The following is a 68,885-nucleotide window of genomic DNA, read 5'->3' on the forward strand; positions in this document are numbered from 1 at the left end:
GCTCAGCATCAGTGCCCTGCAATGCCTCTGAACTGGGCGTGGGGCAGGGAGCCAAACTGCCCTCTAAGCGGACATCCCAGGAGATCACAAAAGGAGACGCTGGGCCAACAAGATCATGAGAGAGCATTCTCCCATTCCCTGACCCCGAGTGTCACCCCGAGTGTCCTCATGCCCGGAGCAGCCACATCCCCATAACAAGAAAGCTGAGCCGTTCCCTAGAGAAGTAGAATAGATTTAATCTGTAACTGTGAAATGTCTAGGTTAGCAGCAATTGTGGACACCCAGAGACAGGGCAGAATCTGTCCCGCGATGCAGGCTCCCACTCAGTTCACAGAGGTAGCCGGCAGGATGTTAGCCTTGCGTTCAGCTTCAATGCAGTACTTCTCAGGAAGGCCCGTGGCTCTGCCGGAGGAACGTAGGGCAGGTGTAAGGGGATGAGCCGGATGGACCAGAGAGGAGACAGGAGGAAGCGGGCAGGCACTGGGCAGGATTTACAGAGATCTGTGGCCCCAACCTGGCTCTGGGAACCCACTCCCACTTGTATCAAGGTTCCAGCCCTTGCCCAAGGAGTTCCCAAAGAGCCGGAAGGCCAAGTCCCAGGCTGCTTGGCTGGAGCCCCCTTCAGAGGGGGCAAGTCCCAAGTCGGGAGAAGGGTCCCTCCCTGGCACCTAGGCTGCGGCCCTTCATCCCATCTGCCCAGCCAACTCTGGGGTGGGGCGAGGAGAGGTGCTGGGGTAAGAAGGGATTCCAGCGCACCTCAGCTCTTCCAGTTTCTTCTTCTTGATGTCCTCAATGCGCTCGCGCCGCCTCTGGGCCTCCTCTTTGAGGCGCCGGCCCTCCTCAAAGGTGGCGATGCGGCTCTGCACCTGCTTCTGCTGGTTCTCGCGCACCTGGCGCCGGAGCTCGTTGGCATGCTGTAAGCGCCCCGTGGCCTTCTTCTCCTCCTCCAGACGCTCCTTCTCGATCTGCTCTCTCTGAGCCCTGGGGGAGGATGCAGGACACGGATGGACACGGCCGAGCAGGCCCCGCGGAGGAAAGGTGCTGAGGGAGCCTCCTGCACGGGCTTCTCCACTGGGCAGAGACCACTGCCCCTCCAGGCTCCAGCCCTGGTCTGCAGCTCAGAGATCGGCCCCAGAGGCTGCCACTGTGCATGCGCCTGCTCCCAGCAGCCAGGGCCGGCCACTGTCTGGCAGGGGCACGCTTAGAAGGGACTTAATGCTTGTGTCTTTGAACAAGGGGCTCCACATTCTCATTCTTTGCTGGGTCCTGAAAATCATGTAGCTAGTCCTGTACTCAGGATCTCATCCACTGGAAGCAATCATTGGTCCTACTCTCCCTTCATAACAATGCATAACCCCTCTCCCGACTGTTCCAAGACATCTCTCTTCTTTCCTTTCCTCTCTAACAGAAGTGACAACTTTAATCAAGCTTGCAAGGGGATGCTTAGAAGGTTAAAAGAAGCGATTGAGTCTGTGGCACCAGCTCTCCCTCGTTGCTGGGAGAAGGAAGGAGTTCAGCCTGCTCTTGGTTGTCCTATTTTTTTTAAAAAGATTTATTCATTTATTTGAAAGTCAGAGTTACACACACACACAGAGAGAGAGAGAGAGAGAGAGAGAGAGAGAGGTCTTCCATCCGATGGTTCACTCCCCAATTGGCCGCAACAGCCGGAGCTGCGCTGATCCGAAGCCAAGAGCCAGGAGCTTCTTCCAGGTCTCCCACATAGGTGCAGGGGCCCAAGGGCTTGGGCCATCTTCTACTGCTTTTCCAGGCCATAGCAGAAAGCTGGATTGGAAGTGGAGCAGCCGGGACTAGAACCGGTGCCTATATGGGATGCCGGCGCTTCAGGCCAGGCCGTTAACCCTCTACGGCACAGCGCTGGCCCATGGTTGTCCTATTAATCCACCTGTCCAAACTCCTCTTGGAAGCTTCTACCACAAGAACACTGCACAGACCCAGACATCATAAGAAAAGTACTAACGGCAACCAGATAAGCTCAGAAAAAAAAATTCAAGTGGAATGTATTCACATCTCAGAGGAGATGCAGCCATAGGCCATCTTAAGCAAATACTTGATTTCTCCCTCAGTGTAATCAAAAGCAAAAACAAAACACTAACTCGTCCTGGGCGGGCCTGTCTCAACTGCTATGCTCCCCTAGGGTCACTTGCCCCCCAACAAAGATACAGAAAACATCGCCACACCTGCTCATTTCTATTTAGCCATCCTCCGTGATCCACCATTCTTATGTTATTTTCCCAACTCCCAGCAACTCCTTCCACCAGGCAAATACCTCCTAAAATCTGCCCCTCCCACAGAGACCTCCCAGTCTGGGAGAAGAGAACTGCTGGCCTCTCCACCCCTCTGTTCTCAGACATTGAGACCCCACTGCCCACCAGCCCACCCGTGGCAACAGGAAGGCCCCTGCTTTGCCATAGTTTTCCTTTGTGTAGAAATTTCCTCCTGAGAAGAGAGGCAAGTGTGACAAGGTTTGGGGGAAGGTGTTCCCAGGGTCATCAGAGAGCTCCAGGGACAAGAATGGGGAAGAGTCTGGTTACTCCCCTGGGTGAGGGCAGTGATCGTGGAAACTGGCAGGTTTTAGAATCCCCTGGAAACTTCCTAAAAATACTGCTGCCTGGGCCTCACCCTAGACCACTTAAATCACAATCTGTGGAGGCAGAGCCTGGGCACCAGAAGTTTTCAAAAGCTCGCAGATATTTCTAAGAACCACTGGGTAGGCTAGGTTGGCTAGCTCTGCATAGTCAACAGGCTAGGAGTTCAGGGCCTCCCTCTGTCCGGAAGTATTAAGTCCATTTATAGGCCATGCAGGAGGCCATGCTTCGGAAGTTGGAACAGCTGGATCACTGGCTATAGCAGAGATGCCCCCGGAGTGCAGACACGTGCAGTGTTGGCCACGTGGGCCTGGAGGTACTAGGTCTAGATGGTAACCCACAGCAGGGGGTGAAGTTGAACTTCTCCAAAGGGTTGCTATAGCTTTAATAACGGGCTAGTGTGTATGGTTCAGGTAAACCAAGCAAAGCAGAGACAAGTGGGTCAGCTGCAAAGGTAGGACTTTAATTTCATCCCATTAATATTTATTAGTGCCTGCTCAAGGCACACAGATGTGCAAGGGCATGGAGGCCAGGGAGAAGAGGGGAGACATCTGGAAGGCAGTCTGGAGCCCAAGGGCAGAATCTCTGGGGGCATTTAGGAAGCTGCCTTCCTCATTAGGTGTCCAGTGACCATGGCACACCCCTGGGGGCAGAGGAAGCTACAGAACCAAAGGGCATCACAGGGGCTGGCGCTGTGGTGTAGCAGGTAAAGCTGCCACTTGCAGTGCTGGCATCCCATAGGGGCGCCGGTTCGAGTCCCGGAGACTCCACTCCCAATCCAGCTCTCTGCTCTGGCCTGGGAAAGCAGTAGAAGATGGCCCAAGTCCTTGAGCTCCTGTACCTGTGTGGGAGACCTGGAAGAAGCTCCCATTTCCTGGCTTTGGATGGGCCCAGCTCTGGCCGTTGCAGCCATTTGGAGAGTGAACCATCGGATGGAAGACCTCTCTCCCTCTTTTCCTCTGTCTCTGCCTTTTACATAAATAAATAAATCTTTTTTTAAAAGGGGGTAGGGTGGGGCATCACAGCCAGAGGGGCAGGCTGGGGCCCACAGCCCAGGGATCTGACTATGGCAAGGATGGAGGCTCCTGCTGCTCTGCCTTGCCTCTGCTCTGGCTCAGAGTAGCCTGGTCTGGTGTGCAACTAACTGAGGCAGAACCGGGAAGGACCTGGAGCCTGAACACCCAGAAAGCTGAGCTCCGCCTTCCAGTCTCTGCTTCCTTGAGTATCATTTGGTATCCCCTCAATTCAAATTTCCTTTGTCTTCTGAAACATTCTGATCTAGTCGTTCCCAGTTAGGCCATAAGAACACCCCCAGGACCTCCCCCAGGGGTCAGGCCTGGTGGTCCCAGATCTAACTGGAAGAAAGCAGAGCAGGGAGGGAAACCACTGGCAGCTGTGCGTGCTGACTGCGCTGGGGAAGGGACAAAGCGGTGAGAGCATGAATGCGCAGCTTCCACTTACAAAAGGGAGAACGAAACAAAAGGATGAAGCACTGGGCAGCAGCAAAGGTGGAGACACACAGGAGAGGTCCCTCCACACTCGGATCTCTCACATCCTGCCTGAGGAATGGGCGAGGGCAGGGCTTTGCTCATTTCTCCATGGCATCCAGCACAGAGCCTAGGGTTCCTGTGCTTAGCACCCATCTGAGAATGGATGGCAAAGCCCTGTTGTAAGGTTCCCCTCCAGGGACTCAGCGTGCAGCGTCTGGAGTTCTCTCTGTATTCCCTACACCTCTTCTGCTGCAGCTTTGCCCCTGACTTGCAGAGGGACACGCAGGAAGGGGTCAGAAGGAACCAGATTCAGAGAGTAGGCCCTCTGTATCCGTGGATTCCACATCCATGAACTCAACCGGCCTCAGATCAAAACAGGAAAAAGTTGTATCTGTATTGATTATGTACAGACTGTTATTTTTTCTTGCCACAATAAAAGAACTATTTACAACACTAAGTACAATGTCAATGGCAGTTGTCATTGGCTTATGGATTGTAAGTAATCTTAGAGATAATTTAAACTATACAGGACTTGCCTTGATTTGAGCATTCTATAATGTATACACATCTCTAGACAACCCATGGTGCCCCATGTACAATTTTAATGTATCGGGTAAAAATTTAGTATTATATAATTTAAAAAAGCAAATGCTCATTGGAGCCTGTGCTGTGGTGCAGTGGATTAATGCCCTGGCCTGAAGCACCAGCATCCCACATGGGCGCCAGTTCGAGTCCCAGCTGCTCCACTTCCAATCCAGCTCTCTGCTATGGCCTGGGAAAGCAGTAGAAGATGGCCCAAGTCCTTGGGCCCCTGCACCCATGTGGGAGACTCGGAAGAAGCTCCTGGCTCCTGGCTTCGGATCAGCGCAGCTCCGGCTGTTGCAGCCAGTTGGGGAATGAACCAGCAGATGGAAGACACCTCTCTCTCTCTCTCTCTCTCTCTCTCTCTCTCTCTCTCTCTGCCTCTCCTCTCTCTGTGTAAGTCTGACTTTCAAATAAATAAATGTTTTTAAAGATTTATTTTTACTTGAAAGTCAGAGTTACACAGAGAGAAGAAAGGCAGAGAGAGAGAGAGAGAGGTCCTCCATCTGATGGTTCACTCCCCAACAGGCTGCAACGGCCAGAACTGCGCCAATCCAAAGCCAGGAGCTTCTTCTGGGTCTCCCACATGGGTGCAGGGGCCCAAGCACCCCAGGTCATAGCAGAGAGCTGGATGGGAAGTGGAGCAGCTGGGTCTTGAACTGGCACCCATATGGGACGCTGGCGCCTCAGGCCAGGGTGTTAACCCACTATGCCGCAGTGCCAGCCCCATAAATAATATCTTTTTTAAAAAAAATCAAATGCTCAGGAATATGTACATAGGTCAGATGACAATACTATGCCATTTCACAGAAAGGACTAGAAAATCTGCCAAGTTTGCCACCTCAGGCCAGGGACCTAGGACCAATACCCCTCAGGTACCAAGGAATGACCACACCTTTACTTATACCTTCACTGCTCTAAGGTAAATAATCCCAATAATCTCCAATTCCTAGACACTTGCCAGGGATATTTTCCAATTCTCTTCTCATGAAATTCTTGGTTCAGGTAGCTTTGAAATATTTCAACCACCATGTAGTTAGAGCAATGCCAACCCAGCAAAGATGGACAGGTGCCCATTGGATAAGGTGCCAGAAAGCTTCCCTCTATCCTGTATGGACCATCCCTGCTGTAACACAAGGAAAGGAACCCAGGGCTCTAGGCGCCTCCTACCGAAGAATCCTCTCGAACTCATCCCGGTCCCGCTGCACCTGGACCGCCAGGGTGTGCTCCTTGAAAGCCACCTGCTCCAGTCGAGTTTTCCGCAGCTCGGCCTCTGTCTCTATCTTCTTCTGCGCGTTTTCCTTTTCCTTTTTGCGCCACTCTCGGTCTGCAACCTCCTGGTTGCGCTTGGCCCGCAAGGCATCCTGGGAAAGGACAGAGTAGGGCACCCGATAGGGCACAAAAGTCACCTCGGGTACAGACCGGGTGCCTTTAGGAAGACACCTGCTAACAGACCCTGACACAGTCTGCTTTGAGCAGCACCGTCAACGTCCCCGGCAGCAAGTTATTCTAGGAGAGAATAAATGCAGTCCTTGTCACAGAACTTCCAGGTCAGAAGATACCCCGAGGGGTCATCTTGTCCTTCCACCACGCTTATTCCAATTTTCTCCCTGTACCTGCAGGCGGTCCTGCAATTGCTTCTAATTTTAAAAACTCTAATGATGGAGATGCCACAGTTTCCTCTGGTGACACATTTCACTGGTGGCTTGAGGTCGCAGCAGTGGAAAACTTTCTCTCAACCTTAAGCACACAAGGCACTGCTCAGCGCTTGCTGCCGTCGCTGGGAGCAGGCCTGCTCCTGCCTTCTCAGACTACTGGAGTCTGGATAACCTGCACCCTCTCCTCTACATCGCTCCCTCCTGAGGCCGTTCTGCAGGCTGTCCAGGGAATGGTGAAGGGAGTGGGTGCGGCAGAGGGGAGGCACCTGTTCCGCCTGGTAATCCTGGGCCTTCTCCTGCATGGCCCGTAAGCGGGTGATCTCCTTCTCTTTCTCCCTCCGGATTCTCTCCTGTTCAGCCTCAAACTCTGCTTCTCGTGCCTGCAGGAAAAGAAGGAACCTTGTGAAATGGTTTCTGGTGTCCCAGCCTTGCACAAGAATCTCCCCTAACCCCTTCTGGACTCCTTTTAACATGGGGCAAAGTGAACCTGGCAATGCGTGAACACAGAACAATTCGCGCGTGTAAAATGCTTCATTGGTTGTAAGATGCTTTCCCATGGATTAGCCTGGAGAACCATCACAACAGCTCACGAGACACATATTATAATGGGGAAACTGATGCCCATGGAGCTCCAGGGCCTTGCCAGTAAAAACACCAACAGGATTTGAATGCAGGGATCCTGAGCCCGGCTTTGCTACTGCTGTTGCTTCGTCACAGTTTTTCCAGTTTCAAAGCTCCTGGGCCAAGGGACAGCTGTGGCTCCCTGCCTCCCTTGTAAAGGGCAACAGGTGGAGGTTGTCTCATTAGTCCCGGGGCAAACAGCCAACCATGCTTTGGGCAGTTCCTCCGTGGTTAGCAGATTCCTAGAGAGCAGACCATCGAAACTGGCTCCCTCTACCCCATCTCTGAAAGAACAGGCATATCCCTCAAGGCTTCCCAAAGCCAGATCCCCAGGCTGCCGTGTCTTGAGCCGTTGTTAAGATGAGTGGCACAGGCTGGGTGGAAATGTGATTTCCCCATAAGGAATCCTCCTTAGCTCTCGTTCTTCCTGCCCAGGCCTCTATAAAGCTGGGTGAACTGCCCACTTGTGAGGTGCTCATGGCTATGCAGCACGCTGCTCTTCCCGTTCCACCTTGCCCTGGACGGCAGGGCTGGGAACTCTGGATCCTGCCAAAACCAATCTTTGCCTTTAGCTCTGAAGGGGGCAGTCCCACATGCCAGAAAAGATACCACCGTGAGGCTGGGGTGGACTGTGGCCACGTCCAGGTGCGTGACCCCTCTCCCAGTGTCCCCCTGCCTTTGTTCTTTCCGTGGACGGATGCATTACCCTCCCCCAGTTCCCATGCAGAAATCTACGGCAATTCCTCATCATTCCAACTTCGCAGCTCCGCTCAAGGCCCGAGGCACACCCAACAGCTGCTCTCAGCCCTCCATCATCTCACATCTCACCATGGCTACCACCGACTCCCTGCTGCATCCAGCAAACCTGCTCACCAACTCCTGCCCATAATTAGCTCATTATCACCACCTTTGCCTACGCAGAGAAAGAGTTGATGAGTTCCATACAAAGTGCACAGCATCACTCCAGGTCCTTTCAGCCTGATCTGGGACACACTGAAGCATTCAGTATATTTTGAATCGATCAATAATCACGTCACAAGGTTGTGATAAATATTAGAAGGATAACACATGCAAAAGACTTAGCACAGAGCTGATACAAAGTCTAACTTCCCAATATATGGTAGTCCCATAATCGCTACTAGGTATGAACCAACCATGTCCCTAATCTTATGTTCTCACTCTATTGCCTATATAAGCCCAGCATCCAATAAGAAAACTGCAGCCAATAAAGAAGCTTTGTTGCACTTCATTTTCTGTGGTTTGTATTTGGAATAAATAGACTTGCCAAATACACCTTTTCAAGTCTCTCTCTCCCTCTCTCTCTCTGTCTCTCTCACAAACACACACACACACACACACACACACACACCCTGCCCTTCATTCATCACCATCACAGAGGAGCACAGAGAAGTATGATGTGGTTTCTGTCATCACAGAACTTTAGAACTATCAGGGGAAACAAGATCAACACAGGAAAAATTTAATAACTTCCCTGACACTGTGAGTACTTTCTCCTCTTCTTATATAAATCCGTGTTCAAGTTATCTCAACCACGCTTAAAAGCCTTCTTTTACCTTCTGTTCCCTAGAGACGCCAATCATCTCATCACTCAATTTAGCCCCAGAATGAGCCCAGACCTTCATGAGCTACAGCCATCTGTAACCGCTTGCAGGTATTGCTTTCTGCTCCACCGTGCATTTGTTCCTACTTGCTGTACAGTGGGGGCCGGGAGAAGACTCTATTTTCTGAGTCTAGTGCTCAATATAGGAGTTTTCACAAGGAATGTGTGGGGCAGGTGACTCATGACTACTGGGGGAATAATTATCGAGAACATGAGGAATCTACAAAAACTTCAGTTTTGCCAATAGTTTAATTTTCTTCCCGGCCTACACCTGACCCTCTCCCAGCCTCTTTCTAATTAAAGGTGTTAATGAGAGTAACAACACACTACTTTGGATGTCCTTCCTGGGCTTTTAACAGACAGTAGTCTAGCCAAGACGAAGAGAGAAAGAAGTCAAGCCCTTGAACTAAGGACATGGGTTGTAGAATGAAGAGGTGGCTGCCTTCCCCTGGAGTCCCCTCAGGTCCCAGATCTGCCTCTCCTGTGACAGACATGCTGTTCCTGACAAGCAGAAACCAAGCCCCTTACCATCTTCTTCTTGGTAAACTCCATCACCATCTGGTCCGCCAGCCTCTCCTGAGCCAGCAGCTCTGCTTTCTGCTTCTGATTTTCATCGTTGATGCGCTTAATCTCGGCTTGCATCTTCAGTTTTTGCTGGTGCCTCCGCTCCAGGTCCTGCCGGCAAAAGGGAGAGAGAGTCTCAGGGCAGAAGGAGGCGAGACAAAAGGCTGCTGGCATGCAGGGATGGAGAGACGTGGAGGCGGGCAGGGAGGCCAAGGCGCTGCCTGCAATCTAGCGGTCATTACTGCCCTTTGTTAAAGCTGTTCTCTCGAGGGCCATCAATGACCTCGTCTACCAAATGGCCGCTTTACAGTCTTCATCCAGCTTGAGTTGGTGGCAGCCCCTGACACTGTGGATCTCTGCACATCCCCAGGAAGTGGAGGCTTTTAAAATTCTACTCGGTGTCTCCCACGTACCATGCTAAGTCCCGTCCCTGTGGCTCTGCTCACGCTGCCGTCTCCAATTTAAGTCAAATTTTCAATCTCCACTCAATAGCGATTATTAAAATAAAAATAATAATTCCCTAAGCGAGTTCTTTCTATTTGCGGGGCACTTTACTATCTCTAACACTCTAATAGCTGCTGAGCCCCTGAAAGGAAGCCCTGGTTATCTCTCTTGCACACATGAAGAACCTGCAGCCCTGCACTGAAGTGACTTCCCCAAGGCCACACAGCTAATAAACTCCGAGCCAGACTCTCGGAACCTGCTCCAAATCCAAATTTCAGCCTTCTCTGGAAATCGCACTGGAGTCCCCCAACTTCGAGCTCTTTCTCCGTTTCTGAGTTCCCTCCACGCTTGTGGTAGCACCACACCGCCTCCTGAGGGCTGACCACACACTGCCTGTGGGTCTCCACTCATATCTTCAGTGTTCCCCCCATCTCAGCTACAGGACAGGGTCCTCGTGACACAATTCCTCTCTTCCTTAACAGCGTGAAGCCCGATGGGAGGGAAACAGCACACACTCAATAAGCTCTCACTAAATGAGGCAGAGAAGTGGGATGGGGCCGAAGGAGTAGCAGGTGAAAAGAATGGAGAAAAAAAATCTTAGACACAAAGAAACGTGTGTCTGTGTGAGCCGTGGAGGGCTCAGCACCCGTATTACCCTGAGTGACGGGAGCCCCTACACTCTCAGCCTGGGCACATGCTCAGGTCACAGTACTGAGGGGCACGTGGAACCTTCTACAGCTCACCTATAGAATCTGATCAGCATCAGATTCCTTGCTTCGGACTTTTTGACCCATCACTCCCACCACCTCTCACACTGTTTCCAGTTCCCTCCATTTCTCAAACTCTAAATCGCCCTTCCTGGCCTCCCGGCTCCTCCTCACCCTGGCTTCTGCCCTAGTCCATCCAGCCAAGGCACCTGCTAGGTGAGCCCTCCTCTAGGGCTGGCTCTCTCCACCAGCTTGGGTCACTCCCCCGTACAGAGCTGCTTCCTCCAGGAAGCCTTCTGAACCACATCAGCACAGCAACTGCCTAATGCACACGAGTTACAGCCAGGAGCCATCTCTCGTCCTCGCTGGACTTCTTTGCTCACCCTACCCCTCCCCTTTTGCCCCTCCGATTCTCACACTCCCTTTTCCCCTTCTCCCTCTCTTGCATTCCTTTCTAACTTCTTCCCACCAGTTTTAGGCCCGCCATTGGCCATCACTCAATCCCACTGACACCCAAAGCTAAAGAAGCTGCTGATCTCTGATGTACAACAAATATACAACCGTGCACTTGTTACTGACTAACTGTGGGGCTTGTTGTTTTTCTTGGTGCAGTATGTTTCTGAGAAACCAAAGATATTTCTCATCTCTGAAGCCCTTCCAAAGCAACGCCAGAGAAATCCCCTTCACTCTTCCACATCTTGTTGGCAAGGTGGGAGGAGCTTCCCAAGCACCCCATGAGGCGATGGAGCAGGTTCAAAGCTGGGGAGGCACAGGTTTCTACCCTAAAATCGCCCAACATTTCCTGGAGACTCGGGAAGTGCTTACAAGGACACAACAGCACAACATCCACGCGGTGGGGTTGACTCATTTAATCCTGGAACTTTCCCGGTGAGCCCGCCATTTCCACTTCCCGCCGCTGAAATGGGTATTTTAGCCTTAATTTCTCACTCTTTCCCTGCATACTTTCCCTTTATTTCTCTTCCTGTCCCTTTCCCTCACTCTCTCACTACTAAGCCAGGAGCTGAAGTAACGGCCAGGTATCTTGTCTTCCAGACCTCCTTGTCCCTTTCTCAAGTCATTCACAAGGCCACATTCCCCTTCATCTGCTCCTGCTGTCCAGGTTGTATGCATCTACTCATCAAGCTCATCTTCTTCTCAAGCAGGTGCTCCAGTCAGCCTGCAGAATTACAAGTCTGTCTACCTGTGGGGACCCCTCAGGGATGCCCTGTCTCTGGCAGAGAACAACTCAATCACCCACATATATGCGGGAGAGGGAGGGGAGGAAAAGAACTCATGGTCCACAAGTTAAATAGTACCAACAGGACACAGACAAATCCAGAATGTGGCACATTCCTTAAGGCAAATGGCATGGATACTACAAAAGAGCAGTGTTATAGGGGCCAGCGCTGCGGCATAGTGGGTTAAGAAACCACCTGCAGTGCTGGTATACCTTATGAGTGCTGGTTCAGGTCCTGGCTAATCCACTTCTGATCTCACTCCCTGCTAATACACCTGGGAAAGCAACAGAAGATGACCCAAGTACTTGAGGCCCTGCAACTCATGTGGGAGACTCAGGTGAAGCTCCTGTCTCCTGACTTTGGTCTGGTCCAGCACTGGCTGTTGTAGCCATCTGAGGAGTGAGCCAGTGGATAGAAGATCTCTCCTTCTGTGCCTCTGCTTCTCTCTATATAACTCTACCTTTCAAGTAAATAAATTTTTCAACAGCAGTGTTATAAAAATGAATGAATAAATGAGGGAATTCTTGTAAAGCAGAACAAACTACAGAGATTTAGCCAAATCCAATGTGTAAACCTGGATAGGAGCCTTGTTTGGAAAAGAGGAAACGGCTGAAAATACATTTTTGGTACAGTTGGGGAAATTGGAATGCAGATTAAGCATCAGATGATATTACAGAATCATTAGCGTAATAGTTTTTGATGGAAGATATGATAACAGTATCGTTGACATAGAAGAAAGTGTCCTTGTTCGTCGGGGATGCAGGCTGAAGGATTTAGTGGCAAAATGTCAAGGTATCATCAATTTTCACATAGTTTATCAATAAGCACAACATTTCCATAAGCCTAGAAATAAGCAACTAAGGCAAATTGCTAATCATTAAATACAGGTGAAGAGTTTAGTTCAATTTATGTTGTGTGTGTGTGTGTGAAATTTTTCTAAATAAAAATATTTGAGTGAATAACCATGAATAACATCTGCTATATCCTTCATTGAACTAGGGGCTCCTATACATTGCAATAGGCCAGGTAGAGCATATAGAAGACTGTATTTTGAAGACTGTGTTTTAAGTCTCCTTATTTTGAACAGGTATGTCATTTTTTTCCAATAGATACACCTACTAATTTTATTTGAGCTCACAAGAAGAAAAAGTTTGACTTATAATTAACGACAATGGGATGCTATGTACTTTGAATGAGGTCAACAGCAGGGAGCCTAGAAATAAGGCATTGCTCTTTTTATCTACAAAGCATATTATATTCCTAGGTAATTGAGGAAAGACTATAAAACACATCTGTGTTTCCTTGTATGGCCATACATTCACACTGATATATCAGTCTTGGACATCAAGTTCCTGAGAGGCAGGGCACTGCTCATGCCCCTGTATGACACCACGGCCAAATAAATGTTTAACACAGCAATAAACAGCTGATGATGCTGATGCTGTGAAATGACCATGTGCCCGACACACCCTGAAACCCCACAATCTTGGAGGGCTTCCTTGCTGCTGCTGCTGAAACTTGGCATTGTCCGTCCAGCCCTGTTACCCTCAGATCCTCCTCTTGGAGCTGTTCCATGTACTCCAGCATCTGCTCCTTCTCCTGCTCCCGCTGCTCGGCTAGCAGCGACCGCTCCTCTTGGTTCTTTTCCATCTGCTCCACAATATGCCGTCTTCCTCTGGGAGGGAACAGTGGCATGGCATCTTAGAAACCAACAGCTCACGTGCCTCTGGTCCGGCCTCCACCCAAGCAACCCCAAGTCCAGGAAGGTCCCTTCCACATGGGTGTGCTGCGTGGGCCCAGTCTGAGTCCTCTCTTGGAGACTCCTAGAAGATCTGAGCTCCTGGTTCTGGGGCTGAGCCTTTCCAAGATTCTCCTTCTTCATTTGTTTGCCCAGGAGTTCGTCCCACACCATCCTACACTTTCTCCCTTACAGTATGTGCAGCTCCCAAGTCTTCCCAGAGTAGAGGCAGCTAGCATCCCATGATGGCTCCACAGAGCTTCCGGGGGCTGAGTCTGAGGAGGTCTCTCCACTCAGTAAAGCCCTACCTCCACAGCAGAGAGCAGGGCACCTGGGTTCTACAATCAGTGTTCCCAGGGAGCTCCTATGTAACCGGGATGTCAATAAACTTGGAAGCATCTAGAGCCCATGATGTATGAGTAAAGGCTGGAAGAATGGAGAAGACAGAGATTAGGATAAGGATCAAGGGGAAGGAACACAAGATTCATATTCAGATGGAGCTCACGAATGAGTTCATGACTCTTGGTGAAATAAACTGGAGTACTGAGTAAAAGAGTTCTATGGGAACAGGACTGAGCTCAATATAAGGACCAGGTCAAATCATTAGAGCTGCCTAATGAGGCAGAGAGTCTTCCTTCATCAGAGCTGTTTATTTAGAAAACGGACACTCAGCCACTACATAAACTTTTACTGGGAGCCTACTATAGTCTACCAGGCACCTACAAGCTGTACAGAGATGAATGGTTCCAGAGAACAGAATATAGTTGTGGAGACAAAACTGCTACTCAACAAGGAACTACAGAACAAGGGCTATCTATAGAGGTAGCTCATGTACTCTGTGGTTGATGTTCTAATTCTAGGACATACTTGAGCTGCTCTGGGACTTGTCCTTCTCTGCAAAAGGCAGAGGGAGAGCTGAATTTATTCATTCTATCTTGAATTAAGCACCCACTACAGGCCACACACTCTGCCCAGCCCAGGAGCTACAGCAATGAGTAAGCCAGGGACCTGTCGTCAGTGAGCTCAAGGTCTTGTGAGGGTCAGGAAGTGGTGAGCAGAGTGACAGGGCACAAGGAAGGCACCACCAAGTCTGCCTGTGAAGTGAGGCAGGCTTCTCAGGGAAGGTGACAGCAAAGCCAATACTAAGGGAAGAGAAAACATTTCCCAGGGGGAAAGGAAGGTGAAAGGGTATTCAATGAAGAGGGAAAAACAAAATCATGAACTTGTGACAAGGTCTGGTGCACTGAGGAAATGCAAAAAAGCAGAGAGTGGATGGCAGGAAATGATGAGAAATGAGGGCAAACGAGGGCCAGATTATAAAGCACCTGTGATGATCTTAGAAATAGGCTTCAGGGGCCAGCATGTGGCACAGTGGATAAAGCCACTGCCTGCAGTGCCAGCATCCCATATGGGCACCGGTTCGAGTCCCAGATGCTCCACTTCTGATCCAGCTCTCTGCTATAGCCTGGGAAAGCAGTGGAACATGACCCAAGTCCTTGGTCTCCTGCACCCGCATGAGGGACCAGGAAGAAGCTCCTGGCTCCTGGCTTCAGATCAGTGCAGCTCCAGCTGTTACAGCCAACTGGGGCGTGAACCAGTGGATGGACGATCCCTTTCTCTCTCTCTCTGCCTCTGCCTCTCTGTAACTCTGTCTTTCAAATAAAATAAATAAATCTTTATAAAAAAAAAAAAAAAGAAAGAAGCTTTAAAAAGTTCTGGGATTCTGGGTGCTGCTCATACAGGCCTTGAGATAATAACACATGATGATGACTACTTCTCATCTCCACATTCTTTGCTAGGCTACATGGACCTCAAGATACATGGGAGAGAGAACTTCCACTCTGCTTATGGCCTTGTCTGAATACTGACGGAGCTTGTGGATTCAAAAGGCTTCCATTGCCTAGGCAGCTCACGTCAAGAGCCTCGGGTGACCACTGACGTCATACATAAGAATGTTAATTGTTAACAACAGGCGTCACTGTGCACTAACTTCCCATGCAGGACCTCTGTCCTCAAAGAGTTGTCTAAGGGCTCCCAAAAGATGTATCATTCTTGGGTGCTTTGTTAATTAAGTTTCAAAAAAAAAAAAAAAAAGAAGTGAAATTAATCTCAAGATGCAGTGGCTTTGAACAACCCTTGTCTCCACTACTGAGGAATAGTTGTGTTTTGTTTTGTTTTGTTTTGTTTTACCGTGCAAATTGTTGAACTCTTTAGTTAGTACAGAGTTGGTCTTCTGTGTATAAAGTTAATCAAAAATGGATCTTAGTGGAGAATGGAACTGGGAATGGCAGAGGGAGGAGGAGGAGGGGTGGGAGGGCAGGTATGGTGAGCAGAGTGACAGGACACAAGGAAGGCACCACCAAGTCTGCCTGTGAACTAAGGCAGGCTTCTCAGGGAAGGTGACAGCAATCACTATGTTCCTAAAGTTGTACTTATGAAATGCATGAAGTCTGCATTCCTTAAATAAAAGGTTTCTTTGGGAGAGACAGAGAGAGAGAGAGAGAGATCCATGGAAACAACTTAGGGAGGGAGATGCCCAAACCACCTCTTTACCGGATTCGTTCCTCTCTCCTCTTCCGGTCCAGTTCCTCCTGCCTTTGAATAGATTTCTGCCGCTCCACTTCCATCATCTGATCCAATCGCTTCTCTTCTGCATCCAATTCTTTTTGTATCTGCTGCTTCTCCAAGATCTGGGCATCCCGGATGGCGTGGCACTTGGCATTGAGGATGATCTGGGGAGTGGAGATGAAATTGTGGCACTATGCCTGGGGGCAAAAATAGGGAGGGATGCACTGTGGGCTGTGGAAGTCCAAGGAGGGCGTCGGGAGGAGAGAGGGGAGCAGAATATGACTGAGTGGCTTCTCACAAGCCCACAGCAGCAAGAGCATCTGGTACTCGTCCTTCCCCTCCAACATGTACCCTTCAGCTCAAACATCTGCCAGGCTCCTACTGGGTGCGAGGGTCTGTGCAAGGAAAGGCCCTAAATAGCATCCTCCTAAGTATTGCATCATAGTATTTGGGAATATGATGGAAGTTATGGGCCCTCTCCTCCATAAAACCCACTTAAATATATACACATGGAATTTCCATGAAACTTCAGCGCTTCATGGTCCCACACCTGGGGACCCATATGCTAGTCTTCGAGATCCCCCTCTTCTGCTCCTCAGGGAAACTAAGACACTTCTGCTTAAATGACTTTCGAGTTGGAAGATTCATTTGACACCAAAGGAGATGAAAATGCATGGGCCCATCAGTAAGCTCCAAGAGGCAAAAGCTTTGGAAAATAAAGGGAGATACAAGTAGGGAAGATTTACCTGAGACACAGAAATTAGAAATAAGGGGGTTAGGAGGTCTGCATTGTTCTATTGATCAAGAAGTGAATCATATGCAAATGAGTTGCACAAAAGAACTCAAATGAGCCTTTATGCTCTTGGCTAAAGAAAGCATCTAGTGGCTGGGCACCGTGGCACAGCAGGTAAAGCCGCTGCCTACAGTGCCAGCATCCCATATGGGCGCCGGTTCAAGTCCTGGCCACTCCACTTCCAATCCAGCTCTCTGCTTTGGCCTGGGAAAGCAGTGTAAGATGGCCTAAGTCCTTGGCCCCTGCAGCCTCCTGAAAAGACCCAGAGGAAGCTCCTGGCTCCTGGCTTCAGATTGGCACAGCTCTGGTGGTTGCGACCAATTAGGGAGTGAACCAACAGATGGAAGACCTCTCTCTGCCTCTCCTCTCTCTGTGTAACTCTGACTTTCAAATAAGTAAATAAATCTTGAAGAAAAAGAAAAAGAAAGAAGAAAGAAGGGGAATGAGAGGAAGAGGAAGAAGAAAAAGGGGAAGAGGAGGAGGAGGAAAGCACTCTGGCACTTCAGAAAGAATCAATTGCCTCCATCACCTTATGTGGCCAGAACTGATATAGCAGGATAAAAATAAAATAACGTCCTCACATTCATTTACCAATCCACACTTCACAAAGGCTCTCTCGTGCCTTATGTTATACTCCTGCCAATATTGCTGCTAAGCAGTTGTACCACCTACCCTTATTTTATAAATGAAGGAGGGAAGGCTCAGGGCAGGCAAGTGGCCTGCTCAAAGCACGCAGCAAGCAAGCGGCAAAGCTCCTCCTCCCTCTGAGCACAGCTACCGCCACAGCAGGTGCAGCTCTCCCCCCTGCCCCGCCTCATCTCCACCCGGCCCTCATCTGAGGAGGGGGGTGGCAGGGAGTCCCTGAGGGGGAGGGACACACCGGGACACCCACCTTGCTCATGTGCTTCAGCTCCTCCTCCTGCTCCATCCGCAGTTTGTTGGCTCTCTGCAGCAGGTTTTGGGCCCGCTCCTTGGCCACCTCCTCCAGGTCACTGAGCTTCTTGTTGTTCCTGCACACCATCTCCTTCTGCTTCATGATCTTCTTGCGCGTCGTCACTGCGTCCTAAGGGAGGCGAGTCTGGGTCAGGAGGGATACAGTCCCTGTGCTCTGTCACCTGAGGGCTAGCCTGGACACCACAGCTATCCCCAGGTGTTCTGGCCTCAGCCCATCACGCCGTCAGAACCAAGACATCTCACAGCCTGGCTGTGTTCCCGACCCTCCTCTTGGCCCCGGGAGCTCCCGTTTCTCCAGTATTTCTCGCTGGTCTTGGCACTGCAATGTGAAGCAGGCATCCACACCTGGCTTCGGAGTCCTCCTAACTAGAGTTGAGTCCCCACCGTCCTGAGAAGCTCGTCTCTCGCCCAGCACGGCTCTCTTCTGCCGCCCATCTGCAGAGGTCAGGGCTTAGGGAGGGGACCTACCAAAACGGCTTCCTTCTCCTTCCTGAAGGCCTGCTCCCTGGCCTCGAGCTCTTCCCTGGTCAGGACGTGAGATGCCCATTTGATTCGCTCCAGCTCCTCTGGGCTGATGATTAGCGACTGCCCTGAGGGATCCTCTGTGGGAACACTGACACAGGAGAGAGCAGACTTAGGGAGGCAAGAAGGAGACGGAAAGCCCCGGGCTCCATGCTCTGCCCTCTTCCCCTGCCCACGTGATGCCAACCCTTGGGCACGGACTCAACCAACAGAAGGGGACAATGCAACTGGGAAATTCATGAGGAGAAGGGTTCCAGAGAAGGATCAGGTAGTATTGTAGATATTAAAAAAGACATTTTAGGGGCTGGCATTGTGGCATAGCCAAGGAAGCCACCACATGCAATGCCGGCATCCCATATGGGCAGCAGTTCAAACCCCAGCTGCTCCACTTCTGATCCAGCTCCCTGTTAATGTATGTGGGAAAGCAGCAGAAGATGGGCCGGTGCTTGGGCCCCTGCACCCACATAGGAGCCTAGAGGAGACTCCTGGCTCCTGGTTTCGAATTGGCCCAGCTCTGGCCATCACAGCCACTTGGGAAGTGAACCAGCAAATGCAGGATCTCTCTCTCTCTCTCTCTCTCTCTCTCTCTCTCTCTCTCTCTCTCCCTCTCTCTCTCTCTGTCTTTGCCTCTCTCTTTCTCCCTATAAACTTTGCCTTTCAAATAAATAAATACATCTTTTTTTAAAAAAAGACATTTTAAGTAATTCTATACAAGGTCCGAGACCCTCCCCTGTGTTCACATCTGCCCACAACCCCCGCCCAAGCCCCAGGTCACCTCCTCCTGAGTCCCCACCACACTGTTCTGACTGCCCACACTGTAGGCAATAGCAGGGTCTGTTTCCTTTACCAGGTCTTTCAGGAGGCTGACTGTCCTAACGACACTGGGAGCCTAGTTTCTGCACGGCGCTTGGCATCGAGTACTCAAAACAGCTTTGTTTTGAGTACTGAACTTTAAAATTAGATTATTCCCAATGACATAAAAAGGGCAAGGGAGCGCCATACAAGGTTGAAATGGATGCTAGCGAGAAACCTAAACATGCCTGTCCACCCAGCCTCGAGAGAAGCTTTGAACCCTAAATATTAATTAAAATCTCTGATCAACAACAGCAGGAGATGTGCCTATAGACCTTTCCAGCTGCCCAACGCATGCAACAAACCAATAGCTAATTATGATGATTACAAACAAGGGACATACATTAAAAGATGGGGGAGGGGCAGTTGGGGGGTTGGAATAAAGCTGCTTCTGGGTGAGGCCATTTAACAGGCACAAGGCTATAAACGCAGTCTGAGACAGGAAGCAGAACCTCACCTAATAAAACCAGTGGGGGATGGGGTGGGGATCCATGGGGCAGGTGCAATGAGTGACTGGATTTGGGGCTTAGCCAAGATTTGTACTTCACCAAGCAATGTGGTCCAAAACAGCCGAGGGTCTGCAGTGACCAGGAAGGACGGATCTGAACCTAGGGCTGCTTTCAACACCTCTGTAAAGTAACCAGCCACTTGGCCGGCTGAGTTTGTTTACAATCGAGACCACTCCAAGAAGGAACCCTTTCTCGGGTGCTAGGCAGAACTGACCACGTCTGGCCATCTGATGCCAGGGCTGGCGGGTCCCTGTCCACCTCAGGACCCACAGTGAAGCTCAGCTCGTGAGCCATGCCCCAGCTCCTGACACAGGCAGCGTTTTCTGAGAATTCAAGTTTTTAGTGGGTGGATTCAGATGATGGAAGAAAAGTAACAGAGGAGAAGCAGTAACACAAGAGCTAAACCCCTAAGACAGTGTAGGCCCATGGAACATTGCTGAGTTCCACCGGGGCAAAGAGGGCAGCTCCAGCCAGGAAGCAAGGGTGAGCTAATCCCAAAGGAACCCAAGGAGCCCCAGTGAATTTCCTCCGATGGCCTCAGAGTCTGGGAAGAAGCCAGAGGGCTAATTAGGCATCTGGTCAGTTTCCCTTTGCTTCAGATTCTGAATGCAGCCTAAAGGAAGTGACTCATCTGGAACACTTCCCTTTACCAAGTGTGCTGGGGGGGGTTGGGAGGGATCAGAAAGGACCCACTAAGTTCTTCCCCCGCACCAGTTCCTTAGATTCCACAGCCAGCCGGAAGAAAGGAGGGAGGGGGAAGCTGGGGATGGAGGGCAATGGTGATAACAGATGCAACCGAGGAGAGAGGAAGGGCAGGAAACAAAAGGAGAACGTGAAAAGGGCAGTGAGGATGGACTGGACTGACAGGAGGAGACCAGGCAGGCTCCCCCTCCCACTGCAGAGATCCTCAGCAGTGCAGGCTGAGTGGGGGACCCCAGGGCACTCACATGAGCTCTCGGACCATGTCCCGGGTGATGAGCTGAATGGTTTCTGGCTTGTGGTCCAAGCCCATGGCAGTGAGAGTTTTCCGGAGGGTGTGCTTATCTCGGAGCAGCACGATGGGGCTGTCATTCTCTGCCTGGGTCAGAGGCTACGAGGTCAGAAAGGAGGGCTTAAGCAGCTGGTCATCCCACTTCCTGCTGGCCAGTCTCTACTTCATCTGTAGCCTTCCCTTCTCCCGGGGCCTCCACCCCACCTGCTGGCAGGGCATGCTGGCTGGGGGCCAGACTGCAGGACCACTAAGAGCCAGGGACTGAGAAGGCAGCACAGTGCCCTTTATGTGAGCAGGGCTGGATCTACTCTGGATGAGCTCTTCGAAGAGCAAGGCCTCTTGTTCTTGTGCAGCTACTCCTTATGGGAGGGGAGGGGAGGAAAGGGGAGGCATTGCTTGTCTGTATCTATCCTTACTTAAGTCATCAAGAGTACAAAGGAAAGTTTGAGTATCTAGGTTCTCCTCTCTCCATGAAATAATGAATACTCTCTCTCTCGGACCACACTGAGTTTGGAGCAATATAATTTGTAATAGACTCACCCAATCTACAATATTAGTAATTTTTAATTCTTTTAATGATTAACTTACTTGAACCTCCCAAAACTGCCATACTGAGAGAGTTAGAAACAGATAAATAGCCGGATAGAGTCCTGTCCTTCAAATCTAACGTTATGGGGCCAGCGTTATGACACAGCAGGATCCCATATGAACACAGGTTCAAGTCTCAGCTGCTCCACTTCCCATCCGGATCCCTGCTAATGCGCCTAGGAAAGCAACGGAGGATTTTTGTGTGCTTGGGTCCCTGCCACCAACATGGGAGAACCAGAAAAAGCTCCTGGCTCCTGGCACTGCCCTGGCTATCACGCCCATTTGGGGAATAAACCGGCTAATGGAAGCTTTCTCTTTCTATGCCTCTCTCCCTCTCTCTAACTCCGTCTTTCAAATACATAAATAAATCTTTTAAAAATATGTATCTAATGTGATGAGGCTCCCAGTGAATTAGAATTCAGCAAGAAGAATACAGAGTAGCTCTACGATTTTCTTCACAATTTTCTGACCAAGAAGGAGTTAAGATGAAAAGAAAATGAAGTCACTTATCTCAGGGAGTTTCTAAACACAGAAGAAAAATTCGTTTGTCCTTAATGCAGTACCTGGGATCCCGCCTGGAGGCAGGGGGATGGCCTTACCTGTCCTGAGGACCTCGCGTGCACAGACGTCCCCGGAGTGCTGCTGCCACCTGGTGCCCGTCCCTGCTTCCAAGTGGGCACCACTCAGCCCTGCCACAGGCCGCTCCTGCCCCCTGCTGCTGGCTGGGAGACACCTGGGACTCTCTCCCCCACCGGCAAGGCCAAGGGCAGTGAGCTTCTGACCGCCCTTTGCTGCTGGCCAGCGTGACTCCCCCTGGAGCCCCTGCACATTGCCACATCTCTCTTTGCCTTGACTGGAAAACTACATGTGGATCCAAAACAAATGTCAGTGAAAATGTGTTCCTTCGGTTCTTTCCCTTAGCAACAGAAAGACTGCTGCAGACTGGGGGTCTTCTCAATGGGAAAGGTGCCCATCTTTAGTCCCAGAAAGTCCTCTTCCATTCACAATGAGGAGAATGAGGACCAGGGACAGACATCAGCTCCCATCCCCCCCATCCGCCCTGCTGCCAGAGGTACTCAGGCAAGGGTTCTCCTCTCTCTCCCTGTCTCTTAGTCTCTCGGCCCCTTTCCTGCCATATCTCATTCTCTTTTTCTCCTTCCTTCTCACCTACGGAACTTCATGTCTATCAAAATTCCTCAAAGCAATTCTCTAGCCTGCCTTTTCTGACTACAGAAGTTTTCAACCTCTTCGTATGGATGACACCTGCGCGCTAAGCCCCTGTAACTAACATGTTTTGGGGTTGCACTCTGGTGCTCTGTGTCTGCAGGCTCAGCCCATTGGCCCCCAAACACTTTTGTCACTGAGTTCTCTGCCGCAGAGCCTCCCTTTTCACACTACAATAGAGTTAAATGTGTCGTGATCATGCGAGGATTTCAGGGTGGCAGGAGTTCTCCCGGACCTCCCTAGAGGTCACAGCTCTGCCACTTGGGTCTCAGAACGCCCCTCTGTCTTGGGGCTGAGGACGACCTGGGAGCACAGAGACTTGCCCGGTGTTCTGAGCAACACCAGTCTGGGCCACGGCCTCCAGATGGCAGCTACCTGCTGGGGCTTTGGACGGTTACCTTGATACATCCGAAGAGGCTCTCGTCCACCTCGGAGTTCACAGCTTTGGTCCGATAGCGAGCCCTATTCCTGGACCGCTCCGAAGTGTCAGAAGAGGCGCTCAAGAGGCCAGCTGTGCTTAACGGCTGCAGGAAGAGGCAGAAAGTTGGGGTCATTGGCTCCGCGCGGCACTGCAGACCCGGGACGGTAAACACGTCTCCAGTCCATGCTGGGGGGGGGGGCAGGGGCACCTACGTAAACCCTGAAACGTAGGAGGAAAAGAACAGCAGGTGGCTGACATCGCCACAGCCGCAGGCATGAAGCACACCAGCATTTCTGTGGTCCCTGAAGGCGCCGAAGGGCACGTGGGTCACATGGCACAGAAGGAAGCAGGCACGGCAGGAGGAGAGGAGCAACAGCTTCATCTCATTGTCCTACCGCTTCTGGTTTCCCACAGGGACAGCCTCTTGGGAGGCAACTTGGGCTTGCCCCGCCCCCACCCTGGGGAATTGCCTCCAATCTCCACAGCCTGTGCTCCACGCCCCCTCCACAAATGACACTGCTGTGGGACCTCCTTCCTGTCTCCACGGCCTCAAAGTTACGGCAGAGACCACAGGGTACAGGGATAGGGAAGCTTTTTCTTCTGTCGAGGGCCAGTTGGATATTTATAACATCACCCGCGGGCCATACAAAATGATCAACTTAAAAATGAGCCTGCTGCAGATTTATTGAATTTCGAGTCCTGCCTGCAGTTGCCTTGCCACAGCCAGACCAAATGACTCTGCTGGTCTTATAAGGACGTTCGCCATCCCTGGGTGGAAGAGCACCTCGCCCATTGCTCAGTATGTGGCTGATGCCCAATGAACCCTAGGCAATGGATGAAAGATGGATGATAACCAATTACAGTCCAGCAGCTGTCATAAAATCCACTATTTGGCTCCTTCTCTCCCAGGACCCTTTGGTGTGCAGCATTGTTTAACCCCTCTCTTTCCAGTATCTTCCTAAGTTTGGCCGCTTCCGCATCTAACGAGTTGTGGGAGACAGTGCTCAGCTCCAACTACATAGGCTGAAAACACCAAGTATTTGCTTTCCCAGCTTGGACAAGCACCCTTGGCTTAGCCAATGAGATCCCCCAGCCTGACAATGACTAGAGATGTAGTGATGCTAGAAGCAGAGCAAGGAAAGTCATTCTGACAGAGGCAGCAGAGGCAGCCATGCCCGAGGTAGGGACGGGAGGACAATGACAAGGACACCAGCAGGGGCACCCCATCTGCCAAGCTGGCCATGTTCGGGGTGAAACAGAGCATCAGGAGCCCTTGCTAGACAAGTTGGTGGTTTTTTTAAAAGATTTATTTTATTTATTTGAAAGACAGAGTTACAGAGAGAGGTAGAGACAGAGACAGAGGTCTTCCACCCTCTGGTTCACTCTCCAGATGGCTACAACGGCTGAAGCTGCGCCGATCCAAAGCCAGGAGCCAGGCTTCTTCTAGGTCTCCCACATGGGTACAGGGGCCCAAGGACCTGGGCCATCTTCTACTGCTATCCCAGGCCACAGCAGAGAGCTGGATTGGAAGAGGAGCAGCTGGGACTAGAACCGGTGCCCATATGGGATGCCAGCGCTTCAGGCCAGGGCTTTAACCCGCTGCATCATGGCACCGGCCCCAAGTTGGTGGTTTTGATTCTGGCTGCAGGGTTCCCCTTGGTTCTACTTTCCAAGCCTAGTTTCCCAGTCTGCGGATGAAATCTGTGAGGCCTCCAAAACAGTCGCAGTGCATTCGCTTCTGCTTAGAGCTCTGGCTCTGTTGGTTATAACCAAGAAGCCTGATTACCATGATTTCCAATCCTAAACCACAGTCCAGCTTCAGCTCAGCCTCAAGAGTTTCTAAAAAGTCTATGTAGGATGACTTCAGACTTACTCTAAAGCTGATTAAAACTTCACTTAGAAGGAGCCCAGATCCTGCCCTCCACTGCTCTCCAAGCAGGGCTACCTTAGGAGAATGGGCTAGATTCATTGGGTCTCCCCAAGCCTAGTAATCAGCAGCTATCCAGACAGAGAAATGGACCATGCACTCCAGGTCCTAAATAGTGGACAGTGTTTTGAAAGCTTTCTCTGGAGCCAGGATTATGGCATAGTGGGTTTAGCGGCATCTCATATGGGCACTGGTTCAAGTCCTAGCTGCTCTACTTCCAATCCAACTCCCTGCTAGTGTGCCTAGGAAAGCAGCAGTGGATGACCCAAGTCCTTTGGCCCCTCACCCATGTGAGAAACTTGGATGAAGCTCCTGGCTTCTGGCTTTGGCCTGGCCCAGCCCTGGGCCTGGGCAGCTGTCTCTCTTAACTCTGCCTTTCAAACAAATAAAATAAATCTTTTTTTTTAAAGCTCTCTCTGATCTGCCATTACCAAGCAGACTCTCCCAGCACCTGTTCCACCTGAATCACGTTTTCACACTAAATTGGGCAATTATTCTCCAGCTGGATCTGTTCTGTACAGTTAGCACTGCTGCGTGTGCCTCTGCCTCGTGCCTGGCACAGCCAGCAAGGGGCTTACCGAGGGAGTCTCCCTTTACATCCTCAGTTAGCCCCAGTATAGAAGAACAGAAAAGCTTGGATTTATTAAAAGGTAAATATAGCAGCCCCAAGGATGCCTAATAACAGCCTCTGAAGGGTTATTACATGGTGGGTGGTGAGCAATGGATCCCCTCTGCTCCAAAAATAGAACCGGAGCAAACGAACAGAGACTGCAGTAGGTGGGATTAAGGCTGAGCATTGGGACTAACTGGAAAAGGTGGAAGGCTTTGGCTCTTGAGGGGTGGTGTGAGTTCTCTATGTAGCTAAGGAAAAGGGAGCATAGTAGGAGCTCAATCTGCCCTTGATGAATAACGAGTGAATGAAACTGAGCAAGAGGACCTCTAGAGAACCGCAGAGCAGATGGAGGTGGACATGTGGCCGTGTTTCGGGAATCTGCCTGCCTGACTCCCAGTCACTCCACCCTTCCACGTTTTCCAGATCACATATGCGGCCTGCACTGTGCATGATAACGCATGTGCAAGGGCTCTGGAATACAGATGGAAAGTATTATTATTGTTTTGCATTTGTCTTCCTGTTTCTTTCCAAGGGCCCCTATAGGCTTCCCTTATGCTCGAGTGTCCTCCAAACTGCAGGTTCTCCCAGGGCTGAGATTGAGTGTCCTCTTTCCTGTGCCCTTGGTACCCAGGTCAAGGGGAAGTCACCACTGAGATACTCAACTGCCTGAACCTAGAAGTCAGAAGAGAGGAAGGAAAGCAGATGACCACAGAAAAGTGACCACCGGGCAGGACAGAGGGAAGCTCTGAGCTCTGAGGTTGGGTAGCTGAGAAAGCCTCACTTGGGAAATGCTGACTTTGAAGCCACAAGTCTTACCCCAGGGTTAGAATAACCAGTTATGCCAAGAGTAACAAGAAGGATTAGGGAGGTCACTGTGTAAACACACCAGAAATATGAAGAAGCAAGCAGAAATGGAAAGTTGCATCCCTCTGGGCAGAGGCAGAAGCCAAGAGGTTCTTTGAGGAGATGAAGGGCTGGTTTTACTTCTTGCATGACCAAATAAATACCCCAAGACGTCAAGCACACTGCCTGGAGAGGAGCATACTCAGGCCTGCTTGGGGGAGGCAGTCTCCAAGGGAAAGCAGCTTTCAGCTCCTGCTAGTAAGAGGGCCGCGGAGGACGGGGATCAGGGACAACAAAGATGCCAGGCCTGCTTTGAGGTTCTCATCTTGGTGACACAGCTGATTCCCCTCTGTTCTTTTTTTATTCCTCCTTCTGTTCTTAAAACCCATCCTGCCCCCAAGAGCACGAGAATCCAGCCACAGCCAGGGGCCTTCTGAGAGACCCTGCTACAGAGGCTTAGCTGGACAACCGAGTGATGATGTCAATAATGGACAGGGGATAATTTCCATAACATATTGAGTTTTAAAGAAAATAGATTACTGGGGGCTGGCACTGTGGTGCAGCGGGTTAACGCCCTGGCCTGAAATGCCGACATCCCATATGGGAGCTGGTTCGAGACCCGGCTGCTCTCTGCTGTGGCCTGGGAGGGCAGTGGAGGATGGCCCAAGTCCTTGGGCCCCTGCATCCATGTGGGAGACCCGGAGGAGGCTCCTGGCTCCTGGCTCCCGGCTTCGGATTGGCACAGCTCCGGCTGTTGCAGCCAAATGGGGAGATCAGATGGAATACCTCTCTCTCTCTCTCTCTCTCCCTGCCTCTCCTCTCTCTGTGTAGCTCTGACTTTCAAATAAATAAATAAATCTTTTTTAAAAAAAGAAAATGCATCACAAAAGGCTGGCACTGTGGCCTAGCAGGTAAAGCCACTGCCTGCAGCACCAGCATCCCATATAAGCGCTATTCGAGTCCCAGATGCTCCACTTCCAGTCCAGCTCCCTGATAATGTGCCTGGGAAAGCAGCAGAGGATGGCCCAAGTGCTTGGGCCCCTGTACCCACATGGGAGCCCTTGCAGAAGCTCCTGGCTCCTGGCTTTGGACCGGCTCAGCTTCAGCCGTTGCAGCCTCTTGAGAAGTGAATCAGTGGATGGAAGATCTCTCTCTCTCTGTGTCTCTGTAACTCTGTCTTTCAAATAAATATATAAATCTTAAAAAAAATCATAAGGAATATTTACAGGCTGGCCTTGTGGCACAGCAGGTTAATCTACAGCCTATGACACTGGAATCCCACAAGGGTGCAGTTCGACACCCGGCTGCTCCACTTCCAATCTAGCTCCCTGCTAACACACCTGGGAAAGCAGCAGAAGATGGCCCAAGTGCTTGGGCACCTGCAACCTATATGGGAGACCTGGATGGAGTTCCAAGATCTTGGCTTTGGCCTGGTTCAGCCCTGGCCATTGCAGCCATATTAGGAGCGGATTAGCAGATGGAAAATCTCTCTCTATCTCTCCCTCTCTCTATGTAACTCTGTCTTTCAAATGAATAAATAAATCTTTTTAAAAAAAGAAATATGTAAGTATTCCTGTAAAAATGTTTGTGTGGCAAGGGTATATGCCGAGAATGCTTTACTGAAAGAACGTGAACAAAAATGTTTAGCAGTAATTTCAGGTGTGCTTTAGATGTTTCTTGGACTGAATAATTTTCTGCAATGAGTAGGTAACTATTTTTATGACCAGGAAAAATAATAAAACTATTTTTAGTTGAAAACCAACCATAACAAGGGCCCTAGTGCCCCCGCTCTGAAGGCAGGAGAATGCAACCAGTAAAAACCCTCAGCACCATCCATGTCAGCAGCCCTTGGGTCAAATCCAGCAAAGACAAAGCCGGAGCAGGGATGGAATGGTCGGTGCAGAGTTTCCCTGACGTCACTCAACACCTGTCAACTGAACAAAGACTTAGCCTTTCCAGATGTCCTCTCCACCCAGGGATCTGCTTCCTCTTTTGCATGGAGTCACCACAGGCTGACAAATCCTAGTCTCAAAAGTCAGCCGTGTCCTACTTCCCTTTCTGTAGACTTTGGTTCCTAAGGGGGGGGGGGGGGGGAGGGTTTCCCAGGGACCAGGCCCATTGCCTTTTACTCTAAGGGATCTTCTCCAGTATCTTCTTTCTTTCTTTCTTTCTTACAGACAGAGTGGACAGTGAGAGAGAGAGACAGAGAGAAAGGTCTTCCTTTGCCATTGGCTCACCCTCCAATGGCCAACGCGGGTGGCACGCTGCGGCCGGCGCACCACGCTGATCTGAAGGCAGGAGCCAGGTGCTCATCCTGGTCTCCCATGGGGTGCAGGGCCCAAGGACTTGGGCCATCCTCCACTGCACTCCCTGGCCACAGCAGAGAGCTGGCCTGGAAGAGGGGCAACCGGGACAGAATCCAGTGCCCCAACCGGGACTAGAACCCGGTGTGCCGGTGCCACAAGGCAGAGGATTAGCCTATTGAGCCGCGGCGCCAGCCATCTTCTTTCTTAAAATAAGACCGGGCTGGCCATCTGGGGGATGCTAGCTGAAGATGACATCCTAGTTGGTACCGATGTCCCTGTTCCTCCCTCTAGGGGACGGGATTAATGAATTTTTTTGGTAAGAGTCCTGGAAGTCTGTCCAATCATGAGCCCCTCTACCACCACCGACTCTCCTCGCTCCTCCAAACACTCTCAAAAGCCAGTGAGTAGCATCACAGCACACGCACGCGTGCACACACACACACACACACACATACCCCTGGCCTGCCAGAGCTCACTCTCAGCCCCACTGCCTCTCCAAGGTGTCCTGACAGAAGGGCTCAGTCACTGGCCAAACCCCCGCTGTGAGTGGTGGCCTTTGGGTAGGAAATTCCTGATCTAGGTGCCCTACAGCTCACAAGTCTGATGAATGCAGGCTTGGAAATCAGAACTGTTTGAAACGGGAGAAACAGAAAATTAACATTCGCCATATGCCCTTAGATGCCAGGTGTGATGCTAGGCCCTCACACACATACGTCCAGCATTTGTAAAGCACTGAGGTGAGACACAGATCAAACAAAACGCACAAGCCAAAGGGGACTTCCATTGCAGCCCAGCACAAGTCCTCCAAGCTGGAGGCATGTTTATTTCATAATCAGCTGAGTTCTCCTGGAATCTGTGAGTGCAGCCTCTGGGCCTGAAGTGTGTCCCCAGTACACCCCAGCAGCCACGTCTGCCACCTTTGTGCCCAGACATTCTAAGTTTGGCTCCAATGACCCAAGGCTCTGATACCTATCCTCTGCCTCTCCTCCCCTCAGGAGCCAGGTACCCCCTTCAAAGCTACTCCCAGGCCCTGCTGACTTTTCAGTCTCCATGACCCCCGTGGTCCCAATCTCTCTCCCGGGGCTTGAGATCCTGGCACCCTCGTCTGTCAGTCTCAAATGTCTGTTGAGTACCCGCTGAGGTACCCAAAGCCCTACTAACACAGACGCACCTGGAGCGCAGGGACATTAGGTGACTTAGCCATGGTCATCCTGCCAGTCAGTGGCACAATGGGTCCAGTAACCTGCTCTGTCCTCCTCACCTGTGTCTTTCTCCACATCACATCCCACAAACCCAGCCCAGGGGGACCCCAGCCTGATGGGATGGGGGGCGGGGGTTGAGCCATGCCTTTCTCCCCAGCTTCCCAGCTCAGCACCACTCTGCTTTCAACCGCTGTCGACCCCACTCCTAATACCTTTGTTTGAAAAACTGGGGGCTCACGAGTTCCCTCTCTTCTCCTAGGGTTGCTCTCTCCACTTCCGGGTCTTCCTGACCCCCCCACACTCAGACTCCGGTTTTTCCCTGCCACAGCCCTTCACTTTCCCCGCTTAGGGACACAACCCAACTCAGAACGCGTGCGGCCCCCATACGAAGCGCTGCGTCGCCTCACCATCTCAGCCGCCGCCTCTGCCGCCGGCACCCAGGCCCTGGGTGTTGACGCGTTACCATGGCCACCAGGAGTCCGCGAACCGGGCCGCGGCCCCGCCCCCGGCCCCGCCCCTCAGCTCGGGGGCGCGGTTGCCGCCGGCTTGTGCTTTGGGAACCGGAACCCCTCCCGTTAGGCAGCCGCGCCCGGCGCTCTCCCGAGCGGGAACCGAAAGATGGACCCGCCCTGGTCCACCCTGCTGTTAGCGGCGGCTTTGGAAGGGGACCTGAACCCTAGAGGAGCTATCATGGGTCCAGGAGAGGTCCAAGAGCCAGTTCCAGGGTTTTCCCCGACACTCTACCTAGGTTACCGTGGTTACCGTTGCCCCAGTGCCCATGAGTGCCAAGCCAAACCCTGATGCCAGTTTAGTCTGCAGAAAAGCAAGCAGCATCAGACCAAACTAGTTTCACAACAGCAGAATGTCCGGGTAGACCAAAGAAAGAATGTATAGCAGCCAGGTGTGTATGCAATCTTGTGGCCCCCAGAACCCAGCTCAGAAACATCTGGGAGAGCTTGGTACAGTAAAAAACTGTAGGTCCGACACTGGACTAACTAAACCCAAACCCATGGGACTGGCTTTGGGGGACCTGTGTTTTACACCTCCTAGTTTGTATGGCCGCTTCCGGAGAGTTTTTCTTTCTTTCTTTCTTTTTTAAAAATATTTATTAGGAAAAACAGTGATTTATTTATTTAAAACAGTTACACAGAGAGAGAAGGAGGGGCAGAGAGAGAAGTCTTCCATCCACTGGTTCACTCCTCAATTGGTTACAACAGCCGGAGCTGAGCTGATCCGAAGCCAGGACCCAGGAGCCAGGAGCTTCTTCCATGTCTCCAACATGGGTGCAGGGGCCCAAGGACCTGGGCCATCTTCTACTGCCTTCCCAGGCCACAGCAGAGATCTGGATCAGAAGTGGAGCAGCCAGGTCTTGAACCAGTGCTCATATGGGATGTCGACACCACAGGAAGCAGCTTCACCCTCTGTGCTACAGCACCGGCCCCGGCCCCAGAGAGTTTTTCAGCATTTAGGATTTTCCCAAGTTGGTTTGGCCCCTTGGCCTGCAGGCCTCCCAAAGTGCCCCTGCTGCCTCCTATGTGGATTGGCTGAGCGCTTGGTGACTGCACGATTCTGTGAGCTGCTTTCCCATTCAGAAACCTCTCTGGAGTCCTCGCAGCCGGCTCCAGCTGGGGCACTGAGGCTGTTCACAAGCACGGGAATGCAGGAAAGGAGACAGGGTCACCTGCTGCTCAATCTAAAAGGACTTCTTCCAGCAGGCTTCACCTTTCTTCCCTCCCAAAACTTGCCAGCCCTGATCTCCTTTGGGGTCCTTAAGAGGACAAGCATGTACCCCCAGCCCCCAGCTCCAGTGCTGGAGGCAGGATGTGGTGGTGGGGTGGCCCACAAGTGGCAGTGCAGTCCTTGGGTGGCTTGGGAGTGAGGGAAGAGAGGGGCTTATCTGTTCCCGGCCCCTTCCTTACCCAGCCCACCCTGGAGCCCAGAGAATAGGGAAGAAGAAGCCACCAGTCCTGTGTGGATCAGATGCCTCCCAGGGGTTTTCACAACCACAAGTCTCTGGGACAGTTATCCCCACAACCAGAGAGGAAGTTGGGGCCAGGAGAGATAATTCTCCAAACTCAAAGGCGGCATGTGTCCTTTTCTCAAGCCAGGGTGACTGTGTGTAGGGAAGGTGCAAAGTTGAGACAGGCCACCTGCAGTGCCAGCATCCCGTATGGCTGCCGGTTCGAGTCCCAGCTATTCTAATTTCGATCCAGCTCTCTGCTAAGGCCTAGGAGAGCAGTGGAAGATGGCCCAAGTCCTTGGGCCCCTGCACTTGCATGGGTGACCTGTAAGAAATTCCTGACTCCTAGCTTGAAATTGGCACAGCTCTGGCTGTTGCAGACATTTAGGGAGTAAACCAGCGGATGGGAAACTTCTCTCTCTCTTTCTGCCTCAACCTCTCTGTAACTCTGACTTTCAAATCAATAAATAAATCTTAAAAAAAAAAAAAAAGTTGAGGCAGGAAGGACCAGGTGGCAATGTCCAAAGTAGGGGAACCACCTCCTGGGGGAGGTGTTTGAATTTACCTCAAAGTTCACATCGCCTAAGCTTCAGTCCTCCCACTTTCTTGAGCCCCTCTCCAGGCTCATAGTAGGGCCCTGGGCAGTATAGCCATTTGGTCATGCACTTGTGTAAATTTGCAAAGTAAATTGAGTTAGGGAAACTTTATTTCGCATCTTCTTGGATGGCAGAGTGAGACAGAGAGAGAGAAGGAGAAGGAAAAGAAAGAGAGGGAAAAGGGGAAGAAGAAAAAAATCTTGCATTCTCTGGTCCACTTCACAAATGCCTGCAACAGCCAAAACTGGGCAAAGTCAAACCATGAGCCCAGAACTGCACCCTAGTCTCCCACATTAAAACTTGGGAGCACTTGATCCATCCTCCATCCTCCATCCAGGATGCAGCAGCAGGGAGCTAGATCTTCTACAAAGGGGATGGGACTGCAATGGGCACTGATAAGGGATGCTGGGTTCCCAAGCAGAAGCTTAACCTGCAGTACTACAATGTCCAGGGTTTTTTTTTTTTTTCTTTTTCTTTATAGTGAAGCCCGTTTATGTGGCTTCCATCGCTTGCATGTGTAGTTAAGTCTCTGCTTGCTATCCCCGTGTGAATGACTTCTTGAGCACTGTTTCCACCAGTCTCCTGTGTCAACTCACTTGATGTCTGGGCAGCTAAGTACTGGCTGTATTCTTTATATGAACATGTGCACCAAAACGGTCTATGAAATGGAAGAAAAACAAGATTTGAAAAGCTCAAAGAAATTCTACCATTTGGTGTGTAAAATCACAAGTGAGTATTCTGTTCTTTTTGATGCGTAGTCAAAACGAAAGTTCTCTCCAGCCGAGAAGAGACATAGTGATGTGGCAAACAAAACGGTAAACATATTATACAGCTCACCAGGGGAAAAGCTGCCTCAAGAGTGCCTGAACTCTTGACGACTTCCAGTTTTCCAGCATTATGGATTTCTTTCCTTCTTCTTCTTCTCCTCCTCCTCCTCCTCCTGCTTCTTCTCTCCTCTCCTATTTTAAACACATATGTCTCCTCAAATGTTTCTAAGTATAAAGTGGTCATTCTGTTTTAAAACTATTCAGGCATCATATGTTAGTTTTCTACTACTGTTGTGATAAATCACAGAAAACTCATTCCAGTCTCAAGTTTGACACAGGTCTCACTGGGTTAAAATCAAGGTGTCAGTAGGCTCTAAGACAAATCCTTCTTCCATGTTCAGAGCCACTAATAGCGCCTGTCTATTGGGCAAGCTCCTGGGACTTGGAGAACTCACACGGGACGGGCGTTTGGTGCATACCCCACATCAGAGTGACTGGGTTCAAGTCTCAGCTCCACTGCTGAATCCAGCTTCCTGCTCATGCAGATCCTGGGAGGAAGCAGGTAAATGGCTTATGGACTTAGGTTCCTGCCACCCATATGGGAGACCAAGATTGAGTTCCAGGCTCCTGGCTTCTGCCTGGCCTAGCCCTCATTGTTGTGGGCATTTGGGGAGTGAACCAGCACATAGAAGATCCTTTATCTGTGTGTTCTTCTGTGTGTGTTGGGGCGGGTAGTGGTGGGGGGGGGGGAGGTTGTATGCACATCTGCCTTTCAAATACAATGAAAATAAATACAATTTTGGGCCGGCGCCGTGGCTCAACAGGCTAATCCTCCGCCTTGCGGCGCCGGCATACCGGGTTCTAGTCCCAGTCGGGGCACCGATCCTGTCCCGGTTGCCCCTCTTCCAGGCCAGCTCTCTGCTGTGGCCAGGGAGTGCAGTGGAGGATGGCCCAAGTGCTTGGGCCCTGCACCCCATGGGAGACCGGGATAAGCACCTGGCTCCTGCCATCGGAACAGGGCGGTGCGCCCGGTCGCAGCGCGCTACCGCGGCGGCCATTGGAGGGTGAACCAACGGCAAAAGGAAGACCTTTCTCTTTGTCTCTCTCTCACTGTCCACTCTGCCTGTCAAAAAAAAAAAAAAAAAAGAAAAAAGAAAAAGAAAAGAAATACAATTAAAAAAAAATAATCTAAAAAAAGTTTTAAAAAAGAATCCTTGTGATGAATTTGGGCTCAAACAGACAACCCAGAATAATCCCCCCATCTCAGGGTCATCAGTCTAATCCTATCTGCGAAGACCTTTTTGCTTTGTAAACTAAGTATTCACAGGTTCTGAGGAGAAACACATGAACAGTCAAGTGTGTAGAGGGATACTTTATTCTTCTGTCCACACCTTGCAACATAATAATATTTTAAGAACTCTATGTTTTCAAAGACTTGGGAGAGAAACACAAATTATAAACAATTTATTCAAAAAGTTGGCATAACTTTTTCTTCCCCCCTATGGAAAGGCAGAGTTAGTTACAGAGAGACAGAGAGAGGCAGAGACAGAAAGAGAAATCTTCCATCTGCTGATTCACTCCCCAGATGGTCACAATGGCCTGAGCTGGACCCACCCAAAGCCAGTAGGCAGAAGCTTCCTCTGGGTCTCCCACCTAAGTGCAGGGGCCCAAGCACTTGGGCAGTCCTCGGCTGCTTTCTTAGGGGCATTAGCAGGGAGCTGGACTGGAAGTGGAGCAGCCAAGACTCAAACCAGCACCCATATGGGATGCCAGCATCTCAGGCTTCATCTGATGAACCGTAGTGCTGGCCCCTGAAGTATGCCACCCTAAATTGCATTTTGGAAAGTCTCTTTTTCAATAATACAAGTAAAAGTTAACAGATTGCTGATTAACATATTTTAATAATGTCTCTTGTTTTGTCACCTTTAGATTTTTGTGTTAAAGAACAGACAATTGGCTTAAATTAGTGGCTTAGGAAACAAAAGTGATTTAAAAAAGCCACAGGATCTGTAGAAATTATTCTAAAATTGAAGAGCAAGTTGTAGCAAAATCTCCAGATTCAGATTCAAAAACAATAATTCACTAAGAGAAAGAGATTGGTTTTTAATAGAATATATAGAATATGTTTGATAGTCTGATTAACAAGGAGAAGAAACTCCCATAAACATATTAGGGAAATATTAACTACCTTATTGATTCAACATCAAACTTTGACATTGATGGAGACTGCATAAAACTATTACTGCACTACAGTGAGAACTTGTGAAAAATGGGTGATGAGTGCTGTCAATTCATAGCACAGTTAAGATGAACTGCTGAACAATGCTCTGAAATCCTACACTTTATATAAGAGGAAATTTAGCATAGATTTTACCAAATTTGACAACAGTCCCGAAAAATGACATGATTTTACCAATAAAAACTGAGATGAAGAAACATTTTAATCCATCAAGAATAATAAAAACCTTGATCAATCCATGACAGAGTAAAGACTGAATTATCTTCCTACTCCCTTCATAGACAATAATATTACCAAATCACTGTCACATGAAGATACAAAGACTATGCAACCAAAAAAGCAAGGACTTCTTTAGAGCTGCTTAGGCTGTCAATGCATACAAATCTTACTTTCTCTCTAGCTGTTATGATGTTGATAGTATTTGCCAAGTTTTCTACAATCTAGAATTTGTTGTGACATTATGCTAAATAAATGCTGACTCCTATCATTAATTTTGTATTAATAATTTTTCAGTGTTGTTCTCAACTCGGGCTTCCAAAACTGTGTCTGCTTCAGGCCTCCCAGAGCCAGGTTCCACCCCTGATAAGGAGGGAGGCAGCCTTTCCCTTGTCAGCAGAATTGGCTCCAGCGCCCAGCCACATCCGGCAGAGCAGGGCTGGGTGCCCTTGCTCTCACCTCCTACCCTCAGCCAAGCTCTGCCCACTCCTCCCCTGCCCTCTGCTCCTGCCTTTCTCCTGCTCCTTTTGGCTTGTGCATCCGTGAAGTCCTTTGCCTTTGCCTTGATTCCCAGGCTGTCGTGTCTCCCTCTCCCCTACCCCTCACCACCCCCTCATGAGGGGTGCTCTGTCCCCTTTGTTGCTCCTTTCTCCCTGCCCCGAAAGCCAAGGGTGAGAACAATGGAGGAGATTTAAGAGGCCGAAGACTGAGGAAAAGGGCTGGTCCACAGTTTCTGCCCTACCCCAACTGCACCTCCGGAGGCCTGACCCTTCCTTCCAAGGCCGGACCACTCCCAGACCATTCTCAGAAGAAAGCCCGGACCACCAGGCAGGAGCCAGGGGCCAGGGGCCAGGGGCCAGGGGCTGGAGAGGAGCGAGTCAGAAGAGGACCTGGGAGCAGAGCCCAGCAATCCTGGGCTGGACTGGGTCCTGGCCCTGGCTCCTCACCCCCACAGGGCCTGGGTGCCTTCCTGGGTACAGGGTCAGTCAGGCCCGGCTGAGGCAAGAGGCCTGGGAATCTTGACTCCCATGAGTACTTTGGGATGGGAGGAGCCTGGGAGTGGGAGTCCAGCAGAGCCGTTTGGTTAAAATGTAAAGTCTGGCCTCTCACTTAAGCATGTCTCCTGCCTAAGAGCAAGGAGAAGGGAGACTGGCTCCCTGCTTCTCTCTCCCCTGCCCCTTCACCCAGCCTCTGAAATGCACTCAGAAAACTGCCCTTCCGCAGCAGAGAGGGTAGAGATGCTGACGGCTGCGTGTAGGGGGGAGGGGAAGGGCACAGGCCGGGGTGGCACAGTGCTCCATGGAGATGAGGTTTCCACACTCCTGTGCAGGCTTTGTGTTAAGTGTGTGTCTCTCTTCGTTAGTGATGGTCTATTTCTCTGAATGCCTTAGCTAGCTTCTGGGAGTTTCCCCGGATAAGGGTCCCCTTCCTCCTGTGGACCTGTCCCCATGGCCTTGCACAGCCTCTGCTCCCACTTTAGGGGTGCCTGGCAGCCCATAAGAGGAATTCTGGGATGCCCATTTAGTCCCCAGGAAAGCACCATTGCTTCTGGGCCTGGTTCCTGGCTTCTGTTCCCTCGGGAGCACAGTGAAGAAAGCCAGCAGTGATGGATCCTGGAAACAGCAGAAGCAGGATTTGAACCCTCGCTCGGCTGCTCAGAGCTGAGAGAACTTGGGCAACTTGCCCCATCTGCAAGATGGGTAACGGCCCCAAAGAGAGATGTCGTAAAGACCAGGCCAGGCTTGAAAACCACTTTGCACAAGGCCTGGCTGTTTCCTTCCCCCAAGAGCAGGGGAAGGGGGTGAGGATGGGGGGCTCTTTGTCTTCAGAGAAGGATAAACACCACCAGGAATCAGATCATAAATCCTGGAAGTTGCAGGAGGCCTGGGAGACTTTGCGCTATCCCCCTTCTTCCTGGAACACTGGAACTCTGAAGGCTGCCTGAAAGTCTTTCAGGAGTCAAAGCAGGGCCTGGAGCATAAATACAGACGCTCTAACACATGAATTATTTTACTCAAACTATTTGCTGCCCTCCCTCTTTCCTCAAAACTCTCTTCCCATTCTTTAAAGAGCATGAGCCTTCCGGCTCCAGCCTGTGAGTCTGATGTGGGCAGGGAGGAGGGAGAGAGTCTGGTGGACAGGAAGAAATCAGGAGCCAAGGAGCAAACAGAGAGGTAGATGAACAGGTGAGAGGCGCTAGTGCAGGAGTTGTAAGTAGGGGTGCTTATGGCTGGAGGCCCCGGGTCTGGAAGGAAGAAGGAAGAGAGGAGGGGACACAAGGATCCTGGTGTTCCCTCTCCTGGGCAGGGGGCAGTGGGGTAATGAATGAGGAGCTGACATGCCAGAGTAATGACAGAGAGCACAGGGCTGGTCACCACCCCCTTCCCCACATCACACTGGGCAAATCTTGCCCAGGCCACAGAGAGAGACATTGATGAGCCTGTGGCCTCCTCACCTTCCTAAAAGCCACATCTCCTCCCTCCTGCCCGCCCAGGGCCTTGGGCCATGTTGCTTGGCGCCCAAGACACGCCTCCGCATGCCTGGCACCAGCTTCCCCTCCTACGTGACCAGCACGGTCCCTGGACTGGGTGGCGGATGCTGAGATAAGGCCAAGGAGGGGAAAACCGCCAAAGCCAGGAAGTTGCATAGCCTGGTTCCCCTGGCAACCCAGCCACAGTTACCAAACAGTGCAGGGTTGGGGGTAGGGACAGCTCCTGAGCAAGGCCTCCGGCCAGGGCCCTCTCAGACCTCAATTTTCTTGTTGGAGAAACCTCTCCAAATCTCCGAGGACGGCGCTGCCTAAGAACTATGGGGGAAGCCGGCTTAAAATGAAAACCCAAGACACCACCCCCACCGCCTCCATCCCAGACTCTCTGTCTGGGTCTACTGGTCTAACTGGAACCTGCATTTCTCATCAGCATCCCAAGTGATTCTAAGGCTGGCAGTCTGAGGACTTTGCTTAGAGAACAGACTATATTGCAAAACGTTGGGACTCCTTGTGGCAGGATGGGGCCTGGGGTATCCCTAGCATTCTGTGTCGCCTGGAGTGCACAGCCAGCCCCTCCTCTAGGGGTGCTTGACTTCAGGCATGTTCAACTTTAAATGAGCAAGCTGGAATGCAGAGATCTGCATTCTAGTACATGAGAACCAATTTGAAAACCATGAACTTGAACTGAGCTCCTTCTGGGCCCTGGGCCAGCACTACCTATCCTGAGAACCAGGAGCCACATGAACAAGCACAAGGCGTGCTTTCTACTCCCAGTAACACTGGGACCATGGGCATATCACTTATGGCCGCCAGACGTCCACTTTTCTCTTCTCTCCAAAGGGCATACAAATGCTGAGAAGCCTCCCTAGAATTAGTAGACAAGCAAGTGTTTTGAAAGAAGTTAACTGTGAAGTCTGTCCTGGCCAGGTGGTGGTGTTCACTGCTGAAAGTTAACATTGGGCTGCCCCAGGTGGTCCCATGGGCCAGAGAGCCCCAGGAAGAGTTGTGAGATCCAGGGGCTGAGCCTCAGCTGCTCTGGTTTCTATCTGAAGCTGCCAGATCCTCATTTGCCTAGGAGAGGTGGCTGCTTCAGAGCTGAACTTCCTGAACCTCTTCCTAAGCCTGACCTCTCCCTTCCTCCACTGTGGCCATGAGCTCTGCAGACAAACCATAGCTCAAGCCAGCTGCAGGCTGAACCCTGCCCCAAGGTCAGCTACTTGGCAGGGGAGCCCCGCGCTAGGACGAGAAGCAGCTTGCACCCCTGTAATCTCAGTGCTGCCACTAGCCTCGTCCAGCGAGTTACTGTTCCAGCCCCAGTCTCCTCACCCATCAAACGGAGAGAACAAGGCCTCATGGTGGTGTCCAGCTCCTTCTCCTGGATTTCCTGTGCCAGCGGCCGATACCACCATCTACTCAGTTGCTGATGCCAGAATGATGTCTTGGTCCTTCCCGCTCTCCAGTCATTCTGAAGGTACTAAGCAAAGTTAAAAATTCATTCTCTTTGGGCCCGTGCTGTGACGCAGTGGGTTAAGGCCCTGGCCTGAAACGCCGGCATCCCATATGGGCGCTGGTTCCAGTCCTGGCTGCCCCTCTTCCAATCCAGCTCTCTGCTGTGGCCTGGGAAAGCAGTAGAAGATGGCCCAAGTGCTTGGGCCCCTGAACCCACGTGGGAGACCCGGAAGAAGTCCTGGCTCCTGGATTCGGATCGACACAGCTCCGGCTGTGGTGGCCATTTGGGGAGTGAACCATGGGATGGAAGACACCTCTCTCTCTCTCTCTCTCTCTCTCTCTCTCTCTGCCTCTCCTCTCTCTGTGTAACCCTGACTTTCAAGTAAAATAAATAAATCTTTAAAAAAATAATCATTCTCTTCTTTTGGGTCCCCACAGCCCCTCCTTGAACTCAGGCCACCATCAGTTCAGCCCGGACTACTCAATATCTTCCTAAATCTGCCCACCTCAGACTGCCCCAGTCCTAGGCCATTCTCTTCCTTACAGCCTCAGGGAATTTTCTAAATTAATACACAGTTCTCAACTCTTTCTTCTCCTGGTCAAAAAAATCTTTCAGCAGCTCCCCATGCCCTCAACTAAATGTCCAAAACCTGGAGGTCAGCGTTGTGGCACAGCGGGTTAGGCCGCCACCTACAATGCTGGCATCTTGTATCAGAGTGCCAGTTTGAGTCCTGGCAACTCCACTTCCAATCCAGCTCCCTGCAAATGCACCTAGGAAAGCAAGGGAAGGTGTTCCAAATACTTGGGCTCCTGCCACCTACTTAGAGACCTGGATGGAGTTCCAAGCTCCCTGGTTTCAGCCTGGCCCAGCCCTAGCTGTTGAAGCCACTGGGAAGTGAACCAGTGGATGGACGATTTCTCTCTCTCTCTCCCTCTGTAATGCTGTTAAAAAATAAAATAGAGGGGCTGGCGCTGTGGTGCACTAGGTTAATCCTCTGCCTGCAGCGCTGGCCATGTGGGCGCCAGTTCTAGTCCTGGTTTCTCCTCTTCCAGTCCAGCTCTTTGCTGTGGCCCGGGAAGGCAGTGGAAGATGACCCAAGTGCTTGGGGCCCTGCACCCACGTGGGAGACCAGGAGGAAGCTCCTGGCTCCTGGCTTTGGATTGGTGTAGTTCCAGCCGTTGCAGCCATTTGGGGACTGAACCAACGGAGGGAGGACCTTTCTCTCTGTCTCTCTCTCTCTCTCTCTCTCTCTCTCATTGTCTATAACTCTACTTGTCAAATAAATAAATAAATAAATAAATAAAAATCTTAAAAAAATAAAATAGAAATGTCCAAAACTTTTTACTTGACTTTGAAGTTCTTTTGATGATTTGGCCCTGACTTCCCTGCACAGTCGCAGTTCCCAGCACCCACCCCTGTGTCTCTAAACACAAACCTCTACAGTCCCATTCTGTACTGGCTCACCTCTGGCCGGCATCCATGCCTAGGTCACTCTCCTCCTCCAGTACTCCTTTCGTGGGACTGATATCCTCAAGTCTTCAGTTTGTGGACATCACCATCTTCCAGAAACCCTCACTGACACCCCTCCCCACAAGGCTGGGTAGATGTCCCTCCAGTGGGTTCTCACAGCACCCCTGGACCCCTAACCTTTAACCCTGCCAATATCACTATGCATTATAATTGGCTGCTCCCAGGAGAGTAGAGACTGTCCTGCTAATTGCTAGATCTCCCAGCATGCAGCACACGCCTCACCCTGGATGGGTGCTGAAGAAAAATTCCATGGGGGGGGGGGGGGCAGCGCTGTGGCGTAGCAGGTGTAGCTGCCACCTTGGGCTGGCATCTCATATGGGCCCGGTTCTTGGCCTGGCTGCTCCACTTCCAATCCAGCTCTCTGCTAATGGCCTGGAAGGCAGCAGAAGATGGCCCAAGTGTTTGGGCCACTACCACCAACATGGGAGACATAGAAGCTCCTGGCTTTGGCCTGGCCCAGTGCTGGCCATTGAGGCCATCTGGGAAGTGATTTGCTAATGGAAGATCTCTCTGTGTGTCTCCCTCTTGCTGTAACTCTGACTTTCCAAATCTTAAATATATATATATAGTATGCATTATATTATATATATCATAAATATATATATTCTTTGGGAGCTGGCTTGGTGGTACAGTGGGTTAAGCCACCACTTCCAATACCTGCATCCCATATTGGAGCACTGGTTCATGTCCCAGCTGCTCTGCTTCCAATCCAGCTTCCTACTAACGTGCCTGGGAAGGCAGTAAAGATATCCCAAGTGCTTGGACTCCTGCCACATATGTGGGAGACTCAGATGAAGTTCCAGGTTCCTGGTTTTGTCTTCACCATTTGGGGAGTGAACCAGAGTATGAACTCTCTTTCTCTTTCAGTCACTCTGCCTTTCAAATAAATAACTAAATTAAAAAACAATTCTTTGAACTATGAAAGAATAATCTCGAAATACAAGTAACCCTCTTAGCACCATGACTAACAGAAAACTGGTAGACAGCATCGTTGCCATTATGGTTCCATCCCACACGAAGGCATGGATCTGACAAAAGCCCAATTCAAGGTTCAGGTCCTGCCAACAGTGGGGTGAAATGGTGACAGCCCCAGTTCTGGGAGGCGTTGGTACGACCCCTGCTGTCCTCCTCAGGCCCAGTGTTGTGCATCAGCTCCTGCCCCCATCCCTGGTTCTCACCCTGACTCAGGCCTCTTGACCCACTCCACCCCAAGCAGGAAAGGAATAGCCCCTCACCTGCCACTGGTGCTTGACCTCTGACCACAGAGCCAGTGATTATCAGGCTTCCAGAGGAGCCCCCCAGCAGGCTCCCCCACCCCCATGGGTGCATCAGGGGAGGTGACCCCGGAGACACGGAGCCTCAGTTCCACATGACGTCCCAGTCACCATTCAGGAATCCGTCCAGGGCCTTGAGAGGTGGGCACCGATTCCCCCCATGCGGCTCCCCGTGCCTTTTTCCAAAGGCACCTGAGCTTCCTGTATTACCGTGGCTCTTATCCGGCTGTCCTCTCCCCCACATGAACAAGAAGGGTGTGCACCAATGACCCGTGACCCCACAAGGCCCAGCAGAGTGAACTCCAGCCGCTGTTGAGCCAGAGAGTGAACCTGCGAATGGGAACCTGGGAGTGTGTAGCAGCGTTCCCAGGCAGAAGCCAGTTTTCCTCCTCCGTGAGAACATGTGATTTGTCCCATTATAGAAGCCCCTCCTCCTGAGCCGTGGAGCTTCCGGGGGCTCAGAGCCCTGAGTCCAGAGGATCATTTGTCCTTGTCTAACCTGAACTTCTCCAGATGCAACTTCAGTGCGTTTTCCTCTAATCTGCCTCCCCGGCTGCTGGCACTGAAACCCCTTTGTTTGCAAGGAGACAGTTACTAATTGGCTGTTTCAGTCTGTTCTTCTACAGACTTAATCTCAGGCCCATGGTTGGCCCCTCCCTGGGGTCCCATCGTCCAGCCCTTTTCTTGTTCCACTGCTCCTTGGGCCTTTTGCCAAACTCTCAAAGGCCTCCTTCAGCTGTCGGGGCAGGAATGGGACATATTGTTCTCTGCGGAGCCATGTACAAACACAGATGCCTTCACAAAGGGAATGCACACCTCTCTGCACCCATTGTCCTCCGTCCTTAGGAAACACACTCACAGGCAGACTCCACACACACAGCTTAAGCCCCTCACACCTGCACCCCCAGCCCCGTGATTTCTCACACACCTGGATCCTCGCTCACACACGTATGAGTAGGTTGCACAGGTGAGCCAAGCTGGGCGGGGCGTCTGAGGTCCTCTTTCTCCTCCTCCCTGCCTCCCTTCCACAGCTCTCCTTCCCATTGGCCACCACAGGCCACGTCTACTTACTTTCCCTCCACCTCACAGTGATTTTCCATTTCAAGGCTGAAGGTGAGGGGTAAGGCCAAAGTCGGCTCTGACCAGGTCCTCCTGCCCTCCTCCCATGCTTCCTACCCAAATGCTCAACGTACCTTCCATCTGCCCAGAACACAGTGCCCTCCTCCCACTCCTTGCCCTCCTCTCCTCTGGCTGGAGGGAGCACAGGTTCTTGGGTTTTTACCTCTTGGAAGTGAACGCTGGGGAAGCATTGGAAGCTTACAGATGGGCTGGTCCTATCTCGGATCCATGACAGGCTGGATGATTTGGACCCTGGACTGGCTGGTCACTGTGTTATCAGGCCAAGATATTCAGGACATTGATGGCAATATGACACTCATTCATTCATTCTGCAAATATTTATCCAATGCCTACAACATGCCAATCACTACCTTATGCAGACAAAACCAACAAAAACCTGCCTCCATGTATTGTACATTCTATGGGTGGAGACAGAAAATAAGGAACACACACTGGGTGTCAGGAGGTGATAAATGAAACAGGGGAGGAGTGGGGGTGGAGTGTGCAGTTTTAAATCAAGCAGTCAGGGAAGGTGACATTGGAACAGACTGAAAGAGATAAAGGAGTGAGGCATGGAGACACCTGGAGACTGTTCCAGGCAGCAGGAGCAGTTCTGCAAGTACAGAGTGCTGCAGACACCAGGCTGGAGAGCCACAGAGGACAGGTACTCTGACCGGGGGTGGGGGCACTGGCAATGTGGAGAGGAGCTCTTCCCACTGGGCTCCAGGGTGCCAAGAGAAAAGCCACACAAGTGATGAAACTGTGACCTCAGGGGGCCGAAACGCAAAAAAGTCAACGAACAGAAAACCCAAAGTTGAAGCGCCAGCAAAGACCAATGCCCAAAGGAAAGAGCTGAACTTGTGTTGGACTGGGGCAGGGCAGCAGGGTGCGTCACAGAGCTTGGTGGCTGGTGGTGACAGCCAGAATTTGAGCACCTCTCAAATCTTGTCGGTGTCTGCCTTGAAAGCCAGTTATCACAGGGTGTGGGGGATGAGCCCGTGCCAAGTGTCTCTGGCCACGTTCAGCAGGGCAGTAGTGAAGGGTCGTGGAGCTGCTGCCCACACAAACCTCACCTTTCATTCCCCACCTGTCTGTGTCTTAAGCATTTAGTGTGATCCAGCATTCACTATGCAAATGCTTTCCACAAGTGTCCCTCAGAGCAACCTCAGATGACACATGACCAGCACCACCCCACCGTCCACCAGCACCTTTTGTGCCCAAGTCCTCCTCAACCTCACTTCTGCTTGAGCCTGGAACACTCAGCTGGACTTATGGCCAGATTGACCAGGGCTCGAATCCCTGCCTCTCTACTTAATGGTTACGTGGTGCTGGGCAAATTCCTCCTAACCAGTGTCTTCCTCTGGGGACAAAATGGGAAAAATAATAGTGACATCTGCCCCCAGGGACATCTGTGAGAATCTGCTCGGAGACAACTGTGGGGCCTCCTGCTTGCCCCAGAAGGCTGTGATCTGATCTGTGGCTATAAATGGTTAAATCGGGGAAGGTTGCAAAGGCTTGTTTTTTTAGTATCAGTATCAGTGCATTCAATGTTTTCTCTGCAATGACATCACTCTCCCTCACTGGCATTCCACAAAGCCTTCCTGAATGGGAGACAAAGGGGTGGAGTGACAGCTAATGCCTTGGGAATTTGCACATAGGCTACAGCCTATCTTATCTGTGCCACAGCCCAGGGGAGTGCAGCGGGCAAGCAAATCCCATGTCTCCCACGGTTAGCTGTTGGGATAAGCTGAGCGCTATCACTGCATGGGGACTGGCACACAGTAGGTGCTTCCAGGAGGAGGGAGCCACATTGAGGCCAGGGGGCAGGGCAAGCTCTCTGCTTATGAACTGCTGCACGATCTCTCACCCCAAGCACAATGTTGGGGTTTTCTCCTTCTCAGGAAACAATAGCCAGCGCTGTGGCGTAGCAGGTAAAGCCGCCACCTCCAGTGCTGGCATCCCATTTGGGTGCCGGTTCAAGTCCCGACTGCTCCACTTCCGATCCAGCTCTCTGCTTTGGGCTGGGAAAGCAGTAGAAGATGGCCTAACTCCTTGGGCCCCTGCACCCACTTGGGAGACCTGAAAGAAGCTCCTGGCTCCTATCGATGCAGCTCCGGCTGTGGCGGCCAATTGGGGAGTGAACCAGCGGATGGAAGGCCTCTTTCTCTCTGCCTCTACTCTCTCTGTAACTCTGACTTTCAAATAAATAAATAAATAAATCTTTAAGAAAAAATAAAAACGGAGAAAGGCAATGAAGGCCAGGACTCAGGGGCTGGTTGATGGGACCTAGGACCTAACTTGGGAGGCTGGACACCCTCAAGTTCTCCCTGGGAAGACAGAGGTATCTGAAAGTCTTGGAGTACATGTGGTGTCAAGGGGTTAAAAACCATGGATTTAAGTCACACCTGGGTCAGGGTAAGCACTAGGAGCTGCAGACAACTTGACCTCACAATCTTGGTCCAAGGCCACCCACCAAAACGGGAAGCTGTGGGGGCTGGTGCTGTGGCAAAGTGGGTGAAACCACTGTCTGCGATGCTGGTATCCCTTATGAGTCCTGGCTGCTCCACTTCCCATCTGGCTTCCTGCTGATATGCCTGGGAAAGCCGTGGGAGATGGCCCAAGCACTTGGGCCCCTGCACCCACATGAGAGACCCATAAGAAGCTCCTGGCTCCTGGCTCTGCTCTGGCCCAGCCTTGGCCATTGTAGCCATCTGGGGAAAGAACCAGTGGATGGAAGACTTCTGTCTCTAACTCTGCTTTTCAAATAAAATACATAAACTTAAAAAATAATAATAATACAATGAAAGGGTAGTGCTGCTGCCAGGCTCTCCCCCAGCACCCTCAGCTTTCCAGCCCATCTCTCCACCGCAGCCCTCAAGCAGGTCTCTCCAACACCAACACAGACCACCTGGCTCCAAGCCGGCTCAACTTGGCCCTGTGTGGGCAGCCAGCGCCACCTCCCGCAGGGGGCTGAGACGTTGTCTTGGCTGGAGGGGTAGGTCCAGCCAGGAACACCAGGCAGCACTGCCCAGTTCACTGGGTACAGAGGGACCTCCCTGTGGGCTCTGCCCAAAGATTCTTCATTGTGGTTCCTCATCTGAGGGCAACAGTGAGGCCCTGTCCCTTCTCAATCCCAGCCTACTCTCTCCCAAACCGAGTGTGAGAGGCTGGGGAAGGAGCTGAAGAAGGGGCTTAGCTCTGCAACCTCTCACCTCTGCCCTCTTCCCTGTGCCACTCGCCACACTCTTCCCCGTATTCTTCTCCTCCTCTCCGGGCACACAAACACAGGCAGAGTCCATCCAAAACAGACTGGGATTCTTTATTTAAATCAGCAAACCCTTCCTCCTCAAGCCCCAGGGTGGGCAGCCCTCCCTCCTCTCTCACCCCCACCCCTTAGCCACAGTGAGGGGAATGGAAAATGAGAAGCCAGGAGGCCTTCTGCCAGGGAAGGCAGCCCCAGATGTGTGGTGAGCGCAGTCCAGCTGTGGCCAGGGTGGCAGCTGTCACAAGCCCCTCCCTATAAATTAAGTCCCTGCAGCCAGGGCTGGAGGAGGGGCATTCTTGTGGAAGGGAGGCCAGTCCAGCATCGGAAGGCAGCTGACTCCTAGCCAAGGAATGGAAGAAGAGCACCAGCCCAGGGGCAGGAGAGACCAGCGGGAAAGGGGAGAGGAGTTGGTGCCCCCAAATTTTGGTCCCAAGGGAAAAGAAGAGGCCAGTTGGTCCAGTTTCTGGTGGGTGTAGGGAAAGGAATGTATTAGTAAGCACAGGGAGAGAGGCCACCATCAGGCACCCCTAGAGGGGACAGGGCAAGCTGGAGCCCCACCCTGGCAGAGGAGAGCTGGAGGGCTCTCAGGGAATGTCACTGCTGAAATATATACACACATATATATTAACCATCGTGGGAGGGCAGGGCAGGGCGGGGCAGCATCAGAGGATCTGGCGCGGCATCCCGTAGCCAGTCATGCCCGCCTGGGACGCCCCGCGGTTGGTGCCCATCTGTAGCCCAATCACGTTCTTGCCCTCCTGCAGCTGGTTGTCCGAGAAGTTCCGGGGGTTCTCCTTGGATTTCCTGGGAGGGAAGGGAGCTCTGGTTAGGAGGAGTCAGAAGTGGCTCCAGTAAAAAACAAGAAACAAAACAAAACAAAAAATTCCCCTCCTGGCACAGCACAGGCTTTGCCATGGGTTCAAGGGTTTTGGTGCCAGCTCTTCCCTTGAAAGCCGTGAGCTCCTCCTCATCTCTCCGAAGGGACAGTCACTTGCCACCCAGGGAAAGTTGTGAGGATTGAGTCAGAGTGTGAAAGCACTTTGCAAAGGGCCAGCTGCTATATCCCAGGGACAAGAATGTGCAACAATGTTGCACCTGCCCGGCCAGTGGCTGCTCCAGGAATACTTACTTAGGAAACCAATTGGGGTCCCCAGAGAAGAGCCCATCATTCCGGGCTACTGCCAGCCCACCCAGGTTCATCAGCGTCCGCTGCACACAGGCCATGTTCTTTCCTGAGAAAAAGAGGAGGGGTGGTCTTGGCCTCAGCAGGGCTGGGATCCTAGACGTCAGGGTTCCACTATGGCCTAGATAGCAGGCCTGGCTTCCTTTTAATCCCTGTCCCTTCTCCATTCCAACCCCTCAGGGCTAACTTCTGCATGAAACAACACACACACACACACACACACGCACGCATACGCATACACACCCTCTAAGTCCTCAGGGAGCCAGAAACCTGTCCCTTCCTGTTCAAGATGGCCCAGCTCAATCTCTGGTTTCCTGACAGCCCCTGGCCCTGGCCCACCTTCCCAGAGGTCCACAGTTTGGAAGATGTCAGTGGTGTTGATGCCATAGCGTTCGGCTGCTTGCAGGAACTGAGAGATTTGCTCCATCTGCTTGAAGGCCATGGCAGAAGCCTGGATCTTCTTTACTGGGGCCTGCCCCTCGGGGTACAGTCCATTAATGAGCTCACACAGCACCTGGGTAAGGACAGCAGGTGTGCAGAGGTGAGGACGTGTACACTGCAGATTGGCATGCACCCACAACGCTAGAGGCAGTGAACCTGAGAGGTTCCCTCCTGCCAGAGACAGCCCAGAATCCTTCACCGGGTCTGAGCCTCAGGGCCCCTCTCGCCCCATCCCTACCTCTGGGCCCAGAGAGAAACGCCAGGGTTTAGTCTTTCCTTGCTATTCCAGTTCACTGTCTAGGGCAGGCTCTCCCACAGTTCTTTCCTGCCTGGGGCATGTGTTCACTTGATGAGGAGGAAGAAAAGTACAGGGCCTCTCCTATCTTCAATAAAGATACCAAGGCTGAGGAGGAAGTCGGGACTGGGTTCCCTCCATCTTCCCTTCTCCGGGGGGGGCCCAGCTCTCACCGTGCCGTCCTTGAGCCAGTTCTGGAAGTTCTCGCGTCCGGGCTGAGGCCGGCCCACGTCCTTGCGGCACTGGGTGGTGATCCACTGGATCAGGATCTGCTCCAGGTCTGCGTCGTACTGCTTCTCGATCTTCTGCTGCACCTCCCGGCTCAGGCCGTAGGCGGGTCCACGGTTGGCCATTCTGAAGGACGGTGACTGACGGCTTTGGGGAGCTGGGGAGAGGACACACCCACGCCTGTGGTCAGCAGTCTGCAGCCTGTGAGACAAGGGACTCTGCCTGTGGGGACACACACCATATCCTCCAGGGCGGGTCCCAAAATGAAGGAAATCTCACTTGGAGAATACCAGAGGACTTCTAAAAGGTTCATGGAAAGACAGAACTCAGAGAAGTATATTTTGGTGCAACACAGTTTAGAAACCCATGCATAATTTTTTCAGAACACACGTTCTTAGTAAACTTTTTTGAACATCTTGTGCCCAGTGATTTCAAAAAACTTGCATCAAAACAAACTTATCTTTTAATCCCTTGTTCCACAAACTTCACAAAAGGTTTTTTGTTTTTTTTCTTAATTTGTTTTCATTGATTTGAAATGCAGAGAGACAAAGACAGAAATCTTCCATCTGCTAGTTCACTCAACAAACACCCACAACAGCCAGGGAACCTAGGAGCCCAGAACACAACTGGAGTCTCCCACATGGGTGGCAGGGACCAAAGTCCGTGAGCCATCACCTACTGTCTCCTTAGGTGTGCAGTAGCAGGGAGCTGGAATCAGAAGCAGACCTGGGACCCAAACCCAGGCACTCTGATTTGAGATATGTGTTTCTCAAGTGGCATCTTAACCAATGAGCCAAAGGCCCACCCCTGCACAAACTTTCTAAAGTAGTCAGGCAGTACTGCTCTGGACTCTGGGAGACAACGCGGGACCACAGGCTATCTCCAGGTCCTGTACCCCTACAAGTAGCTTGTGCCTTACACAGAGGTTCCTCATTAGAGACTGCACATGAACAAGCAGCTCCACCACGAGAGTGAAGCATTAACCCACTGGAACAGAGTACTGGGTAAATGAGCTCTTCATTTGCAGTCACTGGCTTTAGCAAAGGCAAACTGGTCATTCCTACCAAACCCCAGTCTTAACAGCCCTGGGAAAGCGAATGAAGCAGGGAGAGGAACAAGATTAGGAAGCAGTCTGGGAAATCTATGCCAAGCTGGAGGACAGGCTAGATGTCCTGTCAGTCAATGACTGTTTTAATTGAGCACCTGCTATTTCTGCTAAAGGTTATGAAGTCACAGAAGTCCTCGGCCCCAAAGTGCCCACAATGCCATCAGGGAGCCAAGATGAATGCATATGAAAGGGTAAGGATTGCACACAATGGGCACAAGCAGCCCGGGAAGGCTTCCTGGAAGTAGGGTGAGTAGGCTCTTTTTTTTTTTTTAAGATTTATTTATAGGGGCTCAGTGCTGTGGCACAGTGGGTTAAGCCACTGTCTGCAGAGCCACCACCCCATGTGGGCACCAGTTCAAGTTCTGGCTGCTCCACTTTCCATCCAGCCCCCAGTTAATGTGCCTGGGAAAGCAACAGAAGATGGCCCAAGGGCCTGGGCCCCTGCACCCATGTGGGAGATCCAGATGAAGCTCCTGACTCCTGGCCTCAGCCTGGCCCTGGCCCACATTGCAGCCATGTGGGGGAGTGAACCAGCAGATGGAAGACTCCTCTCTCTCTCTGTCTCTCTCTAACTATGCCTTTCAATAAGTAAATAAAAAAAAGAGATTCATTTATCTATTTGAAAGGTAGTTAGAGACAGAAAGAGATCCATCCTCTGGTTCACTTCCCAAATGGCTGCAACCAACCAGACTGGTTCCAGGAACTTCATCCAAGTCTCCCACGGGCATGTAAGGGCCATGATTCGCCGCTTTCCCAGGTGCATCAGCAGGACGCTGGATCGGAAGTGGAGCAGTCAGGACATGAACTGGCGCCCTATGGGATACCAGTGTTCTAGGCAGTAGCGTAACCTGCTGCACCACAATGGCAGTCCCCGAACAGGCTCTTGTCAGATTTCAGCAAGCAACAGGAATTTCCCAAGAGAAAACAGATAATAAAACAAATTCTGCTTTCCCCTCTAGGAGCGGTGGTAGGCAGAATAAAGACTCCCTAAAGGTGCCCCTGTCCTAATTCCCAGAACCCGTGGCTATGTTAACCTTATATGGCAAAAAGGGACTTCCTGGCTAAGGCTCTTGAGAGGGGGACGGTAGCCTAATCATCCAAGTGGGCCCTTGCTAAGTGGGAAGGCGGAGGCAGGTATCAGAATGGGAGAAGTGAGGGAGGAAGCAGAGATCAAATCACACAGGGTCACAAGCCAAGCAATGCAGGTGACCTCCAGCAGCAGGGAGGTGCAAGAAGACACTGTCCCCCGAAGCCCCCAGCAGGAAGGCAGCACTGTGACACCTGGACTTCAGCCAGTGAGATGGGCCCTCTGGAGCTATGAGACACTGCACTTGTGTGGTCTAAGTCACTAAGTTGGCAGCAGCGTGCGATAGCAGAGACTGGAGCCTGATACAGGAGCTGGGCCTGGTATTTTTAGGGAAACCTGGAAGGGAGGGAAGGATGAGAAAATACACAGGAGGGGTTTTTCTCAATTCGAAGACCTTGGTTACTAAGAACTGGGTGGTTTCCTGACTGCTGGCCTGAGCCAGCAGCTCCTCCCTGTGGCACCCTGACCCCACCCACCACCTCACCACCTGGGTCCCACCGCATTACAAAGAGGAGCCTGCTAAGCACAGCGAGCCAGGCACTCCAAGGGGTGCAGCCCCCCATGTCCCGCCCCCTCCCCAGAGACTCTTCTCCCTGCTCTGAAACACAGCCAGCTGTCTGGGTGCCCACAGAAAGCGATCTCCAGGACAGGTAGCTGCCTTTAAGGACAAGAACAGGAGCCCCCACTTCTCCCAGCAGCCGGCTCTGAGCCAGGACAGACATCAGGAATGAACTCACTCTGGCTCCCTCTCTCCCATGCACCCAGGTTCACAATCCCACCAGCCCCACTATGAGCCTCAGGGCGCTCTGCTGGGCTACCAGGAGCCAGGCTGCCTCAAAGTCCCCCAGAGGTTGTGAGCCTTGGGCCAGCCCCTCAACCCTGGGACATGGCCGCCCCTTTCTACCCAGGCTTATGGAGCTGCAGAGTTCCGCTAAAGATCCTCCCATTAAAAAGTTATTTTTAAATCTCATTAAGACCAAGCCACTCCCTCCACTTCCCCTAGCCTGAAAAGCTGGGCCAGATAAATGTCAGTCAGGGTCCTGACCCACACAATCAGCAAGAGGGCGGGCGTGATCCAGTGACTGAGGCCTGGGAGGAAGGAGACAGCTTCCCTCCCCAGCCCAACCCAGCCCAGCCGCCACTCAGTCCAGGAACCTCGAGACAGGAAGAACAGGCAGGAGGAGGCAAGGGCACCGGGCTGCTGCCGTCCCAGGGAGCCCCTTTTCTTTTCTTTTCCTAAAGATTTATTTATTTTACTTGAAAGTCAGAGTTACACAGAAAGAGGAGAGGCAGAGAGAGAGAGAGATCTTCCATCCGCCGGTTCACTCCCCAGTTGGCCGCAGTGGCTGGAGCTGTGCCGAGGGGAAGCCAGGAGCCAGGAGCCTCCTCTGGGTCTCCTACATGGGTGCAGGAGGCCAAGGACTTGGGCCATCCTCTACTGCTTTCCCAGGCCATAGCAGAGAGTTGGATCAGAGTTGGAGCAGCTGAGCCTTGAACTGGCACCCATATGGGATGCCGGCACTGCAGGCGGTGGCTTTACTTTCTGTGCCACCATGCCGGCCCCAATAAGCCCTTTTTCCCAGCCTGATTTCCAGCCCTCCCTCCTGGGAGCAGCTTCATTATGGCCACCTGGGTCTCAGGGTTCTGTTTCTAGGGCCCAAGAGGTGCCATGCCTAGGGATCACACGGCCCAGGTAATGGCAGGGGAATGGTTAACCCAGTCACCAGGGCTCACAGGGGAAGAAGGGCTCAAAGCCAGACTCTTCCACTGTCCCCTGACCCGAACTGCCCCAGCAGGACAGACTTCACCTGCCAGACCCACCTCTGGGCTGAGGGAAGCTGCTGAGTGCCCCTCCCTCAAGAGGCGTGGGCACAGCTGGCAAGGTCCTGGCCTCCAGCTGCAGCATATCTGTTCCACTCTGGGGCCACTGCCCTGGAGCCCTGAGGTGCCAGAGCCACAGGGCGAAGTTCTTGGAAGGGGCAGGCCCAGCTGGGCCCAGCCTGGCCAGCAGCTGTTCCTCTGTCCCACCCCCACGTGCAGGCGGCAGCTGATGGGCTGAGGCTGCTGGATCTGGAGAGCTCCACACCCCCACCCCCACCCCCAAGCCACCCTCCCATCCCCAGGGGACACACCCTGCCCTCTCCCCTCAAAGAAGAGAGAACTGAAAGTCCTGTGGGCTGAGGCCAGACCTACCCAGTTGGAAGACAGGTGTGGGAGATGCCCAGCACTACAGATGGAGCCCAAGGAAGACAACAGCTGAACAAGGTTGGTGGGGGGGTTGACAGGCAGTGACCTCAACTGCACAGCTGACTGCTGGACTACAGCTGTGGGAACAAGCCCTGCTCACAGGGCTACAATAGTAGAGAAAGGCAAGGCAGCCCTCGGCCCCACCCAGACCCTGGGCTGGAAGCTTACCTCACCCCATCTGCCCCATCCAGGGGTCAGTGCTGACCCAGGGTGGGGCTTTAACTGGGAAAACAAGGGGACTCTCCATTCACTGCGCAGACGGAACACCTGGGAACTCCCCAGCTAAGACTTGGGGTTGGAGCTATCTTGAAAGGGCATGATGAGGGCACTAGCCCACAAAGTGAGTTGCCACCGGGAGCAGGCAGAAGCCAGCACGCAGGCAAGACGTTGGGTTAGGAGCCCACCAAGGGCCCACCTCAGGGCAGCTCCCCAGGGGAGCTGGTCACCAAGAGTGCGGAGCAGAAAAAAAAGCTGAGGCTACACAAACAGGAAGCCACAGGCTTGTGCAGCAGGAGGGGCTGAGGTGCGGGCCCGTTGCCATGGCTTCTGTGTACCAAACACAAGAACAGAGACAGGGTGGGGGCACCGGGCAGAACCGCCCACTGCACACAGTTCTGGTTAGGGGAGGCTTGGAGCCCAGGGGCTGTCCTCAGGGAGAGCCAGGTGCATGGGATTTCTGTAGGCGGCAGCTACAGTGGATTTGCAGAGCGACTGGAGGAGGTGGGAAGTTAGTTTGGGTGTAGAGAAGCAGACTCAAGTAAGTAATTCAGGAGAAGGAACGCCCTGGGCGGGGAAGGTGAGTTCTAAACTGAAGCGCTCATACCTGGAAATCCTGGAGGGTGACGGAATTGAGTGAGGAAAGGATTAGAGACCAATGCCTGGGGGGGCAGAGGCAGGGATGAGGCTGAGGGCTGGAGGTGGGGCGGGGCTGGTGCTGCAGCTGGACAAAGACTAGTCGCTCAGGAGCGGTAGGGCCCTGCGGGTCCCGCCCCGTCTTGGCCAGCTCTACTGTCTCAGGTCTGCCAGTGCAACTGGAGGGAGAAACTGGGAGGGGTTGGAGATGCGGGGTTGGCCCCGTCTGGTGCTCTGGAGTCAAAGAGAACTGCTGGGGAGCCCGTCCAGGCCACAGGTCTCCTCCCACACCGGACCTCCACATTCCATCCCCAGTCCCACCCGGTTTCCTCCTGCACCGGTTTCCTCCCGCACCGCGGATACCAGGCGCCCCCAGAGCCTCCCCATACAGGCTCCAGGAGGCTCCAGGAAGCCTGCAGGGCGGGGGGAGGCTGCAGTCCACTTCCGGCCCGCAGGTCCGGCCCCAAGGCCGCTCCTCCGCCCCCCACCCCCACCGCCACGCCCTGGGCCGTTACAGCGGATGAGTCACCCCCGCCCGCCGGCCCCGCCGCTGGGGTGACGCAGTGGTTTGGGCAGCCTGCCCGCCCGCGGCCACCACGGGCTTTCCCAGCAGCAGGGGGCACGCGTGGGGACAGCGGGGCCCGAGCAGGGATAAGGGTTCTTGGAGAGCAGCCGCCCTCCCACCTCGAAGACAGAGGCTCCCTGGCGAGCGGTCGGGCAGCAGCCTCAGACTTCTGAGGTAGGGGGCTCTCCGGGCGACCACCGCTGCCTTGGAGACGGCGAGGCCGCCGTGGGCGCCGCGCACGGAGACCTCCTAGCCTCCGCCCGTGACCTCGGGTCCATCAGAGCGAGCTGGAAAGGCGGCCTCGGAGACTCAGAGCGCAGGCAGTGCCCACACGTGCTCCAGGGACCAGGAAGTGGAGGGTCGCACAAGAACCCCGAGAGCGCGGAGCCTGCCCAAGGCGCGCAGGGGGACCCTGGACCAACGTCCGACGCCCTCCTTTCCTTGGCCCCAAGGGGACCGGCTCTGGAGCCTCTGCTCCAGACGGGCGGTCCGTCTATGCACCCGCAAACCTCGTGGAACCCCACTGTCCGACAAAGTTCAGCTTTGGGGGACAGGAGCTGACAGCATGGGCTGGGGCGGAGCAGTCATCGGGTCCCTGCAGGAACCAGCCCTTTGACCCCCAAGCTCCCTGAGCAAGTCTCAGGCTCTGGCTTCGTGCTTTCTGAAGACCACGCACGTCCCCCTGCCCCCAGTCTCCCGCCCGGACCCACGCTACTGCTCACCGTTCAAGCGGGCTGGACAGTTGCGCACTCCAGGCAGGGGCAGCAGCAACGAGCATAGCGCCCAGCAGGGGCCAGGGGTTTTCTGGAGGGTCCCGCCTCAGACGGGGCGGACCAGGGGCGGGGCAAGGGCCGAGAAAGTTTAAAGGCGCCGCGCCTATAAACTTAAGAGGGGCAGGGTGGGTAAGAATGAAAGCTAAAGGATGTGAGGAGTCAGCCTACAACGGCAGCTGCAGTGGTCTCCATCCATAGACTTGTGCCCCAGTAAGAAATTTTCTGCCTACAAGGTTAGCTCAAGACTGTGGGAGTGTCTAGGTTAGCAAGGTAAATGGAGGCACAGGAAGGCAGTCTCCCCCCAGCCCCCACTAGGGTGTGACAGGATTGGGGCTTGCAGGCCAGGACAGCATCCCCACGTGGTCTTGCCCTCCACCTCCTTCAAGCTAGGACAGGTACTAACAGTGAGGTCACTCCTTGCCCCCGGGGGGAAAGGGTGTGGTTGGTCTTGGTATCCAGGGTTCACAGCTGACTGCTGTTCCCCTGCCATCCCCTGTGTGACCTGAAGTCAATCTTAAGTCCTAGGAGGATCAGCAAGGGGGGCTCAGAGCAGGAGAAGGGTGGCAGGTGGGGGGAGGGCAGCAGAGTTTAGGGTGATACCCCCTCAGCAGTCCCCAGGGTGGAGTCCCCATTTATGCCTATTAGTGGAGCTGGCATATAGGAGCCTCCACAGCTGTATGTGATATTCAAGGACGTGAACAACCAGTCCCCTCCAGCCTTCCCATTCTGTCATTCCCCAAGTCCCACCTAGTCCTGTATCCCACCCACCCTGTGCCTGGGATGTTTTCCTTTCCTGACTGGCTTCTCCCGTTCAACCTGAGCTGCTGTGTGACTTTTGGGCAGATTCCCAAAGCACGCTAGGTTTCAGTTCCCTAGCCTGTAAAACAGCTAATAGGACCACATAACTCGGCTGGGGAGAGTGCACCTGCACAGGGGAAGAGCTGAGAGTGGTGGCTGGCACATGGTGAATGCTGTTATTATCACCACCGCCTCCCGTTGAGGAGCCTCCTTTGTAGCACGTGCCTTAGCACACGATTCACTGCATGTTTACTTGAGCTGAACTCCTTCCTTTGTGCTATGATAATAACCAATACACAGCTTTATCACAGAACTAATCGTATCACACAGTAACTATTTCTTTATTGTTGGCCTGACAAGAACTCCCTAAGGGCTAAGGCAAGTCTTAGTGAACTTTGTCTTTTTGCTAAACTTTGTTTTAGTGGCTGGTGTTTATTAACTGGCCTCACTAGGCACTCAATAAATGCTTTTGAAAAATATTCATGTATTTATTGTCACTTTATTTGAAAGGCAGGGAGACAGAGAGAATTTCTAACTGCTTGTTCACTCCCCAAATGCCCGCATCAGCCAGGGCTGGGCCAGACTGTAACCAGGAGCTTGAAACGCAACCCTGATCTCCCAGTGGGTGGCAGGGACCCAAGTACCTGAGCCATTAGCACTGCCTCCCACTGTGCACATTAGCAGGAAGCAGCGCCAGGATTTGAACCCAGGCTTGATAAAGGATGGGGGAGTCCCCTGTGGCACCTTAGCTACTCTACCAGGTGCCTGCCCCAGTAAATGCTTCTGGAATGCCGCTGCACGCACCCCTACTTGTTCAGGACGATTCTCCTCCTCTGTAAGGATTTTCCCACCTCTCCCTCAGATTCAAAACCAGGTTACACACAGAAACTTTTTTCACTTTCTTTATTTACCTGTAAAAAACTTCACCCACACCACCGGCACCACACACACGTGTGTGCGCACGCACACACACACACAAGGGGCAGATCTAGGATCCCTGTGCCAATCCCCACAGTCGCCCAGGGCACCAGCACGGAAGGGTGTACATCTCACACCAAGCTCACCCTAGCCCAGTGAGGTTCTGTTGGGCACCATGGGGCAGGAGGGAGCGAAGTCTTACTGGGGGTCCACAAGCCTTTGTCCAGGCTCGTGTTAGGGGTGTTCACAGCAGAGTGGCCTGTTCAGGGTGGGGGGCTGGCTGCCGGCAGACTGGCAGCCGGGCCCTGGAGGCGTCTCGGCGGCGGCGGAAAGCCAAGAATTCCTCCCGGAGGGCAGCACAGCGGGCCTCGGGGCCAGACGCACGGGCTGCATCCAGCAGGCAGCCCTCCTCTGGACTTTTTATGCCTGCAAGAAGAAGGCAGGACAGTGAGGGAAGGAGCCTCAAGATCCCCCAGGGTGCTCAGCCATGAAGCTCCCTGGGACCTTCCAGCCTGCGTGAGCCAAGGAACAAGACAGTCCGGAGCAGAGGAACTGGGGCACAGGCACAGATGGGATGGCCGGGTCCTGCAGGGGGACACGCAGCCAGGAGTGCCTGCCTTTCCAAAGGGCTCACACACCTAGCTCGGGCTCCACTTCAGGTCTCCGTGCCAGGCCCAGGTGCAAGGTCTCCAGCAATTCCATGTCCCCAGGGAATTCTGAGTCCCATTCGTAGTTTTCATCCACAGATGTGTTCCTCCTGTTAACAGTGCGGGCGAAGGAAGAGAGGGGATCATCACACTCGGGTTGGGCCAAGGGCTCCCCTGTGAAAATCCCTGGACCTCAGCAAAAGTCCGGAGTGGGACTGGAGCCAGAGGCACAGGGTATTGAGGATGTCTGGTACCATGGGGCAGGGCTGCAGTAAGGGCAGGGGTGGCCAGGGACCGTCCTTACCTCTTGCTGACTGTCATCACATGCTCCCTTCGGGTCCACCTCTCAGGACCGCTGGCCCAGCTGCTGGTGTCCCCTGGAGCAGGACTGAGGTAGCTGCCTCCAGCAGAGGGCGCTGTGGATGGGGGCCGCAGGAAGGAGGCACTGCCTCGCCCGCTGCTCTGGCTGGTGAGGCTGCCCCGAGGGGCAGCGGGGAGAAGGCCTGGCAGCAACCGCTCCCTGAGAGTCCAGTCAGCCAGGGCTGTGTAGGGGGGTTCGGAGGCGGCCCCAGCCCCCACTATAGCCCCAGGAAGACCTGTTCTGGAGGGGGAGTCTGGGGGGCGAAGGAAAGATGACACGGGGCAGGGCCGGGTATCCATGTAATCTGGAGGCGGAGCGGGGCGGGGCTCCTCAAGGGGGGGCCAGTCTCCATCCACATTCATCTCTCGGAAGAAGGGCAGGCTCAGGTACTGGAGCAGGGGTCCGGGACCCGGCAGGGGACTGGGCGGGGCTGCCGGAGGGGGTCCCACGGGGCTGATGTCTGCAATGCAGAGGGGCTGGGGTGCCCCACTGGGGCTGCTGCTGCTACAGTCAAAGGACCTGACCAGCCGCCGGGCTGGCGTCCGAGGTTCTGCCCGCTCTGCGCCCGGCTTTTCTTGTGGGGGCACCACGGTGGGTCCCATCACAAAGCGCCCATCTGGGCCCCGGCTAATGGGCTCCAGAGGCAAGGGTCCCCGGCTAGGTGGCGGGTCTGGGTGGGGGGTGGCGGGGCGGGCGGGCTCTCCCCAGAGTAGACTCTGGCGCAGGCTGGGGACTGGGGATCCCTGGAGCTTCAGCTTCGCCACGCTGTCGGGGCTGCCAGAGCCGGGAGCAGAGCTAGGGAGGACAGGAGATCCGGGTCTGTAGGAGGGCGCCCGTCCCCCTCTCAGGAGCCAGGGTCAGGCCTCGAGAGGTCTGGAGCACAAAAGGACAGGGCTAGGGAGAGCAGGTGTGGACAGCACCAACACAGGGCACGGGGAGAGGTGAGGGCACAGGCAACACGGGACGGCCTGAGCTGGGCCCCCTGCACTGCCTTCCATTCGGCCCCCCCTCCTCTTCTAAAGGTGCCCAAAAAGCGGCAGAGGATCCCGGGACAGCCACTGTGAGGGCCGAAGCAAGCCACAGGAATGGGGCAACTTACCGCGGAGCTGACTTCCCTGGTGCAGAGAAGAGGAGGGGTGGATCTGCAAGGGCATGTACACACGAGGTGACACAGGCAGAACCACCAGGCCCGCGGTGCAGACCCCCTGCCGCATACCAGGCGTGCAAACCCCACGTGGCTGGGGTACCGGGTCGCCAAGCCCAGATGCAGGACTGTATGAGCGCACGCGGACCGCACAGGCTCGGAGTTGAACCTCTGGGGGACAGGAGCTCAGGACAGGGCCCACAGCGGCGCCGCCTTACCTTGGCGCAGCCGCTTGCGGCGGCGGCGGGCGGCCCTGCGCCGGTTCATGAGGCAGGCGGCCAGGATGCTCACGAGGACGGCCACGCCCAGGAAGCAGACCCCGCCCACCACGCCGGCCAGCACCGGCTGGGGCAGGAGGCCCGGCAGCTGAGTGCGCGATGGGTAGACCTCCAGGCCTGGCAGGGCCGGAACATTGGAGGGTCAGAGCGCTTGGCCGGTTCCGGACCCTTGCAGCCCCGCGCCGGTCCCTCCCGCCAGGTTCTCACCGGTGGTGGAGACGTTGGCGGAGTTGCTGGGATCGCTGACATAGCTCCCCGCAAAGGCCACGAGGCGGAACTCGTAGAGAACATCCTGGGGGTGGGAGGTGGGTTTCCAGGAATGGGGTCAGTGCCTGGTACCGCCCACCCGGGCCCCAGTCGTTGCAGTTGGGAGGTGAGAGTGAGGTAAGATGCGAGAGGGAGTCTCAGGGTGAGAAGGTAGGGTTTGGGGAGCCGGAACCGAGCCTCCTGCACATACCTTGATGAGGCCTGGCACCAGCAGCTGTACGTCTGTGCCCGCCACAGCCCGGTCCAGCACCTCCCAGCCCTGGGAGCCTTGCCGTCCCTCTAGGACATAGCCATCCAGTCTCTGAGGGACCAGTTCTGGGGGATCCCAATGCAGGAGGACACCCCTGGGTGTCCTCACTGCCACCAGACCTCGGGGAGGGGACAAGGGAGGCGGCATCTCTGTTGGGGGCGGCTGGGGGGCAGGTGGTGTAGTAGGAAGCCCTGAGTGAGACAGAGAGGCATGTGAGACCAGGGATGCCCAGTGCCCCTCATCCTGCTCCCCCCACCCCAGCCCTTCCACACACCTGTGCCCTAACCCACGGGGGCTTCCCATATCCTGGCTTTCCCTACCTTGTCTTAGAAGCTCTGGGACGAGAGGGCGTGCTCACCTTCAGGGGCAGACAAGACGATCTCGCTGAAGGGCCCACTTCCCAGCTTGTTCTGAGCCAGGACGCTGAACTGGTACTGGGTGTGGGGCTGCAGCCCTGGCACCAGGAGGTGAGCAGCGCCCACAGGCACTGCCAGGGAGAGCCAATCGTGGTGGGCTCGGTCAGGACGCTTGGCCCTGGGGGGCATGGAGAAATGGGGGGAACACGTCATGAACTGGGAAGACTGAGAAGGCGTGAGGTCCACGGAGCTGGCCTCCCCCATCCACTCAGCCATCAAAGGTTTCAGGACCTGGGCTCTGAACATCTGAACAAGGCAGAGATAGAGGGGAGGAAGGAAGGACAGAGGGCCAGGGGGATTCAGGGTAGAGAGGTGAGGCTGGCCTGGGGGATGGCAGGGCATGCCACTCACAGTGGGGTGTACCAGACACTGAATCTCTGCAGATAGCCACCGTCAAAGCCAGGCTCCCAGGAGACGTTGGCACCCTTGGGCAAAGGCACCACGGACACATTGGTGACCACATGGGGGCTGGTGCCTGAGTAGGGGGAGTGGAAGGAGGGATGCTGCTCACATAACCCTGGCCCCCACCCATCATCAGGACCTGTGTCCTGTCCCACAGGTCTCCCCCAAGCCCTGGGCCACACCAGGCACTAACCCAGCACGTAGATGTTTGTGGAGGTGGCCACTCGGGCCACCGCATTGCTGGCACTGCATTCCCAGCGCCCGTGGGCCTCCTTGGTCAGTGGTCGCAGGACGAGGCTGCTGTTGCTGTCCACCTGGGCCTGGCCCCGCAGCCCCCGGCCCACCTACAGAAGCACTGGTCAGGCCTGAGGACACACGCGGCCACCCCTCACCAAGGGTGCCACGCATCTCTCCGGGCAACCGTGCTTTCCTCCCCGCCCTGCCCCTGCAGTCCTCTCCTCCCCCCACCCTCCTCCTTCCCACAAATGCCCTGGGGTATGAAGAGGCAGGGGTGCAGCGGGCACAGATGGAAGCTGAGCAGGGTCAGAAGCCTTACCTTGGCCCAGGAGACTGTAGGAGGGGGGTCTCCCTGGGCGGAGCAGGGAATGAGTAGCTCCCGCCCTACTTCTTGGAAATATTCTTCCTTGGGCCGTTCTACAAAGGCTGGGGGAGCCTGTGGGCCAGATGTAGCATTGGGAGGGTCCTGTTTCCCATCCCTCTCAAAGGCCGCCCCCTCTCTGGGCTCCGTCTGTCACATCCTATCCCTGGTCCCAACCTCACTTTCTCCGCCTCACAACTTCTCTCTGCTCTGTGTCTCTGTCGCCCAGCACATAGGCTGGAGGGAAATACTGGGGCAGATAAAGCATCGATGGGCCAGGGCAGGACTCTCAGGAGACGCACACCCCTCTGCACAACACCCCTCCTCCCACCCCTTTGCTCCCTTCCTCAGAGTTCCCAAGGGAAGCAGCAGAGCCCTGGTTAGTGCAAGCTGGGGTGGACAGGCCAGCCCACTCCATGGATCGTTGTGATTGATGGCTCACCTCCCTACACCATTCTTGCAGAATCCACTGGAATGGCATCTGCCAACTGCTGTGGCCTCTATGGTTAACAGAGACTTGGAAGGAAGCCCCTCTCTAGATGTGCCCTGTTCCCCCCAACACTACCCCCACACGTCAGCCCAGACTTAACACACCTCTTCCACCCCAGGGCCTCACCTTGAGCAGCACGCGGGTCACGGGGGAGGGCCCGGCAGTACCCAGACTGTTGTAGGGGGTGCAGGAGTACTCTCCCAGGGCATCCTCATTTCCCAGGGCAATGAGCAGCGAGCCTTCTGTGCCCTGGGACCAGCCTGGGAACTGGAGAGCGGAGGAGAAGAGCAATGGAGACAGGAACTCAGCAAGGCAGGACAGGGACAGGGACAGAGACAGGCCAAACAAGAGAAGGAGGTGGTGCTGGAAACCCACACCTCTAGTCCAGGTGCGCCCGCCCGCGGCATCCCATTCCTCCAGAGAGGCCACTTCCCACGGGTGAGGCCGTGACTGCACAACTCCAGGGGTGTCACTCAGAAAATGACAGTGTGAATGGCACACATTGGGGGGAGGGGCCTCCCTGCCTGCTGGGGCCTCACCTGACTGTCCAGCCAGTGCTCCATGACGAAATCCTCCATTTTTATCCTAAACCAGCTCCTTTCCTATATGAAAATCTCTGCCCGCCTTGCTAGAGGAACCCCTCCCACTCCTTCACTCTCCCTTCCCAAGCAAGACATCCCGGAAAGCCCTTTGGTCTGGGCACGAGAGTCTATCCACCTTCATGGCCTCCTCGCTAACCCAGACTTCCTGCCCTCTCTTCTGGGCCATTTCAACAGCTCTAGAACCAACCCCAAACTCAGCCTCTAATCATGTCTCTGGTGCTGGCCCACCATTGCTGAAAGAGGCTTCACTGGCTCCAGCTGTCTTTAGACTTTTTTTTTCCTAAACATCCAACAAAAATGTATTGAGTACTACAACCGTGGAAGCCCAGAGGACACTACAATTAAGAGATGCAATGCCAGGCCTCAAGGAATTTAGAGTTTCTGCAGACAAGCAAAAGATCCCAATCACCTTGGAATGAGGTGATATTAGCCCAGCGTCGGCAGTTCTTCCATTTGGCCCCAGCCTGTCTTTCCAGCCTTCTCTGCACCATTCATGTCCCTGCAAGCACTGTGGCTCCCACCAAATGCACGATTCCTTTGTCCAGACATGTACTACACTGTGTCCTGCCTCTGGGCCCGCTTTCTGCATGGACTGACATCCAGCCTTCCAGGTCTACTCTAGAAGTCCCAGAACTTGTCACTGATCTATCCTCAGCCAGGCCGAAGAGGTGGGCACTTGTCCATCTGTGGTCGCCTAGCAAAGTGTCTACATTGCTTTCCCTCCCTCTGACCCTAAGGATGGATGCCTGTTGGCCCCAGCACAATATCTTGTGAGAAGTGTATGTTCCCATGTCAGTGAACTGAATTAAATGGAGCCAACTCCACCCCAGCTGTCCTTCTGACCAGCATAACATTAAGCTAAGATCTCTCTACTCCCTACCCCAAGTCTATACCTTGTCCAGCTGCAAGGCCTGCCCATCCTTGGTCCAGCTGACAAAGAGCAGTGGGGGATTGGCACGAACCGGACACCGGATCACCCCTGGCATGCCCACGGGTAGGGGTGTCTCAGGAGGCATTGCTGTCACCTGGGCTGGGTCTGGAGAAAACAGTTGCAAATGAGGGGACAGGCCCAGGGGAGGGCGGCAGGCAGGGAAGGGGCCGTGATCAGGCTTACAGAGCACAGTGAGGTAGGCGGAGGCAGAAGGCGGGTGTAGGAGGCCGTTGCTGGGCACACAGGTGTAGCGGCCAGCGTCATCAGGCTGGGCCGACTGTAGCCGCAGGCTCCCATCCACCAGTATCCGCACTCGGGACTGCATGCGGCTGTAACATGGCATGTGTGAGGAGGAGGCCAGGCTGGGCCAGCCAAGGGGCTCCCCAAGACTGTGCACCAAGTTCTTGCCTCCCCTGCTCCTCTTGTGGGCAGCCATACCTAATATGGAAGACATTGGTGCCGTCCTGGAACCAGCTGTAGGTAAGGTTAGCAGGGTACGCCTCAGCCTGACAGGCCAGGGACACATCCTGGGAGGCGTTGACCGTGCTGTTCCTGGGGGGCACCACGATGATGGGGGCTCCTGTGGGGAGCACGAGAGGAGGGAAGTGGCTTCAGCCGGAGGGCTCCCCAGAACCTCAAGCCACTTCCACATCTGGAACATAGGGCTGGCTCTCGCAGGGCCTGGGGGAAACTTCCTTTCCATGGAACAAATCCCTTCTCTCCCCACACTCATTCCCCTTCCCAAGTTCTCCCACCCACGGGATGAAATCCCCTGCCTATCAGCCCCTGTCCTGCCTGTCACACCCTAAATCACTTCAGTGCCTCCCACCCCCACCCAGCTGCCCCCAGGTGCTGCAGCAACCCAACTCCAGGCTCCCTTATGCCAGAACTGTCCCCTTTGGCCACAGAAGTCTGCTCGAGAACCTGCAGCCAGCCCCTGGCTCCTACCACATTAAGCTCACACTTTGTTTTACTCAGCCTTCTGGAGCCCTGTGACCCAGTCCCCCTGCCTGGACAACCACCTGTCCACTTGTGCCTCGGGAGTCCTCTCGGAGGGCAGCTGGCTGTCCTCCTGCCATGCTCACGCCTTTTGCTCTCTAAACCTCTCAGTCTGGAATGTCTTTCCCGAGGGCCTGGCCAAGCCACATACCTCCTGCAAAATGCCTGTGACTGCTGCAGTGCCACTGCTCCTGACACCAGGAGCAGTGCCTTTAATGCCTTTAATGTGCCTTTAATGACTGGGTACTGCCCTCCTTATAGCACCATGGAGAGCAACACGTGGCTGTATAGATAGATGACAGGCCGCAGTGAAGGTAGAGTGCAGGCCTCACACAGTCATCCCTTGGTGCCCTTGGGAATTGGTTCCTGGACACCCCCACCCATGGCTACAACGATTTGTGGGTGCTCAACTGTATGTGCATAGAACCTACACCAGCCGCCCGGATGCTTTAAATCATCTCTTGCTTATTTACAATACCCAAGACTCCATACATACCATGTAAACAGTTGTTATACTGTCTAGGAAATAATGACAAGAAAAAAAGGCCTGTACATGTTCAGTATCAGTGTGGGCTTTTCCCCCTCAAATATTTTCTATTTTTTTTAAGATTTATTTATTTATTTGAAAGTCAGGGTTACACAGAGAGAAGAGAGGAGAGAGGAGAGAGAGAGAGAGAGAGAGAGAGAGAGAGAGAGGAAGGAGAGAGGTCTTCCATCCACTGGTTCACTTCCCAATTAGCCGCAATGGCCGGAGCTATGCCGATCTGAAGCCAAGAGCCAGGAGCCTCTTCTGGATCTCCTACATGGGTGCAGGGACCCAAGCACTTGAGCCATCTTCTACTGCTTTCCCAGGCCATTGCAGAGAGCTGTATCAGAAGTGGAGCAGCCGGGACTAGAACCAGTGCCATATGGGATGCCGGTGCTTTAGGCCAGGGCGTTAACCCGCTGAGCCACAGTGCTGGCCCCCCCAAATATTTTCAATCCATGGCTGCTGGAATGCATGGATATGGAACCCAGGGATACAGTGAGGCCAACGCATTCCTTCTAAAGGGAAGGTCTCAGCCAGGTTAGCTGTGCTCAGCTGAGCCCAACTGAATTCCAGTAACAGTCGTTGATAGAGATGAGAATAGGGCTCCGTGGTGTCACGTGGTGTCCATGCATGCCCCCTGTTCACTGTAACATTGTTGAGTACTAAGTGGTTATTTGACTATTGATTCTTTCTTTTAAGATGCGCCAGGGCTGGCATTGTGGTGCAGGTTAAGCCACAGCTTGCAACAGTGGCATCCCATATCAGGGTGTTAGTTCAAGTTCTGTTTTCTCTGCTTCCAATCCAGCTCCCTGCTAATGCACCTGGGAAAGCAGCACAAGATGGCCCATGTGCGTGGACCCCCACACCCACATGGGAAACATGGAAGAGGCTTCTGGCTCCTGACTTCAGCCTGGCTCAGCCCCAGCTGTTGTGGCCATTTGGGGAGTGAACCAGCAGAGAGAAGACTCTCTCTCTCTCCCCTTTGATATCTGTTTTCCTCTCGCCCCTCTCCTTTTCTGTCACATTGCCTTTCAAATAAATAAATAATCTTAAAAAAAAAAACTAAGTGAAGATGCTGGTTTCAGGCAACAGCTTATGCCACAGCCCCCTCACCTCCCATGGCACAAGTCTTCCCACCCTGCTGTGTGCCTCCTGAGCCACAGGTCCCAATCCTCCCACACAGGAAGCCCTGGTTCCAGCCCTCCCCACAGAGAACCTAGCACCAGCAGTTGGGTGGCATGGGTGGCGCTGCCCTCGGTGCTGGAGGCCTGGCAGGTATAGACCCCAGAGCTGCCACGCTGCACCCGCCGGATCCACAGCGTCCCGTTCTGCACCTGGGGAAGGAGTTGGGTAAGGCAGGTCCCTCTAGTCACAGCCTCAGACCCTGTACTTCCAAGGCTGGCCAGCAGAGGGAGGCAGCACCCCAGGCTCTGGGCAGCTAATGCAAAGCCCCTCCTCTGTCCCACCTCTTCCCAGGCCCGACCCACTCAGTCCTCCAGCTCTACTCCCAGGTCCCCATCCTCCCTTCACACGCTAGCTGGCCCACTCTGCCCCAAGACTCACTTGCACTTGACCCTGGCCCTGGCCAAGGTCCTGTCCTCGGAGTTTCCAAGTCACGTGAGGCTGGGGGCTGCCGCGGGCCACACAGCGCAGGGTGACAGGCTCCAGTTCCTGTACTTCCAGCACCAGGGGAGGCGTCTCCTGGAATTGAGGGGGTGCTGCGGGGGGAGAGAGGCATCAGGGGTTGCCAGAGGGGTTCGCAGCTGGAAGAGCATTGTGCAAGGGCCAGGGACCGCTCAGGGCTGCAGCCGTCACCGTCTAGCTCTGGGCCACATAAGGCAGGCAGCGGCCCATTCCCACGCGCTGGCTTGGGCCAGTGATCACAGGCTGCACTGTTCTGGGAGTCAGGAAGCCAGGACTCTGATGCTGCTAATGAGGGGCACAACCGAGCCCCTGGGAGCCCCGCTCCCTCCCACCTGTGGAACAGGAAGAGTGACTGTGCCCTCCCTCCTTAGGGTGAGACAGAATTAATGTGACAAGGTGTTTTAAAAACACAAAGTGTTGTATTCCACACACAGACCAAGGGGCTCCCCACCCACCCACCAACCTATCTCCCGGGTCAGGGAGGCAGAAGGGGAGAGGAGGAGGAAGTTCCCGACAGAGACCTAGAAGGCTGCTTTGATTCAGATTTGAAGAACTGAAAAAGGGTGGGAGAGGGGGGAGGGGAAAACACAACCACTGAGCAACCAGGGGGTGTCCGGAAGGGAGGGGGTCCTGGAACTGCTTGTGGGATGGAAAGAGAACTCCCTCTTCCCCTTTCTCCCTCCAGCCAGGGGTCCCCACCGTGGCCCTCCCCTCCCTTGCTCCCCAGCTTCATACAGTTGACTGTCAAGTGCACCCAGGAGCCGTTGGCAAAGTCCTCTTCGGGGCTGTGCTGGTCCAGGAAGAGCACGCGGCACTCGTACCAGCCCTGGTCTTCCACCCGCAGCCCCTCGATCTGCAGTGACGCCCCCCTTTGCAGCCGGACTCGTCCTGAGGAAGGGGCCCCGAATCAAAGGTGCTGAAGGGACCCCGTGGGAGCCCCAAGCCCCTGGGCACAATGGTCAAGAGCAGTCTCAGTCTGCCCAGGTATGCTGAGAGCAGGGTCTGCAGAGGCACAGATGGGGTTGGGATCACTGAGGGCAGCGCCCTGCGTTCAGCTCTTCTGACCATGTCAAGTCTGACTTTGAATAGACAGACACCCAGGAGGCAGCAGGTGGATGAACTGCTCCGACCAATGCTTCCTGGACTGTTCTGGGGAGGGGAGGGCCAAGCACTCCCCTCCCCCCCCACCGGGAATCTTAGTCCACCTACAAAGGGCGCTGTTTTTGGGAAAGCAACACAGGGACTCCCTCGAGTCCGGAAGCCTCAGCAGTGTTTGGGGCCCTAGCAGGGCCCCAGACCCCGCCTGCCAAAGCCCCTAATCCCCTAGGGCTATTATCAGCAGCCTAAGCGCCTTAGGGTGGCCAGAGTCCAGCCCAGCCAGGCAGCAAAGTCAGCAGCCTCTCCGCCCAGCCCCTCCGCGCCCCAGGGCACTCCAGTCCCGGCTGACTGAACAGCTCCACAAAGCCACACAACCACAGCCCAGGCAGACAGCTCCTCTCCACCCTCAGCACCCACACCATGCCATCAGGCTCAGGCTGCGGGCACCCTCAGCACCCTCCTCTGATGGGAGCCCACATCCCAGACAGCTTCTCAGGCCCCTGGCAGTGCAGCCTGGTGAGAAAGGCGCCCCTTGGGAGCCAGATGGACCTAGGCACGAGCCCAGATCTTCTGTGTACCCCGCTGGGTGAGCTATCTAACTCAGTTTCCTCGTCTAGAACAGTGAGAGAACAGAAAAACCCTGGGGAGGCATGGAGGGGAGAGAGAGGGTAGGGAAGGAAGGCAGCACGGTGCCTGGCATCCGTGAGTGCTCGGATAGAGGCTATTGAACAAATGAATGGGCCCAAGGTTTGAGATCAGAGGGCTGCACCCAAGTCTGGCCTTGTGCCTTATCTAGTAACCTCTCCCTGCATCAGTGGACAGCACCACCCGCCCCGAGTCAGCCGACCAGAAACTTGCTATCACCTGGATTCCTCTATTATCCCACAGCTACATACTTGCTCAATCCCACCTCCTAAATATGTTCATTTCTTATGTATTCACCTTGACACCTGTAGGATCTCTCACCTGGGCTACTCCGACAGATAACTAGCAAGTCTTCCTGCCCACAACCTTCTCCCCTATTGCCCACCCTGACCTTGGCCTCTGAGATGGACAGATGACACTTGCTACAGCCTGTGGGGTAGGAAAAGTCCTTTAGCCCTGCACCCACCTCAGCCCTCCCTGGAGCTGCTGGTACATTCACTCCTCCAATCTGTTCTACCTCCTGAGTGACTTTGCCGAAAGAGAGCTGAGTGAAGAGAATGACCAAGCTGAGGCTGACTTGGTGATCTTAGGCAAGGGTCTTTT

The 68,885-nt window shown here is 53.5% G+C and overlaps 3 protein-coding genes across 3 annotated transcripts in view; all 3 read right to left on the bottom strand.

Annotated features, from left to right (window-relative positions):
• Positions 1-253: 253 nt before the first annotated feature.
• CFAP45 (cilia and flagella associated protein 45) lies at positions 254-30,069 on the bottom strand. Its single transcript, XM_062193702.1, has 12 exons — positions 29,990-30,069; positions 22,669-22,794; positions 20,415-20,557; positions 18,053-18,197; positions 17,523-17,693; positions 15,823-16,001; positions 13,077-13,206; positions 9,107-9,253; positions 6,603-6,716; positions 5,849-6,042; positions 757-981; positions 254-402 (listed from the first exon to the last, which is right to left on the bottom strand). Exons 1-12 carry the CDS (start codon positions 29,990-29,992, stop codon positions 324-326), a joined length of 1,656 nt encoding a protein of 551 aa, XP_062049686.1. The 5' UTR covers positions 29,993-30,069; the 3' UTR covers positions 254-323.
• A 16,446-nt stretch (positions 30,070-46,515) lies between these two features.
• Positions 46,516-55,297, bottom strand: TAGLN2 (transgelin 2). The gene is made up of 5 exons (XM_062192552.1): positions 55,215-55,297; positions 48,579-48,790; positions 48,009-48,183; positions 47,616-47,718; positions 46,516-47,290 (listed from the first exon to the last, which is right to left on the bottom strand). Exons 2-5 carry the CDS (start codon positions 48,756-48,758, stop codon positions 47,149-47,151), a joined length of 600 nt encoding a protein of 199 aa, XP_062048536.1. The 5' UTR covers positions 48,759-48,790; positions 55,215-55,297; the 3' UTR covers positions 46,516-47,148.
• A 1,673-nt stretch (positions 55,298-56,970) lies between these two features.
• The window catches only part of IGSF9 (immunoglobulin superfamily member 9), a 17,547-nt gene continuing 5,632 nt past the window's right edge, over positions 56,971-68,885 (bottom strand). The window contains exons 4-21 of the mRNA XM_062193703.1: positions 67,275-67,427; positions 66,459-66,613; positions 66,112-66,229; positions 63,806-63,947; positions 63,551-63,696; positions 63,330-63,472; positions 61,961-62,101; positions 61,303-61,419; positions 60,940-61,090; positions 60,696-60,819; positions 60,287-60,462; positions 59,869-60,119; positions 59,619-59,703; positions 59,352-59,528; positions 59,089-59,131; positions 57,933-58,784; positions 57,620-57,738; positions 56,971-57,407 (exon numbers count right to left, since the gene is read on the bottom strand). Of these exons, the coding sequence (XP_062049687.1) occupies positions 57,226-57,407; positions 57,620-57,738; positions 57,933-58,784; positions 59,089-59,131; positions 59,352-59,528; positions 59,619-59,703; positions 59,869-60,119; positions 60,287-60,462; positions 60,696-60,819; positions 60,940-61,090; positions 61,303-61,419; positions 61,961-62,101; positions 63,330-63,472; positions 63,551-63,696; positions 63,806-63,947; positions 66,112-66,229; positions 66,459-66,613; positions 67,275-67,427 (3,275 nt within the window). The 3' untranslated portion in view covers positions 56,971-57,225. The remainder of the gene's footprint in view (positions 57,408-57,619; positions 57,739-57,932; positions 58,785-59,088; positions 59,132-59,351; positions 59,529-59,618; positions 59,704-59,868; positions 60,120-60,286; positions 60,463-60,695; positions 60,820-60,939; positions 61,091-61,302; positions 61,420-61,960; positions 62,102-63,329; positions 63,473-63,550; positions 63,697-63,805; positions 63,948-66,111; positions 66,230-66,458; positions 66,614-67,274; positions 67,428-68,885) is intronic.

This window comes from Lepus europaeus, chromosome 5 (assembly GCF_033115175.1).
Source record: "Lepus europaeus isolate LE1 chromosome 5, mLepTim1.pri, whole genome shotgun sequence".
Classification (NCBI taxonomy): Eukaryota; Metazoa; Chordata; class Mammalia; order Lagomorpha; family Leporidae; genus Lepus; species Lepus europaeus.

Bases quoted from the DNA above. Each gene is read 5' to 3' on its own strand.
- TAGLN2 (XM_062192552.1), bottom strand. From the start codon at position 48,758: ATGGCCAACCGTGGACCCGCCTACGGCCTGAGCCGGGAGGTGCAGCAG. The intron at 48,184-48,578 runs GTGAGAGCTGGG...GTCCTTACCCAG, and splicing joins ACTGGCTCAAGGACGGCACG to GTGCTGTGTGAGCTCATTAA. The intron at 47,291-47,615 runs GTAAGTATTCCT...CTTCCCTCCCAG, and splicing joins GACCCCAATTGGTTTCCTAA to GAAATCCAAGGAGAACCCCC.
- CFAP45 (XM_062193702.1), bottom strand. The intron at 18,198-20,414 runs GTGAGTGCCCTG...CTCCTGTGTCAG, and splicing joins GACATGGTCCGAGAGCTCAT to TGTTCCCACAGAGGATCCCT. The intron at 6,717-9,106 runs GTAAGGGGCTTG...CTTTTCCTGCAG, and splicing joins AGTTTACCAAGAAGAAGATG to GCACGAGAAGCAGAGTTTGA.